Source organism: Ceratotherium simum, chromosome 2, assembly GCF_057802395.1.
Source record: "Ceratotherium simum simum isolate JZ-2026a chromosome 2, ASM5780239v1, whole genome shotgun sequence".
Lineage (NCBI taxonomy): Eukaryota > Metazoa > Chordata > Mammalia > Perissodactyla > Rhinocerotidae > Ceratotherium > Ceratotherium simum.
Window position 1 is genome coordinate 66,601,620 of NC_141901.1, and position 72,089 is coordinate 66,673,708.

General features: G+C 36.2%; 1 long non-coding RNA gene across 2 annotated transcripts; it reads left to right on the forward strand.

Annotated features, from left to right (window-relative positions):
- Positions 1 to 703: 703 nt before the first annotated feature.
- On the forward strand, positions 704 to 34,627 carry LOC147918041 (uncharacterized). Of its 2 annotated transcripts, XR_015555873.1 has the most exons (6): positions 704 to 882; positions 3,716 to 3,877; positions 5,197 to 5,567; positions 8,803 to 8,889; positions 31,613 to 31,899; positions 32,395 to 34,627. It is a non-coding gene; the product is annotated as an uncharacterized LOC147918041 (long non-coding RNA). The 2 variants fall into 2 exon arrangements; XR_015555874.1 differs by lacking the exon at positions 5,197 to 5,567.
- The last annotated feature ends 37,462 nt before the right edge of the window (positions 34,628 to 72,089 follow it).

The window sequence follows — 72,089 nt, forward strand, 5'->3', positions numbered from 1 at the left end:
TTAAGATTTCTTACCCTACTTTTACAAAAAAGAAGAAAAGCATCCTGAGAGTGAGGAAGTCATGGTACCCATTTGACCAGAAGTTCCAATCACTTACATTGTTGATCACATAACCACTAGGCCATCTGCTGCTAATCTAAGCTATATGGTGGTAGACGGTGATAGACGAAGGTATACTTTTATGGATTTGCAGTAACTCTCTTGCCTTAGGCCAAGTGGAGTTGAGACTTGTATGTTCTCTCTCAGTTCTTTCTAGCTCCCTGGACAAGGTATAACTCATCCATCCATTTTCACACTTACCTCCTAAGATGGCCTTGCTCATAGACCTGGGCTACTGGCCAATATTCATTAATAAAAAAAAGCCATCTGACACTTTATTAATTCAAGGACAGTTTGCTTTGGCTCTGCACAGCTTAGGAAGAGTAGTCCAATAAGAGAAAGTTGAGAGTGCATGGTATAGTGGAAAATCACGAATAGCTCAGTGGGTATAAAACAAAGCATTTAAGGGGCTCATTATGAGAAATGAGGCTGGAGAAGTTTGAAGGATGGGTCAGCGAAAGGTGGAAGGCAAATTGATATGTGCTTTATATGCTAGGGTGTAGAGTTTGGATTTGATTCTGAAAGCTGGAGAGCCATTGAGTGACACTGAGCAGGAGAGTAGCACATGAATTAATTGTTGTTTTGTTTGTTTTGTTATTTTATGAAAGTTCCCTCTAGAAGCTCTATGAAGAAAAGCTTAGAGCAGGAGAAACTAGAGGCCGATCTGACCAGTTAGGAAGCTCTTTTATCAACTTCTTTAAGGAATCTGAATGCATCATGAAAGCAGCAACTGTGGATTGATGTAAAAAGACAGAATGGAAAGAAGTTGAGAAAATAGAATAGGTAAGATTTATTGTTTGGTACAATATGGGGATATAGAAAAAAGCTGATATCAAAAGCGACTATAGATTCTGATTTGGGTAATTGAGTGGAATTCAAAATCTGTTTCTTTCTTTATCTTGTATACCAACACACAATTTTTCAAAAATATTTGAGGGGGCTTACAAAGAATTATAATTAAGAAGATTAAATATCAATAGCAAAAGTTTTAAAAGGATCAAAAGAAAAAGAAAAGAAGAGGCAAATAGAAAAGTATGGTATTATAACAAAGTAAGATAAAACCAGAAGTGGCATGAATACACGAATGGATTTAATGAAATCCAGCCTGTAAACTTGCTAAAGATGGGTCACAAATCAATTTAGCACAAAGATGTTTAGTAGGTTGTTAAATAAGGGGAACGCAATCAGTTACAAGATCCATGCAGCTGCCTGGAAGGTGGCAACAAATGCACTGCCACAGAAACTCATAATCGTTTCTGGTCTTGCAACCAGAGAAGTTCACATCCAGGAAGCAGTGCCATTCCCTGAGAGATGAAGAGGGAAGGAACAGATTTTAGAGGGAAATAATGCTGAATTCAGTCTAGTCCATGTTAACTCACACCCTCCCTAATGAAATGCATTTCTTACTTCTTCCAAACACTGTCTCCTTTCTGTCCAACGCTTTGTGCTCTCCGTGACTCCTGTCTCAGCGGACGAGGAAACAAACATTGTGTGAGCATCTACAGTATACTTTTGCCAAAGCAGTTTTCCTTGCATTAACTGCTTTCCTCTCTGCCTTAATAACCCTGTTTCTCCTGTAAGGCCCGATTCATTTCCAAACTCTTTGTGTAGTGTAAGGAATCTACACTACATATTAAAGATTGTGTGGGCGGGCCCCATCGGCCCTTAAACATTTGAAATCTTCCCTTTTCCATCGGCTGTCTCCACCACTAAAATCCAGTAGGCCAGGTTTTCTAAAGTGTGAGATGTGTCCCAGTCATAGTACCTGAAATGAATTTGGGAGATAGACAAATATGGTCTTAAATAAAATTGAATCACATAGTGAGAAAACATTCCTTTTTCAACTCTCTTTCATATACTCTGATTAATTCAAGAGGAAAGGCTCCGTTTTGTATGTTTTTGAGAGTTTTTAACATTAATCTCCTTTAAACCAAAAGCTGGTAGATCTCTGCTTAAAACCTTTTAACAGTCAATGGTATGTATCTAGAATTAGAGAGTTTCTTTGTTTTGTTTTTATTGTATTAACTTCTATTTTCAAAAAGTGATAGTGTTGTCTTTTTTTTTAGGGCAGTGAAATAGAACTTCCTTTTAAAGTAAATTTAGGGCCAGCCCCGTGGCTTAGCGGTTAAGTGCACGCGCTCCTCTACTGGCAGCCCGGGTTCGGATCCCAGGCGCGTACCAACGCACCGCTTCTCCGGCCATGCTGAGGCCGCGTCCCACATACAGTAACTAGAAGGATGTGCAACTATGACATACAACTATCTACTGGGGCTTTGGGGTAAAAATAGGAGGAGTATTGGCAATAGATGTTAGCTCAGAGCCGGTCTTCCTCAGCAAAAAAAAAGAGGAGGATTAGCGTGGATGTTAGCTCAGGGCTGATCTTCCTCACAAAAATAAAAATAAATAAAAATAAAATATCAATTTAAAGTAAATTTATTTCAGTTAAGAAGGGAGTTAATAATACTAGGGAATTAATATAGATGGTGTACAGATATGTTAAAAAAAAAAACTTATGAAAGCATTATACTTGTTTCATGGATATGGCAAAAATCAGAAACCTAAGCTGCAAATCACTAAGTTTGGGAAACATAATTATGAACCCCACCAACCCAAACTCTTTGCCTTTCTGCAAATATACTTTGCTATTTCAGACTTTTATGCCACAGCTGTGCTGGTACCTTAACTTGGAAATCTCCCCTAGATTGACTTAATTTAGCTTCTGCATCTTCTCTGATGTGAAGTCTTTGCTTGTCTTCTCCTATTTACCTTGTGTAAACTGTCACTTATTAAACTGTAGTGCAAGTATTTGTGCAAATATCAAACTCCCCAATTGATTGCAAACTCTGTAGGCAGAGACAAGGTGTTATTCATCTTCAAATCTCTAGTTTCTAGCACAGTGACAGACACAAAATAAGCAAGTGTTTGATAAATGAATTAACAAAAGTTTTGCTTATCTCTTACAGATGAGTAACGTTACTTAGTTTTTTAAATATTCAATGAAATTAATAATACTAATTCTAATCTGTGTACATGTGATGAGTGTGTGTGTGAGTTTTAGCAGAACTAACAATGTGAATGTACTTAAGGCACTAAACTATATTCTTAAAAATGGTTACAATGATAAATTTTGTGTTATGTATACTTTACCACACAGATAATACTTTATAGACTATAAACAAAAAAATTAAGAGTTTTGTGTTATATATGGGGTCACAATTTTCTCTGTGCATACATTCTCTTTTTAGATGGACTAACTAAAGATCAGTTTAGAAATTCATCAGGAATTATTGCACCAGGCATCAGAATCAAACTTAGAAATGGATTGGGCTTGTTTATGGGGATAAAAATAAAATCCAATAATGCCAGGTTAATCACTTGCAGTAGAACCATTTTGTAAGAAGTATAAATATTTCTTTAGGCTTAAGAGGTGAGTGAGTTAAGCATCACTGGTTTATGATTTGTTGTATGCCCATGTTAAAATTAGTTGTTTTTTAGATATTCAATATTCAGATGGAGTATGCCTTGTCATTAATATATTTTTTCAAACATAGTCTCTCGTGATAATAGAAACAGTGAAAACTAGACATAATTTTTTAAAATGTTCTTTTCTGTTAAGGATTTGGGGTTAGAATGTGGCTGCAGCACCCAAGAAGGCCTGAATTTGAGCACCTGAAGGCAATTGGGACTCCAGGAACTGAGTGAGGACTTTCTTCCCTATTGAATCTTCTCTCAGCACATCTGCTTCATTTCTCTTTTTTATTAAATTGGCTTCCACAAGGTGGGTCAAAGATGGCTGCCCAGAGCTCCTATTCCATTTCCAACCACATTGAGAGAATAACTCATTAAGATGGTCTAGTCCTGGCCTGGTCTAATCAACTATGCCCAGGGCAGTGGGGTCTTGTTTTAGAAACATGACTATGGGAGCCAAGCCCTGGGGGTGGGAGAAGGGGCAGTACAGGAGGTCTGTGAGTTGAGCAGACTACCTGTGTTCAGGCTTCCGTCAAGGACTGGCTACGCTGGCCGTGCCCAAAGTGCTAGAGTTGTCTACCACTCGGCCTTCCCTGTGGTATTTCAGTAATTTGCAAGAAAGGATGAAGCAACAGTGGGTCCAACACCCTTCCAAAACCACCTGAAGAATTGGATAAATGTCGCCCACCTGACAAGTCATGTTTCCTACTCCATGAACCAGATATTCTCTATCGTACCCCATTATTTATTTCCTTCATGGGTTTTTATCACAATTATCCAGTCTATTTCTTTTTGCTTGATTACCGTTATCTCCACCTCCCACTGCGAGAATGTAAGCTTCATGAAAGACCTTCTCTGCTTTCTTCACTGTTACATCCCCTTGTCTAGAAGAGTTCCCGGCATATAATTACTGTTTGGCAAATACTTGTTAGACCAAATAATTTAAAAATATCTCACATTCAGAATGCACTTTGAGAAATATGTGAATGTTGAAATGTAATTAAAAAATAATAGAATTATTAGAGTTTCACCAACATTAGAAATGGCTGCAGGGCATCTCACTCAGCACTTTATAAAATTTATTGAGTCACAAATCCTTTTCATAGTAAAACTTATTATGTGATGCTTTAAAAACTAAATCTTTTAAAAAATTTTTTGCATAGTATATGATGAAGTTATTTGAAGTAAAATGTATTTAGACTAATTTATTATTAAAGATTTTTATAAAATTAGTTTTAATGCAAACTTAGTAGTTTATACATAAATATATAAAGAAAACTTTGAATTTGGTCTATTGAAAAATTTTCCCACCTTGCTTACTTTAAAATAATTATAACAGAAAAGTATATAAGATAAATATTCATTTCAAAATAACATTAAATTTGTTTGATTTTTATCATTGTAAATGTATTTGTAATTTAACCCTTTGCTATAGTAGCAAGACACACAGAAACAGCCTTCATGTCCTGATGTTTGAAATTCTTGTATTTTTTTAACCTTGCAAAAATGAGATCTTTTTAACATATGTAAGTACTTCTCAAAAAATTAGATATTGGAGGATTTCTGGTTAAATAAGGTGATTTGATTATGTGCATGTTCCTCTTTCTCCTCTTCCTTTCCTACTAAAAGGAGAATAAAAGAAGAAAAACTATGTAAACTCATGAAGACGAAGAATAAGAGAGGATGCTTTAATGGACTAGTGATTTCAAAAAAAGTTGACAGGCTAAAGCGGGTGAACAGTACCTGAATAGGCTGAACAGAGGGAGCTTCGATCCTGTGTTCCCACAGAGTGGATTAGGAGGAGGAGCAAGATGACTTGCCACAAAGAAGCCCTGAGAGGATGGAGGCTTGTAGTTACCTGGTCCAGCAGATATGTGAGTGAGGTACCTGGCTGAAAACAGAGAGACTGTTTAAGAATGTGTACATGGAGTAGTACCTCTGGGGCCCTCTCCTCCTCCTACAGCCAGTCAAGTTCCAAATCTCTTGGGCATGGACTGGAGGTATATTCTTGATGTAATTTAAATAGAAGATGCCTAGCTTACAGGATCCTAAGCATTCCGGGGGGATGGGGTAATACACAGGGACTGCGTAAAAAGTCTGCATACTGAAAGACAACCTTGCCCTATTTCCTGAAAAACAATGTGTAGGCATATAATCTCTTTGGAGAAACTAAAACATCTAAAAGAAAGGATTTCCCAATTCTGACAAATTGTGATAGTGGGACTGGCAATGGCACTAAATTAGACGGTCACTGTGCTGCCTCCCTGGTCATGCTAAGATGAGGGCCACCAGCCTTGACCTAATCAGCTTTTAAGAACTATACTTTAAAATATAAATGAACAGCCAGAGTTTATCAGATATTCGAGGAAAACCTCCAAATGAATGAGGAAGACTAAAGAACAAACAAATAAAAAACATGCAAATAAAAGGAATTCTGAGAAAATAGACATGAAACAGGAAAAGCTAAAAATTTAAAACAAATATTACCATGCACTTAGCTAGATAAGAGAAAATACTGCTTCCATCAGAGAAGAACATGATGCCATGAAAATATAGTCAGAAAACATGAGAGAGACAGACAAACCAAATTTTTAAAAGGAGAGTGGAAGATGAAGCTTAATTGTTGCTCAGAAAGCGAAGAAATGGAAAATAGGATTAAAAAAAGAGTGCCGAATGGTTAATCTAGTCTGTTAACCCTCTGACCAAGAGGGGCTTCAGAAAGGTAGACAAGAGAAAATGAGGAGTGGTGGTAGGGACTATCAAACGAATAATGGAGGAAAATTCTCCAGAAGTGAAGATCAAAAGTCACCAGATTGAAACATATCATTGAATGTCACCCCTACTCTCCCCAAAAGGTACAGCATCATAAAAGAATAGAACACCAAGATTAAAGAGAAGATCCCAATAGCTTCCAGAGTGAACATATATAAGGATGAGTGGCATTAGACTTTTTACCTAAAAATGTTTTTAAAATTGAGAAACAATTGTTTCAGCTCAGGTTTCCGTGGGAAGTGAAACAATCAATTGAGTAAGAGAAGAATAAAGATATTTTCACACATGCAAAGACTTAAAAATTTACTTCCCATGGGGAGAAGAGACAAATCTTCTGCACAGAAAAATTCCAAACAACTTCTGTAGCTACTTGTCCCTCAGGGAGGTGGAGCTTTATTCTCTACCCATTAAGTGACTTTCGGCACTTAATGGCTTGCTTCTAATGAGTACTATACAGAAAAGGGGAAAAAGTAACTTTACAAGAGAGAAACCTAGTAAACTACCTGAACCAGATGATCAAGTTTAACATCATCACCAATAAATTATGCTGATAACATGTATCTTTGGTATGATGTATTGAAAATGGCACTTCACCTGTGTGTCTTCTTCTCAAACATACATTACCCCAATCTAACCATGAGAAAAACATCAGACAAATCCAAATTGATGGACAGTCTCCAAAATACCTGACCAGTACTCCTCAAAACTGTCAAGGTCATCAAAAACAAGGAAAGACTGCAAAATTGTTACAGCCAAGAGGAGTATAAGGAGACATGACTGCTAAATGTAATATGGTGTCTTGGATGGGATTCTGTTATAGAAATAAAACACTACGGAAAAAACTAATAAAATCCGAGTGAAGTATAGAGTTTAGTTAATAAGGTATCCATATTCATTCATTAGTTGTAACAAACATACCATATTCATGTACTCTGTTAATAGCAGGGAAAACTGGATGTGGAGTATGTGGGAACTCTCTGTACTGTCTTTTGAACTTCTCTCCAAAAATAAAACTATTCTAAAATAAAAAGTTTGTATAAAATTAACTTCTATGGAGTACATTATAGGAAGCTTCTGGAAATCTGAAAGTAAATCAAGTAAAGGAAGACATGAGATCCAGAAAATAGAAGATCTAGCACAGGAATGTGCCTAAAGAGCACTGATTTTCATTGTGATTGAGGTGGTTTGAGGTCTCAAAAGAGGACGTCTTCAGGAAAATGATGCAATCGCGAGTTTATCAATATGCTTGAGCATTAAGAACCAAATCAAACGTATGACAGATTTGATAGAAAAAAAATGATCAGGAATATTGTCTTCTATATAAAAAAAGAAAATGAAGCAATATATGATAATTAAGAAAATCTAAAGAAAAAGTTGTGCAACAAAAGAAGTGTAATTATGGCCCACTATGCGGCTCTGTAGTGAACAATATTTACCTAATCATCACGGAATGTGTAGTCAACTAACTCTGTTAGAGAATGAGGAAGTGAATAGTGATGTAAGAGAGTTAACTTCTTATCAACTATAACAGGAAATCAATAGATAAAGGATAACTTGATAAAAACCAAGACAGTAGTATATTTTTTCTAAGTTAGCATAAATACTACAAGAAATAGCTAACCCAGTTGAAAATGGTTTACTCAATGTAGCAGAACTGAATAGTTAGGAGAAGTAGGGCAAGGTTCTACTTTTTTTTGTCATAAGCCTATTAGAACTATTTTCTTTTTTTTTAAATCTGTGTATATGGCACTTTAATTAAAAATAGAGATGATATACATTTATACAATTTTAAGAGATAAGAGCAAAATTAGTTATAGCTATCACTATTTTCTCTTTTTAATATTTGTTATTAATAATATTAGAGCCATATTTCTGTGCCACATATGAATTTTAAATATACATAATTTATAAATATATTGGAGAACATTTTGAAGTAAAGTTCCAAAATTATTATTTTTATATTCCTCATTATGTTTTTCCAATTTATCATCACTCCTTAATTTATTTAACATATTTATTGAGCACGTGCTACATGCAAGGCATATACACAGGGTTCGAGTTCCATTAACTAGAAACCAAACAAATAATAAAATAAACAAACATTCCTACCTTCGTGAAGCTTATATTTTAGATATGGGAGATAGAAAATAAACAAAATAAATAACTTACACTAGGTGATGAGAAACATGGGTAAAATGAAGCAGTAATGGGGTAGAGGACACTCAGGGAAGGGCCATATTGCAATAGCATGGTTTAAACAGGATCCCAGTGGACTTGCTTAAAAATTTCCCATCTCCCACTTGAGGTAATATACAGTATTGAATAGAAATCTGAATTCTTACTTAAAGAAATTTTCTAAAAATGTAAGGAAAGTGCTTAACATTTAGTGCGTAGCATATAAACAATAGAAGTTAACTAAGATAATACTTATTCTAATTCTCACCTCTAAATTTGCTCTCCTAGAGGCAGCATTTTTTATGGAGGAACATGAATGAACTTTGAAGACTGATACATTAGATTCAAATCTGGATTCGATATCATAATAGCCAGGTAACTTTGGGTAAATTACATAACCTCCCTAAGGCTGCTTTCTCAGTTGTAAGATGAAAATACTACTAATTATCTGACAGCATTTGATAAAGATGTATAAGGACACCACAGACAACATGTCCAGCACACCGAATGGCTCATAGTTGGAACTCAGTAAATATGAGGTTTTGCCCCTTCTCACGTGCTGTTTTCCCTTCACCATTGACAGGCATTTTTATCCTATTTCAAGCTCGTGCCATACCCCTTGTGAAAATGGCCAGGAGCCATTTCCCATTACTTGACAAGGGAAAATTATAAAGTGCTTCTGGTCAACTCCAGACATTTAATCAACTCTAAAACAGAAAAAAAAAAATGCCTACGTATAATAACAAACTATTACATTAGGAATATGGAAACCATCACTTTGAAGTCATTAGACAATTAACGGATTTGTGAAAAAACAACAAAAAATATCAGTATCTTTGCATATGTAGTACCATAGGCTCCCTTAATACCAGCGACACTTGAGATGCATAATCACTTTATTGATGTTTGCTTGACACGTTTTAAATGATCTATGTTTACTACTAATTATAATTGAATTGTAATTCGAGACTTTTCCAACAAAACTTTTTTTTTTAATATTGTATTGAGTTCCGAGGATGTCAATATAAAATTTCCATATATAAACATTAGGTGAAAAAATGTATTGAAGGATATTTACATTCCGGAAAGTTTAGGTATTGAAACAAAGAACGATTTTTACTGGGAAAACGTTAATGTGGAGATATTCTGCCAGTGTGCAACTACGCAGGCTCTAATACAGTTCTATTTTAAAGGGAAAAGTTTGAATGGTTATTTTATTGATGTTTTCAAACATAAAAATTAAAATAGATGTTTTTATTGTCTTACACAACCTGAACTTGCTAGAAGAATACTTACTGTTTCAGAATCACAGCTTAGGATACATTGATCTAAGTCAACACCTTTATTTTATAGGATAAAATTTAGGTCCAAATTTGATATACAAAATTTATACAATTTGATATACAAAAGACACACATTAAATTAATAGTAGCTGGATAGTGCAATGGAACTCCTTGTTTTGTGTTGTTTTTGTAAGACATTATTGAATTATCTTAAGTTTTAAGGGAAGGCTTTAATCAGAACCGAGCCTATAGATTAAGATAGTTTTCTGTGATAATTTTCTTCTCTCATTCAAGAATTGCCAAAATAACAAGGGATATGTTTACATTCATTTTTGATTTTTATTTCAAGTTTGAAAGTAATATAGTTACAACAAATATCTCAACTAAAAGAATAAAAATTCAAATGATTCTTATAAATACAAGTGGTATTTAAATTTTACAAATTTATGAAAATATTTTCAACTTTACAAATTAACTAGATTTTCAACTTTCAGCTTGAGCACATTTTAAAAGTTTAGGTATTTATTTATGATCTTTGGCACTATATAAAACTCAGGCAATGTATTATTTTCTCCTGATGTAGGTAATTGGTGCTTGATTTTATTTTAACTTCCCTATCAATATCAAAATTCATCCTAAATTCTTAAACTTCATCAAAGGCACTTTATCAATTGGATTTCTACCAATTTCAAAACAGTATCCATTCAATATTAAGGATTTTTTAAATCATAAATGTCAGTTTGAAGGTTTAATTTTTTTGAAAACTGAACTTCTTGCATAAAAAACAATGAATCTTTCAATAATGTATTTGACAGGGCATGGTTGCCACTGCAACACATTTCAATATATTCAATATACTTATGTGTTTAAAATTATATATCTGTGGAATTTAGGAGGGAGAGTATTTTTTATAATCCTGCTATCCATTTCCTATACTTTACAGAAGAAGAAACTGAGGGTTAGAGACATTATGTGACTTATCCAAAGTTCCAGCATGATGGTACCATTTTAAAGGGCTGCTATACTTGCAAGTTCATAAACATCCTAAAGTTGATTTAAGGCAATTCTGTTATTTCTTTCTTCTTTCTCCACATAGGACACCAAGTGACTTCTTCTTTCTAAATTTTTAAAAATGTTTTAAATATGATTGAATTTACTTTTAATGAGATCATTTGATTCCTGAAATATCAAAAGTGACGATCATTAACAGCAAAAACAAATATTTATTGAACACTTACTATTGAGCTCTTTGGTGCTGGAAAGAACAGGTTTTATTCTGATCATAACACTTTACTCAAAAATGGGAACAAAGTCAGGTTGCTAAGTCCTAGGAAGGGAGAGTTGAAGGGGAAGATGGGTCTTTGCTATAAGCAAACCCACCAACCAACCAACCAGCCTCTTTCTGACATACCTATCTATATGTATACTACTCATTCCTTCATCCCTTTTTTTTTTTTTTAAGATTTTATTTATTTATTCCCCCCCCCAAAGCCCCAGTAGATAGCTGTATGTCATAGCTGCACATCCTTCTAGTTGCTGTACGTGGGACGCGGCCCCAGCATGGCCGGAGAAGCGGTGCGTTGGTCCGCGCCCGGGATCTGAACCTGGGCCGCCAGGAGCGGAGCGCGCACACCCAACCACCAAGCCACGGGGCCGGCCCCACCTTCATCCCTTTTAAGTTGCCAATACTGTTTAGTTTTAAATACAAGTAGTCAGGGGTAAGTACAGTGTAGAAACAAACTGATCCAATTGTCCTGCTGGACCAGTCTTGTGAGCTTCAGCAGGGCCTAGAAATAGGTGAGCTACCAAGACTGAGAATAGGTGGTGGGAATGTTCCTGGACATCTCAGAGCACCCAGAGATTAAAGTTATTAGAGGAATCTAGAAGCAATTGAGATGGTAGGAAATGGATCTGAGAATAAGTGAACTAAAGGACAGAGCACGAGCTTATTGGGGGAAAGTGGGTGGACATTGGGAATTAGAATCATGCATGGTTCAGGAATCAAGGCAAACAAGACAATGCTGAAAGAACAGCATTGACCAGAGGTCAGACCTGGCAGGCAGTGACGTCCATGAGAAGCACGAGGGGCTTTGAGATAATGTTGAGGAAAAATGTAGATGAGGCTATTTTCTGTACCAAATAGGAAGTTCATATACTCTTACTGCTAGCAAAAAATTTTTAATAAATGTTGATCAGTAAATCAGTCAGTCCCAGGCCTTGGACAGGCTGGAACCCACTGGTGAGAGTAAGTAAAAGAATTACCCTGGATGAAGGAGGGCTGATGAGAGATCCCACTTGAACCTAGTAGTCCCTGCTTCCTGTTGTATAGGATAGTTGGCTCTCCTCGTGCTTATGGGGTATTGCTCTATCAGTCAGTATTTGTGCAGTAGCCTCTGTAAATTCTTCCACCAGAGGGTGACCTTCTCAGACATAGTTTCTTTTTTCTTTTCTTTTTTTTTTTGCAGGGAAAGATTCACCCTGAGCTAACATCTGTTGCCATTCTTCCTCTCTCTTTTTTTTTTCTTCTCCCCAAAGCCCCAGTGTATGGTTGTATATCCTAGTTGTATGTTGTTCTAGTTCTTCTATGTGAGCCACTCCCGCAGCATGGCAACTGACAGACGGGTGGTGTGGTTCCTCCACCAGGAAGCAAACCCGGGCCTCCAAAGCGGGGAGCACCGAACTTTAACCACTAGGCCATCACAGCTGGCCCATCAGACATGCTTTATATGCTCAAGTGTCATGGCCTTGATATTATTTCCATATGTAGGCATGCAGAAAAAAAGTTGGTATTGCAGACTTCAAAGAGCTCTGCGTTTTAATAGTTAGATGTTCAGCAAAATATGTTAGGATTTGTCAGAATGCCAAGAAAAGTTCCTATTAAGTAGTATAACATAATAAACACTTGGTTTGATATTTGGCATTTGCTGTCTTAATTTTTGCACCTCTGAAAAAAACTTTTAACACATGAAAAATCATCTCTACTATTTTCCAACAAACACCTTACAATGGTGATCAGAAAAAAGTGCAGTAATTTATATTCCTTAAAATATTAAACCCAAGAGCTTTATTCAAGTTTAGTGGAGTAATAAAGTTAGATATATGATTCATTCAGTCTCTTAGGGATATATCTTTTTATCCTCTTGTGCTTATATTTCTATTTTGAGTGTATAGAAATGCCCCCTACATTGTGTTCATAAAGTCAAATGTGTATTTGCAGCCCTGGAACATTGGCTAACTAACCTGGTTCTTCTTTAGAAGAGTGATTTTTCTATATCCAGTAATTTGTTGCTACTGCAATGGGACCAGGGTCTTTGACATTTTAAAAATTGGCAGTAAATGTGATATCATAATTTATAATTAATGCCTTATGGCATCTGTAACTTAATAGGTGAATTGGAAGCAGGTATTTATGTCGAAGAATGGATTTTTATAATCTATGTAAAGAGTTTGGTTTTAATCTGCACTACTTTGAATTATAAAAGGTTAGCTTTTTTTCCTGGAAAAATTAAATGTGAAATACATTTCTATTCCTCTTCCACAAGGAGGTTACGGTTTAAAGATTATCATTTAATAGTGCAAAAAATGATTTAAATTTTCCAATAGAGTGAAAGTATAAACTCCGGATAACTATGTAATGTCACTGTTTATCTTATAAGAGGAGCCTCCCTGAGGTAGTATGCAATTTAACACAATATGAGTGAGCCCACCCCTGTGGAGACTGCAGGACTGGGAAGTGATCCAATATTGCTGAAGTTAATCAATACCCAGCCTTAGCAAACAGTTAAATATACTCACAAGAATTCAAAAAAGGCTCTGAAATCAGAGAAGAAAAGTTTCTACCAAGGTCACCAAACAGAATAATTAAAAGGAAACCTTTATGTTAGGCCCTCATTGCATGTTGCCAGGCAAGATTTTTACCCCTTCTTCCCTTCAGATGATTAATTGAGATCACCTGTAAACCATGTAGTCTTAGAATAAAGAAGGTGACTTGAGTAAGAGGAGATGAAGAAAGGATATAAGAGAGAAGCAGGAGAAGATACCAGCACTTAGAAGTGTGCACTAAGGTAGACGCTCAATAAATTCTTGTATGTGAGTGAATAAATACATAAAGGAAGGAATAAATATTGGGAGAAAAAGAAAAGGGCAAGGGTTGTAGACAGGGAGCAGCCATGAGGATTGATGGAAAATGTGTTTTGAGAAGTAGTGAGAAGGGACCTTTGACCACCGTACTGGCTGCAGTGACTCTACTGGCAGTAAGTGGAGTACTTTAAGGCTGGCCTGAAGGCGCCTTTGCAGGACTTGGAGAAACCCCAAAAACAAAGGGATTTTAGAGATTCACGTATGAGTCACCATTTGTGAATTACCTCTTCTAATTCTCTGGAGATTTTTACAATGTCAGAGAGCCTCCAAATTCTCCAGGAGAAAGAATACACATAATTATGATGTGCACAGCCTTTTGAAGTCAGACAAATAGAGCCCATGTTTGAACCCTGGCTCTATTACCTATAGCTGTATGATTTATCTCCAGCAAATGACTTAGCCATTCAGAGCTCAAGGGAGAGACTATGTATCAAATGCAATGGCCCGTGATATTTACTAGAAACATGGTAGCAATTCAATAAATGTGCACTTAAAATAAGCAGTGTTTACATACAAATATCCATTGAAAATAGCATTTCTACATACTACGGGAAGAACTCTACCCAACTCTCCCAGAACTACTATTTTAGTTCAGGTGGTTCTGGGCTGTTTTCTACATTGCCGAAAAAATTTTCAACTTTTGCTGACCACATATGCAATTACCATAAGTCCTTCTTTGCTGGTCTTATAATCAGGTAACTCTATAGATATAGGGGATTTATATGTAAAATCATTATGATTATCTGCTGAAATAAAAAATATTAGTGTAAAAGAAAATCTGTTCCTTTTGCTGATAAGAATAAGAAAATTTTGGGGCCTGCCCGGTGGTGTAGTGGTTAAGTTTGCACATTCTGCTTCTGCTGCCCAGGGTTTGCCGGTTCAGATCCTGGGCACGGACATACTCACCGCTCATCAAGCCATGCTGAGGTAGCGTCCCATATAGAAGAGCTACAACTCTACAACTATGACACACAACGATGTACTAGGGCTTTGGGGAGGGGAAAAAAAAGAGGAAGATTGGCAACAGATGTTAAAGCAGGGCCAATCTCGAAAAAAAAAAAAGAAAATTTTGATCTTAGAGATGTACTTACTTGTGCATGATTTCACAAAGAAGAGTTATCTACCCAAATTAAAATGCTGCTATCGGGGCTGGCCCCATGGCTTAGCGGTTAAGTGCTCACGCTCTGCTACTGGCGGCCTGGGTTCGGATCCCAGGCGCACACCGATGCACCACTTCTCTGGACATGCTGAGGCTGCGTCCCACATACAGCAACTAGAAGGATGTGCAACTATGACATACAACTATCTACTGGGGCTTTGAGGGAAAAAAAAAAGGAGGATTGGCAATAGATGTTAGCTCAGAGCTGGTCTTCCTCAGCAAAAAGAGGAGGATTAGCGTGGATGTTAGCTCAGGGCTGATCTTCCTCACACACACACACAAAAAATGCTGCTATCATGCAGCTAAGCATCCAGCCCCAACAGAGGTATTGAGCATTTTTTATTTGAATGTTTATAAAAGCCATTTTTATTAGAGGCTCTATTCAAATTATTAAACCTTTTCTAAGCTGAAATTGTGTTCCTCAGTTTTAAAACTGGAAACCTTTTCATGATAAAGACTCTTCTATGATTACCTAGCAACTTCAGTGCTTGAGTTATTTATGAGTTACTGAGATGTCACAGTGTCTACTCAAATAAACAGAAATAAATACCCTATTCAGATTTTGGAGTATTGTAATGATGTCAACTCCAACCAAATTAATTTTAATTATTATGTAATTGTGATCAATTCTCAATATTATTAGAGTTGGTAAAATGATCTGAAAGAATAAAGATGCTATGTCAGCCAACATATTTTGAAAATGAAAATTAATGAAGGATGCTGTGCCCTACTAGATAATAAAAACATGTCTTAGTGTTATAATTATTAAAACAGTATGGGACTGGTACAGAAATAGATCAATGGAAAATCCCAAATCATACTCAAATACACAGCTTTTGCAAAAATATACAGTATTAACTTTGTACCAAAATTTTTTTTTCTTTTTGTGAGGAAGATCAGCCCTTTTCTAACATCCATGCCAATCTTCCTCTTTTTGCTGACAAAGACCAGCCCTGAGCTAACATCTATTGCCAATCCTCCTCCTTTTTTTCCTCTTTTTCTCCCCAAAGCCCCATTAGATAGCTGTATGTCATAGTTGCACATCCTTCTAGTTGCTGTATGTGGGACGCCGCCTCAGCATGGCCTGACAAGCAGTGCATTGGTGCCCACCCAGGATCCGAACTGGGCCGCCAGTAGCGGAACGCATGCATTTAACTGCTAAGCCATGGGGCTGGCCCCCCAAAATATTTTTAAGCCTATGACAACATTGATTCCTCTGCTTCTCACGACACATCTATAGGGTAGGCACTGTTATTAGCGCCTTTTTGCAAATGAAGGTGGGTAGAGTGTAAATAACTTGCCTGAAGCACCCAGCTCAGTTGTGGAGATTTGATTTGTATCTAGGCAGTCTGGCTCCCAGAGTCCACATTCTTAAGCACTGCATTAAACCACTTTTATTGTAGGCTAAAGCAGAGGTATTGTAGGCTAAAGCTAGACATTAAAGATATTTGCAAAAATACAAGACGAAGCCATTCATCTCACTGTTTCTCTTTTGAAAATATTATTTTTTATAAAAAATATTATTTTTTATAAAATGTTATTTACATTAACATATAGCTATGGGGTCCTCAATAATACTTAAGAGTGTAAAGGAGATTTGAAACCAAAATGTTTGAGAATTGCTGGCTAAATTAAGCATGTTAAATCACATGGCAGAGGAAGTTTTATTGAACAATTTATTAAACACCTTGTTCAACCATTTGAAAACTAAAAGCTATATTATTTCAAACACTCTACAAATTTCCGACAAGAGTAGAAATTTGTAATAGTCTTTCTTTGGAGCAATCTGGCCATATAGAACAAAAGCCTTAAAAATATGACTATTTAATTCATCAGTTTCAAGATTAGCAATATGTCTTATAGAAATAATGATTAATGTGCTAAAATAATTTAATTAAAATAGTACTGATTATCGCTTTCTTAAAATACTGAAATCTTAATTATACAAAAATGGGAGATTGATTAATTATGAAATGAGGAAAGAAGTTCTAAGCAGCCATTAGAATGATACAGTCAAGGACTATTTATTGACGCAGAAATACTTCCCTACGTACTGTTAACCCCAACAAGATATACACACACACGTACATACATACACGTGTTTAATATGCATGTATATAATACATATATTTATTATGATAGTGTTTTTATATACATTTTGTACATAAATCTCTACCCCTACACAAAGCGTAGCAGAAAGAACGTACATCAACATGTAAGCAGAGACTTACATGTTTGCAACAACTAAGCAAAAAGCTGAGTTTTTGTCTATATTTTTTAATTTATCTATTCTATTATGAACATATATTAATTTCATGGTAAAAGTATTTGAATTTATAGTTTTATTTATGACAACACAATTATTTGACAGTGAGGAAATGGTAAAATTGTGGCACTACACGATATATTACATGGCAACCAAAATATTCAGGGAAAAGCATGTAAGTTCAATGAGTAATGTTTGGTTGAATCTTGCAACAACAGAAAGAAGAATAACAAATATAGCTATCAAGGACATAGTTTGCAGAGTGGGGAAAATGTGGATATAAACTCTATCCATAATAGATACCATTATTGTATAAATATTACATTTCTTAGCTGTAAAAAAGGTTTGTAGTTATGTAGGAAATGCTCCTCTTCTTAGGAGATATGTGCTCAAGTATTTAAAAGCAAAATTTCATGGAGTCTCTAACGTACTTTCAAATGGTTCAGAATAAAAATTGTGTATAGATAGAAAAAAAAAGAAAGAACAAATGCAGCAGAAGGTAACAATGAGTGAACATAGGTGAAGGGTACATGGCTGTTGATTGTACTATTATTGCTTGAAATAATAGGTTTGAAATCTTTTCAAAATAAACTATTGGTAGAGGGAAGAGGGTAAATAACAATGCTAAGGGCTGCAATGATGTTGCAATTAAGGAGGAAGAGATACAACAGATAATTAGCAGTTAAAGAAGGCCTGGGTAGTGGCATCTTTTTAACATCCATTGAGCACCCACCACATGCTCAATAAATGTATAAGTGCTGTAGAAAAATTATCAGAAGAAAGTTTTAGTGACAAGAGGAAACGTTTAGGTGGCACATAAAACAATTTACAGTATCATCACAGCTGTAAAAAAATAACATATATACTTAGAAAAAGACTACTGGGAAATATACCAAGCTGTTAAGAGGGATTATCTTTGGGAGTGAAATGTATGGGTGATTTTTATTTATTTCTCTGTGTATTTCTATATATTCCAAAATTTTGACAATGATTAAATATTACTTCTCTAATGAGAAAAGCATAGTTCTGAAATTAAATGTACCATGCCATCTGGAATTGTTGCACTCCTGAATACCTATTACATTTTATTGAAACAAGATGGTGATAAACCATTTTCCACTCCCTAGCCAGTGAGAGCCTCATGGCCATAGCTGAGAAGACACATTTCTGTGAATTTATCCAACAGTTTGTGAAAGTTTAGTACGGTAAAAAGCCAGCAAGTGCTGTGAGTAGGCGGTATGGAGAGATGTACAGCGCTTGGAAATTAGGCTAAATAAAATTTTACTCTGAAAATTAAATCAATTAAATAAATACCTATTGGGAATAAGCAGACTCTCATCCCTTGACCTTAACTAACTGAAGCCATTAGTGTATCCAAAGAAAGAATATCAGTGCATGACAGTGGCCAATTACAAAGGCAGTTGTGAGAGGTAGATTTGCAGGTTTTCCTTCATAATCCAATAAAATCTATGTAGTCATCAAATTTTCCCTCTTGACTGGAGCAATGAGTCTGGAATCAATCAAAATTATCATTTTTGTCTGGGCATCCTTGCTGATAAAATAACTACAACTTCCCATGTACTATCAGAGATAAAGATGATTGTAGGTCATGAATAAAGGATTGCCATTATTGAAATGAGAGAATAATGTTCAGGTACTTGATTGGAAAGCTCTACCAAGTGTGGGCCAGAGATTCTGATTCAAGATGGAAATTCTTGTTTAAATGAAAACAAATGAAATTCCGTTTTTAAGATCACACTTTAAAGTTGATGTTAACATGTGTCTTAGTCTTTTTGGGCTGCTATAACAAAATACTGTAGACCTGGTAGCTTATGTACAACAAAAATTTATTTCTCTCAGTTCTGGATGCTAGAAGTGCAAGATCAAGGCTCCAGCATAGCCGTGTTCTCTGGTAAGGGTCCTCTTCCTGGTTCACAGCTGGTGCCTTTCTCTGTGTCCTTACACGGTGGAAGGGGCTGGGCATCCCTCTGGATCCTCTTTTATATGGCATTAATCCCATTCTTGAGGGCTCCACCCTCATGATTTAAGCAGCTCCCAAAGGCCCCAGCTTCTAACAGTATCATCTTTGGGGGTTAGGATTTTGACATTTGAATGGGGGTGGGGGTGGGGACACAAGCATTTAGACCATAGCAACATGAAAAAGGAAAATGAACTGAATTCCTTTTGGTAAATGACTGTCCATTATCCACAAACAATCCCATCAATTAGCAAATTTAAAATGTAGCTCAGGGCTGGCCCATGGCTTAGCGGTTAAGTGTGCGCGCTCTGCTACTGGGAGCCTGGGTTCGGATCCCGGGCACGCACCGACACATCGCTTCTCTGGCCATGCTGAGGCTGTGTCCCACATACAGCAACTAGAAGGATGTGCAACTATGACATACAACTATCTACTGTGGCTTTAGGGAAGAAAAAAAGGAGGAGGATTGGCAATAGGTATTAGCTCAGAGCCAGTCTTCCTAGCAAAAAGAGGAGGATTAGTACGGATGTTAGCTCAGGGCTGATATCCCTCACAAAAAAATAAAATAAAATAAAATGTAGCTCAATGTTGGGTAATAACAAAGATTTGAGTAGCCCGATGATCTCTCTCCAAATCGCAAGAGAGCCCTTTTAAAACTTATTATCCATATCTTTGTTTCATTATGGCAGTTCAGCTCAAATCAAGGTGATTCTAAGTTTATATTTTAGTATGCCAGATTGGGTCAAAATTTGAAAATATTATCCAGAGTTATACTGCAAAAATAAAACTACCAAAGACATCAAGCTAAATGCAAAAAAGCAAAATTAAAATTGAAACTGTAAGCTCATGTTTTATTTCTTGTTAGTAATTATCTCAAAAACAAAGCTCTCATTTAACGTCTTTATTTCCCTCTAAAGTATTCCAATGAAATAAGTGAATGTTGATTGCTTACTTTTAGGCATTTTTGTTTCATTTTGACCAGTTGACCTCATAGTTATCTGTCCTAGTGAGCTGATATTCTGAATAAACATGGAGTACAGCTGAAGGACATTAAGCTATATTTTAAAGTATTCTTCGGTAAAAAAATAGACGATATTCTATCATCTACAAAGTGAGCATATTAAATCAAAAAGAAATTATAAAAAAAGAAAAAGTGAGCATGTTGACTACAGCATTTATATTATTTATGAACTGCCTTCTCTGAACATCAAATTTTAAGTTGGACCCATAAATTTCGACTCTTGAAATTTATTCTGGAAGTAATCAGAAAAATGGATAAAATGTATACACAGAGTATTTACTCTAGCATTGTTAGTAATATTTAAAAAATGGAAACAATTTTATGTAAGTTTACTTAATCAATTTTGATACTTGATAAAGTGTACTTATATTTATTGATATAAAAATAAGTCCATTAGAAATTTTGATACAAGTAGAACATTATTATAGTATGAATCTATCTGAGATGTTTATGTGTGTCCATAATATTTGATACATAGAAAAAATTGTATAAGACATACTCCACACCGTTAGCAGCAGTCATAAACACTGTAGGAAGATGGTACTTTATATTTTATATCTCTCTTTTGTACTATTTGCATTTTAAATAAAAAACAAAGTCATTTTGAATCATAAAAAAAGTAAAATTCCAACAGTGCTATCAACACAACCTGCCCTCTAGCCTATATTGATTGATATGTGATAAATGTATAGTTAGTGGCCAAAACAGCCCTCTACTCCATCTCCAATCCCATCTTCATTTAGTTTGTTCCTACTAACCTTCCTAGGACTCAATACCCTTCCCTAGGAAAACCATCCCTAAAACTCATAAGCAGATTAGGCTTCCCTGTTATGAACATGTTGCCTTTATATTTTGTAATAAAATCTGCAATTCCAGTTTCTTGTTCCTATCCATTCTCCTTGCTAGATTATACAATCTGTTATGCTGAGACTGTGTCTGTGCTGATCACTGCTATATTTCCAGCACCTAGTCCAGTGCCAGGCTCATGGGAGGGCTCAGGTACCTATTTGTCATATGAATCAATGAATGAATTAAAAAACATGATGCATCATCTGAGAAAGGATAATTTTCTTGATTTCTTAGTTTACATAAAATATTATAAAATATATACATTAAATTTACATTTAATAATTTGACTTCCTTATAAGAATATGTTACACAGAACTGTCCTGAAATATTGAGAACATATATGATCTCTAAACATACCAATGGATTTTGTTAGAGTGAATGAGATTATTAGACCACTGAACTAACAATTATTAATCCTATATGTCAGTTGGAAAGCTAAGGGGTTATATCCCTTGGTGTAGAAATCTTATTAAGTTGTGGTTGTTTATGTGAAATACAGAGACTTAGATCACTTGGTTATTAGGTGGTATGTGAATTAGAGTTAACTTGATCTGTGTTTTATGTTCCAGCTTTGTCACGTACCAGCCATGTGTCTTGAAGAGGCAGGTAACCTCTTTTGGGTCAATTTCAGTTACAACACACTCACAATTAAACAGTTAGAATGTGTAGCACCATACAATGATCAAAACTCTTTGCTTAAATTAGAATTAAGTCTTCTCTTCCCTGTTTTGTGCAATTGGCTGGAAGCTAGCGGTGGAGAAGGGAGGCATGGTGCTTCTACTATCTTCTCTCTCTCTGTTTACTTCTTACTCATTATTTTCTATTTTGATTGAAGCTAGGAGAGGGAGGATAGGTAAAGAAGGTAAGAGAATTCTTTTCTGCCTTGGTTGGGTTCATGCTCTCTGAACTTGTCAGATATTTAGAGTTGGTGTTCCTACGTGGATATCTAGAAGATTAAGGCTGACTGTCTTGGAGCATTTTTATATGCTATTTAGAGAATTTTTTCCCGCATTCAACTGCTATGGAATACTCCTTACATAAGAGGATGGATATCTCTTCCTTGTGGTTTCTGATTCTCCTTTCCCGTCCACTGAGCATCATACAGTCCACTTCTCTCCTCATTCTGCTGAAAGCTTAAGCCAAGATGACAGCCAGTGGTGCTCTCATATGTACTCCATGTCTGGATCACAGCATTCCCTGCTTGCAAAAACTCTGTAAGTGTAGGGTGATTTTAATACATCAGTAGCACTCTCCTGCCACCAACACAGTTATTTATCATTTCTCTAATCCTTTAGAAACCTTAGTAGGTAAAGCTAGTGTTACCTTTCTCAGAAATGGAACAGATATCGGTCTTCTATATTTCAGAGATATTCGTATGGGTTTCTGCTTTTGGCTAAGAAGAAGTAAGAGGGACTGGATTTACCCTTATACCTGAAACAACTGAAAAACAGATTAAAATATAAGAAATAATGATTTTCAATCTAAGAGAGGAAAATCAAAAGAAGTAAACTCAGTAATTGCCCCAACTAACTGGAGAGAGTTTCCCCATAGCACCACATGAAAGTGGAAGCTAAGCAGAGACCAGCAGACTCCCTGAGTTAAAGAAACAAGACAGGAGCCTGGGGACAACAAAGAGAGCTAGAGTTCTCTAGACAGAGTACAGGAAGGGAGAGAGCTTCACAGAGAGCTCCCAGAGACCTGCAGAGGGTCTGCATTGAGTCCTCAGATGAATAATCACCAGCAAATGCGTGAAGAAACTATCCATGAATGGGTAAAAAATCACTCAAAATTACTCAAAAACAGCAGGGGTGGGGGGACAATCCCCAGGGCTGTCACAGGCTGAGAATTATTTGTGTTTCCACCAACCAGAGAGGTAAACTTTATAGTTCAAGGCACATGGGGAAGGGTGCTGAAGGATATAGTTTCAGGAATGGGGCAAAATTAGCCCTAGCATAAAGACGTCTCTGGACTCACATAACAAAACTTAAATGCAACATGGAAAAGATAAAATTTTTTCCAAGTATCTGCACACCAGAACAAACTCAAGAACATTTATAGACATACAAAAATATCCAGTACTCTACAAAGTAAAATTTGCAATGCTTGACATTTAACCAAAAGTTACTAGATATTCAAATAAACAAACAAAAAAAAGATCATAATGGGGAGGAAAAAATTCAATTAATAGAAACTAACGCTGAAATGAAACAGATCGTGGAATTAGTAGACAAGGACTTTAAAATAGTTATTATAACTGCAGCCCATATGTTAAAGAAAAAAAGCAGAGGAAGAGTGATCACATTAAGGAGATACGTGGAAGATATAAAAAAGACCCAAAATGAACCTCCTAGAGATGAAAAATATAATTTATAAAGTGAAAAAATGGATAGAATTAACAGCAGATTAGAAGAATAAAAGATTACTGAATTTGAAGACATAGCAATAGAAAACATCCACAATAAAACAGAGAGAAAAAAAGATGGAAAAATGAACAGAACGTGAGTGATGTATAGAACAACTTCAAGCAGTCTATTACATGTGATTGGAGCTGCTAATGGAGGAAAGAAAGAGGAGAGGATAGAAAAAAAATTTTTTAAATTATTGCTGAATAGTTTCAAATTAATGAAAACTGTAAACTTAAAATTCCAAGAAACTCAAAGAAGATATCAAGCATAATAAACGTGAAGAAAACTATTGCAGGGCACTTAATGATCAAATTGCTTATAACCAGTTATAAAGAGAAAAACATCTAGAGAACAAAAGACATGATAAACATAAATCAGTGGTTCTAATGGGACTATTTTGCCCTCCCCAGGGGACATTAGACAATGTCCAGATACATTTTTGGTTGTCAATACTGAGGAATGAGTGTACTACTGGCATCTAGTGACTAGAGGCCAGAAGAACTGAATGACAACAGACGTCTTGTCAGAAATAATACAAACCAGAGAATAGTAGACCAACAAATTGAAAGATCTGATAGGAAAACACTAGAATTCTACACCCAGCAAAAATTTCTTTCAAAATGATGGTGACATATAGACCCTATCAGACATAAAAATGTTGAGACAGTTCATTACTATGAATTATCACTACAAGACATTAAAGGAAGTCCTTCAGGCAGAAGGGAAATGATACCAGAGGGAAACGTGGATCTGTTAAAAAAAAAAAGAAAAGGAAAGTAGGTTTATTTTATTACTTTTTACAGTATCTTTTAAAGATAGCTGCTTAAAGCAAAAATAATAACAATGTATTATGGAGTTTATAATGTATATTTAAGTAAAACATATCACAACAAGAGCACAGAGTCTGAGATGCAAGGAGAAAAGGAAAATGCTATTGTAAGATGCTTATATTATGTGTGAAGTGACAGACTATTGCTTTAAAGAAGACTACAATAAATTAAATATATATACTGTATACTTTCAACAACTCCTGAAAAAAATAATTTTAGCTAATAACAATCAAATGAGATATAATGAAATCATACAAAAACACATAATTAATCCAAAGAAGGCAGAAAAGCAGACAAAATGGAATAAAGAACAGATGAATCAATTAGAAAACATGTAGCAAGATGGTAGTTTCAAACTCAACTATATTCAAAAGCACGTTAATGTACAGGGTACAAACACTCCAATTAAAATGCAGAGATTGGTGAATTAGATTGAAAAAAAGCAAGATCCAATTATATGCCTCAAAGAAGAAACTCACTTTAAATACAAATACATAACTAGTTTAAAAGTAGAGAGATGGAAACAGTTAACATTAGTCGAAAGAAATCTGGCTGTATTAATATCAGAAAAAGTAGATTTCAGAGCAAAGAATATTACCTGATAAAGATGGTCATTTTTTCATAATAATGAATGGGTCAATTCATCAATAGGACATAACAATCTTAAATGCTTTATGTAAAAATCTATGAAAAAAATACACAAAGCAAAACATATGAAGAAGTACAAAAAAATAGAAAATTTTATAATTATACTGAAAGATTTCAACACATATCTCTCAATAATTTATAGAATAAGTAGACACAAAATCAATTTGAAGCAGGTATTTTCTGCACATTCCATTCAACAACAGCAGAATACATACACTTTTTAAGTCCACACACGATAGTTACCAAGATTGACATATTTTTGGCTAATGATTTGAATGGACACGTCACTGAAAAAGTTATATGGATGGCAAATAAAGATATAAAAAAATGCTCAACATTATCAGCCATTGAGGAAATGAAATTTAAAGCACAATGAGGTATTACTATATACCCATTACAAAGGCTAAAATATCAAGTGTTGCTGAGGAGGTGGAACAAATGTGTGTAATTTAAAGCTTTTGGAAGTTTTTAAGCAGGAGAGAAATATCATATGATTACGTTTTAAACTATCAATAAATTGTAGCTATGGTTATATCATTATGATAATAATAACTGATATAGATTGTTCAACAATCTCTTTGAGTCTAACTGATCTAAGTTGAGTACAGAATGTTCATGATTTGACTTGTTCAGATGGCTGACATGGATGAGAAATGAAAATCCAGACATAACAATCTGATGTTCTCAATCTGCACTGACTATGCTATTCAAAGAATTAATAATCTCTAGAAGTGAAAATTGGTCTTACAATAGTGCAAAGCACAGTTTCGTTTCTGGATAGTTGCAGAATGCTGTAAAGAAATTCTTTTATGTATCCCTTAGAGAAGTCTTTAGACTAATTCAGTCTTACAAGCAGTAATAATAGCTTACTGCCTTCCATTTGGCATAATAACGCGATAGTGATTATTTAGAGAAATTGCTTCAGTATATTTAATTTTCCTTTACATTTTATCTACCAGCTTACTAAGAAAAACTTGATAGTGTTCTCATCCACCTCATTTAAAGAGCTTCAAAGAAGTTAGAGAGGATTTAAGGTAAACTAGACAACGAGTGTTAACAGGAAATTGAATATATTTTGATACCTTATTTTTTCATTGGCTTTTTTTGTCTTTTGAAGGTCAGGCTGCATTTTCTACAGAGAGATGCTAATGTTCTATTTTGCTAATGAGATAATGACGAAAAAGAAAAAAACAAAACATGATTCACATCGTGCAAAGAATGCCATCCATGCCATTTTTATTTAGTGTATATTCATTAAGCACCTTCTATGTGACAAATGTAGATATTAGGGATTCAGCAGTAAATACGACAGAAAAATTCTCTGCTTTTAAGAAATTTACATTCTAATGAGAGAAACAGACAGTAAAGAAATAAACAAATATATATCTCAGGTGAGGATATGTGTTAATGAGCACATGGAAGGGAATGGAGGAGAGGGGGTGCTTTAGTGCAGGATGGGGAGAGGGGAGGTGGTTGCTATTATATAGAGTGGTCAGAGAAGGCTTCTCTCAGGTAGTGACATGTGAGCCGAGATCTGAAGAAAGTGAGGGAGGGAGCTGTGCAGACTATTTTAAAGGATAACATTCCAAGCTGGAGAAACTGCAAGTGCAAAGACCCTGGGAACTATGCTTGACCTGTTTGAAGAGCAGAAAGGAAATCTATATGACTGGTGTGTGCCTGGTACAGAGAGAATGTGGAGGAGAGTAGTCAGAGAAAGCATGAGGGTGGGAGTCGATCACAGAGCACCATGAAAGTTTTGGGGACTTGACTGTGAGTGCATTTGGACGCCATTGTAAAGCTCAGCAGAAAGGGGGCATGATCTGACTTACATTTGAAAAGAATTATCTGTCAGATGAGCTGAGTAACTGTAGGGAGACAGAGATGAAAGCAGGAAGACTTCCTGGGGGACTTTGCAGTAACCTAAAAGAAAGATGACATAGGGAAAGAAGTGAGTTGCCTATAACTGATTTCCTGACAGATTAGAAGTGAGTGTGAGAGAAAAAGAGTCAAGGAAGAGTCCACATTTTGGAATCAGCATCTCCAGAGAGGAAACAGAAATGACCTATGGAAAAAACAAATTTGGAAGTAGACAATGAGAAGTCATTTGGAGCATATTAAATTTAAGTTCTTACAGACATCTGTTTGAATTGAGTTCTGCACATTTAGATCAACACAGCCGAACGCATCCATCTTTTGCTGGTAGTACACCAAGCAATAGCTTGATCTATTCTTGTAGTCTTAGAGCCAGGTCACCATTACCACTGACACCGTTACAGACCACAGCATCCTAGCAGCAGGCTGTTCAGGCCTTTCAATTTATCAGCTGGCACGTCCCATCAGAGTGTCATGACCTGCCCATGTCTCAAGTATTTTGCCCCCTTCCCTAGAGCTTCGCTATAGACAACATGGTATAGGATGCTAAAGATCTTATGTATTTCCCACACATGTGATATCTGGAAGTGGGGAGTGGAGAATGATGGCTCTGGATTTGAATCCTTGACCAATGAGTGACAGGAACTGGTGAATATATATATATTCTTCTCCCTTTCTCCATGAAATACGGGGATGTCCCAAAGGGTGGAATAATTAGTCACACTTAGAAGTAGTCAGCTCCATGATGGATCCTTATTTTGGCTCTCCCTAATTTCCTGCTGCACATTCTTTATCCCTAAGATAGTATTCCGTAGTAAATTAATGGAACTCAAGATTCCTGCCTCATGCTAAGACAACACCCGAGTGGAAATGTCTAGTAAGCAACTGGATAGACAAATCTAGAGTTTAGGAAAGAGGTCTAGAAATAGAAATTTTGGAGTTGTTAGCATATTAATGGAATTTAAAGCCCTGAACCCGGATGAGAACTCCTGGAGAATGAGTGTACATAAAAAAGATGTATGAGGACTTAGAGTTGGGACACCCCATTATTCAGTTTACAAGATGAGGAAATATAGCAAAGGAAACTAAGGGGGAGTAGTCAGTAAGGTAAGAGGAAAGCCAAGAGAATGTATGGTATCTAGAAATCCAAGAGAAGAAAGTATTTCAAGGAGGAGAATATGATGAACTGTGTCAAATTCTACAGAAAGGTCGGGTAAGATGAAGACTGAGTTTTGACCGTTTTGTTTATCAACATGGTGGTCACTGTGTTCTTGGTAAGAGTTTGTTTCCTGGGATTCTGGGGCAAAATTCAGACTGGATTGGGTTTAGGAGAGAATAAGAAGATTAGAAGTAGTTTCAATGAGTATAGATAACTCTTCCAAAGCATTTTTCTCTCTAATCTCTCTACATTCATTCCCTTGGTGACTATAACCAGTTTCAATGCATTAAATACCATCTACATACTGAAAATGCCCAAATGCATGTGTCTAGCCCAGACCTCTCAATTTACCTATAAAATTATATTTCCAAATATTTTCTTGACATCTCAACTTGGCTTTCTAATAGATAGAGTAAATTTAGCATAGCCGAAACAGACTCTTGATCTCCTCATCTTCTCCCAAAAAACCCTTATTCTCCTTTAGTCTTCCACATCCAGTTAATGGGCATTTCATTCTTTCAGGTTTTATGCCCCCAAATGTTAGAGTCATCCATGACTCCTCTCTTTCTACACATATAACATTCAATTTGTCAGTAAACTCCGTGGATTCTACTTTTAAAATATATCTAAAATCCTACCCATTTTTCACTTCTTCCGTTGTCACTATTCTGGTCCAAATCGTCATCATCATATTTTACCTAGATTTTTACAATAGCCTTCTCTCTGACTTCCTAGCTTCATTCCTTTTCTCCATTTACATTTAGTAGAGCAGCTAGGGGTAATCTTTTAGAAAAGAAACCATACTCAATTCTCTCCCCTGCTCAGAGCCTACTAATGACCTCCCCTGTCAGACTAAAGAGTCAAAAACTGTTCGGTAGCCTACAAGGCTGTGTTCCTTCAGGGCCTTCTTACGTCCCTAAGTTTTCCTCCTGCTGCTTTCTTCCTCACTATGCGTTAATATTCTGGCTATTTCTCCAACAGTCTGGGCACACTCTGACTTGGGGGGCCTTTGCCTTGGCTGTTCCCCCTGTCCTGAATGCTCTTCCACCAAATAACCAAAGCAATCATTTCCTTATTTCTGTCAAGTCTTTGTCCAAATGTGACTTTCTCATTGAGGTCTACCTTGACCATTCTACTTAATATTGCAGCCCCAACCCTGACTCTCTCTGTTCCTCTTATCCTAATTTATTATTTTCTATAGTACTTAATACTTTATAACATATTTATAATTTATTTATTATGTCAATGTCTTCTTCAAGTAGAATGTAAGTTCTTTTGACAGAGATTTTTATCTGATTTATTCATTGTTTTGTTCCTAATACCTGGAATACTGCCTGGCGTATAGTAGGTACTCAAAATATATTTGTTTAATGAATAAAAATTATTACTAATATATCTGCATATATATAGGTATATGTATTTCTCAGGCAGAAAATGTTGGTAAAATTTTTTGAACAGGCTTGATATCATCCACATTGGAATCAAACTCCCTTGATTCACTAGCTTGCTTTAAAACTAATGTCATCTTTACATGGATGACACAAAATTTTTGATGTAAGTATTCAAAGGTGCTTGCAAGTTCTGTTCCAGAATGTTAGAACACTCTTATTTATGTGGTGCCAAAGATAAGCAACACCAAGAACAAGATGATAAGAAAAGTTAAAGATGGGGGTATTTTGGAACGTTTGCTGATAGAGCATAGAATATGGGTATATGGATATGAATTTCTTATTTGGAGCCAGGTTGAACAACATGACCCTTTTCTAAAGCTTCCTACACTCTCCTTAGGTTACAGAGCTGAAGCTTCTGTTTTATTGAAGCTTATGTTGCTAAGAATGTTGGGCCCAGATTAATCTAACATCTGCTTTTTGCTTGAAATCCAATGAAAGTATTTTATCACTTATGAGAAATATCATATTTTTGCATTCAGATGAAAAATAGAGAGAAAAAAATAAGCTTTTTACCATGGGCCTTCTGAACTAGGTTTCACCCTATCATTGTCAAAGAACACTTTCTTCCATTTTTTTTTTTTTTTGAGGAAGATCAGCCCTGAGCTAATATCCAATCCTCCTCTTTTTTTCCCGTTTTCTCCCCAAAGCCCCAGTAGATAGTTGTATGTCATAGGTGCACATCCTTCTAGTTGCTGTATGTGGGACGCGGCCTCAGCATGGCCGGACAAGTGGTGCGTCGGTGCGCGCCCAGGATCCGAACCTGGGCCGCCAGTAGCGGAGCACAGGCACTTAACTGCTAAGCCATGGGGCCGGCCCCTCTTTCTTCCATTTTTTAACAAAATATATTTCCAGAAACATGCTTTATTTCTCCCTAAAGACGTTGTGAATCTTAGCAGAGGAAAACAGGTTGTTAGCATATGACTTAAAAATAAAACAACAAAAAAGTCCCTAACATAATGTCAGAAGAGAACCTAAGAAAATGTGCTGCCCTGGATTTTTAGCTTTGGTTGTAGAGTGACAAATGATTACGTTAGAACCTAAGAAATCTTTCTTAAAAAAAAATTGTTGCTTGCAGATATGGAGAAAATTTTAAAATGTTATGTAAAAAACAATATAAAACTGTAGGTGGATGATTGACAAAAACAACCTAGAATTTGAGATCAATGACCTTTATTGTTATTCTAGAATAAACATCAGAGGGAAAATAACCATTCATTAGACTCAACAATAGGCAGAAACCACAGCTGGCACGAAGGATGTATTTCCCTTATGCAGTCTGTAAGTAGTGCTTTAGATTTGCTTAACAAGAGAGACTGATTTACATTTCCTCATATTTCTTTTTCTTTGTTGGCCTTCACCAGAGTGTACAGTTGAGGCCATTTTTCCTTAAATTTTAATTTGTTTTCTGATATATGAGCTCATTTTTCTAGCTGAAGGAATGGAACAATGCCCACAACACAATGAAAAATGAAGCTTTCAATCATGAATCCGAGTTATTGAGGAAAACAAATAGCAATATGTTTAATAGATTGCCATATCTAAATATGTTGAATGGCCAAATTTTTGAACACTTTAGTCCCTTTTATTCTTTTACTATTTTTTCCCTGTGATTCTTTATTCTTATTTCTTTTTTTCAGTTCTTTTTCTCTGTAATGTTATCAAATATTTTTCTTTGTCTTTTGGGGAATATGAATTTGACATTTAAAAAACAAAAATACCTATAACATTTATAAAATTGAAATCCATTTCAGGAAAATGATTGGTTTAATTTCAAATGTGATTACTTAAATATATAAAGATGTTATCATTCAAAATGACTACATTATTATACACTGCTTTTATGAATGATTCCATATTGTATCAAACATTCAAAATATTTTATATGTTCATTTAAGAATAAGAATTGTTTTTAGACCTTGGCTATAGCATATAAAAAGTTATTTCTATATTATGTAAATATTTGTTCAAGTTATTTCTATAGTGAATCCAGTTCTGGACAAGATGAGCTAAGCATACTCTACCCTGTCTCTCCAACAGAATGCCAATATAAACTCTGAACAGAGGCACAGAGAGATAGCTATCTGAACACTTCAATGGTTGCAGGCAGATTGGGGAAGGAGTCCAGAATTTGACGTACCACCAAACCAGAGATGAATGTCTTTTTTCCTCCCCTTCTGAGATCACCTGCCATGGACTCAAAGGCAACCTGAAACCTAAAAGTATCACCTGGTGAGGACAGAGAAAACCTCATTTTCTCTACTGAGATGCTGGAAAGAAGACTCCAGAAGGTCCAGAAGACTCCAGAAATGCCAGAAAGAATAGGGGTATAATCTCCTGTTTTCTTTTCTTTTCTTCTTTTCTCTCCTGTCTCAGCCCCCAGGCAATACCTCAGTGGCACAGCAGCCGGACAGGCACCTAAGATATAGAAGGAAAGGACCTTTCTTTATGACCAAAGGAGATGTGATTCAAAGAGCAAGGGATGAATTTACTTTGCTTTTTATTCCCTCTCTGTCCTCCCAGTGATTGGTCCCAGATACGGTATTAATTGCAGGAAGTGAGAAAAGAGAGAAACTAAAGGCCTGGCTTTCTGACTAGAGGATGAAACGGGGACCCAGAGAACCAGAAAGCATTAAGGAGATTATAGAGAGAAGGGAAATCCAGAGACATATTGAAACTGAGCATGAAGAGGTTAAAAAATCTTCCCTGGGCTAGAAGAAGTTAGCAAAAACTTTGAGATAAGCTTTGCTAACTGCAGCTGTGCATACTCAACATAATCAACTGTTGTTGAAAACTAACCAGGTCTTTCTGTCCCTCCTTAGTATGCGAGTGAGCTGTCTGTCTCAGGAAATCAAGGTCCAGACATCAAGATTCAGCCTCACAAGGCCAAACTCAGGCTGAAGATGAAAACTAACCAGAAAAGTCCAGACAGTCAAGGGAAAGAAATTCAGTCTTCAAGGTCAAATGCAAGCTGGTGGGAAGGTGCCAACCAGCACATCCACATGCTCCCCCTCCCTTACCTAAAACCCCAGCACACGCTCTCCCTCACAACCTTTGAAACCCCTGCCTCCCATCTTTCAGGGAGACGGGACAAACTTGAGAGCTCTTGTCTCCCGGCTGACGTCATTCCTTGCCATAAGCTTGGCGTTCCAGTTTTTATTTGGCCCCTCTTATGTGGCGGGTAAAGAACCTGGCTATGTATCCGGTAACACTATTGCATAAACTGCTGTATGAACTGATAGGCTTACATCCTCAGGCTGCGCATGCATGGATCTGGCCCAAAGCAGCATCCCAAAGGCTCTGAGACTATGGTCCAGACAACTTCTCAGGTCCCAGACAGGCCAGTGAGTTGTGCAAAAGATTTTCAGTGAACCACAGTGGTGGGATGGAAATTGTAGCCTGAAACTAAGTATGTTGATTTCCTAGTAAAAAACACTAAACAAAAAAACCAACTATTGACATGGGATTTAAACAAGATCCGGAGTCTCATAGCCTAATATTTAAAATGTTTAGGATATAATACAAATGAAGAACCAGGCATATGAAGAACCAGGAAAATATCAGCTCACAAAGGAAAAGACGATATATGCCAGTGCTGAGAGGACACACCTTGGAGTAACCAGACAAAGACTTCAAAGAAGCTATTATAACTATACCCCAAGAGGTAAAGCTGAACACTTGAAAAATGGGAAGATGGAAAGTCTCAGCAAGGAAAGATAAAATATAGAGAAGACTAATAGGAAATTTTAGAATGCAAAAATACAATAACCAAAATAAAAATGACAGAGGAAAGAGTCAGTGGCCTTGAAGACAGATCACTAAAAGTTATCCAATCTGAACCACAAGCAGTAAAAAGATTGAAGAAAAATAAACAGAGCCTCAGGGACTACTGGGACAGTGACAAAACATCTAGCATTTGTCTCTATGGGGTCAAAGAAGGAGAGGAGAAAGAACGGGATGCAGTAAAAATATTTGAATGGCTGAAAATTTCCCAAATTTGTTGAAAGGCTTAAATTTACAAACTTGAAAAACTCAGCAAATTCCAAAGAGGATAAGCTCAAAGAAATCCATGCCCAGACACCATAATGAAACTACTGAAACTAAAGACCAAGAAAAGCACCTTCAAAGCAGCCAGAGAAAAATAATGTATAACATATAGGTGCGTGATGATTCTAATGAGTATCGATTTCTCATCAGCAACCATGTGCACCAGAAGAAAGTGGAACATCTTTAAAGTGGTGAAAGTAAAGAACTGTCATAATAGAATTCTCTATCCAGTGAAAATATCCTTTAGGAATGAAGGTGAAATAAAGACATTCTCAGATGAAGGAAAACAAAAAGAATTTACTTCCAGTAGACCTGCGGGAAGGGAAATGATATCAGAGGGAAACTTGAAACATCAGGAATAAAAAAATAGAAATAGAAATGTTAAATACCTGGGTAGATATATTAGACTATTTTTCTTTTCTTAAATTCTTTGAAATATATAAAATGGTTGAAAGCAAAAATTATAACATGGTCAAGTAAGGTTTTCTATATATATAGATGTAATATGTATGAGAACTATAACATAAAGTTAAAGGGTCCTAATTTGATGGTAAGGTTTCTATATTCTACTTGAAGCGCTAAATATTAACTACAAGTCGAGTGAAAAAGAGTGTATGTATATTATAATTCCTAGGGAAAGCACTGGAAAAAAAAATGTCTACAAAGACATATAGTAAAAAACTCAATTAATAAATTTTAAAAATGTAATATTCAGGAATCCAAAAGAAAGGAGGAAAGGGGAAACAGAGGAAGGAAAACAAAAAAACAAGCAGAAAAAAAATACTAAAATGGTATACCTAAATTCTAACATATCAAAGCACATATCAATAATTACATTTTGTATAAAGGGTTTAAACACACCGATTAAAAAGACAGATTGCTGGGTGAATGGAGCTATTTTCAAAAGGTTGCATGTTATATAATCCCACTTATATGATTCTAGAAAAGGCAAAACTATAGTGCTGGAAAACTGATCAGTGGTGGCAAAGGACAAGCATGGGAAGACGGTGTCACTATATGGTGATGGCACCAGGGCATTTTGGGGTGTGGTGGGTCTGTTCCATATTCCAATTGTGGTAGTGGTTACATAAATCTATACATGTGTTAACACCCATAGAATTATTCACCAAAAAAAGTCAATTTTACTGTATGGAAATTTTAAAAACAAAATTAAAAATAGTATCTAGTTTTTAATCCTTGACGTATGCCAGGTACTGTCCTTTAAGACATAGTCTTGTATAATCTTTAGAACAATCTTATGAACTAGATAGATTCTTCTCTTTTACAGTGATGAAGATTCTATGGTTCTATACTCAAGTTTAGTAAATGCCTTCCTGAAAGTTAAACAGTGAGAAGTTCGCACCAGAATGTAACCAAAATCTTTCTGATTCCAAAATCTTATTCTCCATGTGATGATGCTTATTTACTGAGAAGCAGTGGTCCAGATCTAAAATGGAAAAAAAAAAAAAAGTTAATCTCACAAATTAGAAAACAGAATCAAACAAAGACATTATAACAAGTATGTTTTCTACTAAACTATTTTTATTTTGTTTTGCTTTCTTTAAAGATTAAGTAAAGTTTCTATGGGATAATAGCAGTGCAGGAAGTATCTGTTCATTCACTTAATAAATATTTACTGAATACATATGCAAAAAATACTTTGCACTATGGTAGATACAAAAATGAATCAGATACAGATCATGTTCTCAAGATGCTTATGATCTACAATGGAAATTAGAAAATGTATATAGAAAATGTTAAGTGTCTGTTCTGATTATATCTCCATGTGTAACATATCACACTAATACTTAGAGACTTTTAGTAACTTAAAACAGAATTTGTTATTCTCTCTGGCAGTGATGTTTATGAACAGGGATCAGCTGGGTGGCTTTGACTTGGGATCTCTGATATCTTTACAATCTGTTATCAGCTAGGCTGGAGATATTTGAAGGTTCTAGTGGATTAGCTTTCCAAGACACATCACCCACATGGCTAGCAATTGATTCTGACTGTTGGCAGGGAGCTCAGCTGGGGCTATCAATAGGAAGGCCTACACATGGCCTTTCCATATATCTTCAGCCCCTCACAGCCTGGCAGCTAGATTTCAAGTGGGAGTATCTAAGAGTGAGTGTTCTAAGAGGCCTCGGTGTAGCTACAAGACTTCTTACAACCCAGCTTTGGAAATAACACAGAATCATTTCTTGTGCATTCTATTGGTCAAAATTCTGAGCCAACACGATTCAAGTGGAGGGGACAGAATAGCGTCATGAATATTGAGAGGTGTGGCTTATTTTCAGACTGTTTTTGTAAACTAACTACCACTGCCTGCCCTCTGGTCCCCAGTGATCTACATCCTTTACACATGAAAAATCTACTCATCCACAACCCAAGACCTGTAAAGTCTCATCCGATTACCACGTTGGCTCAAGCTTGAAGTTGAGGATCTTGTCATTTAAGTTAGCTGTAGGTACAATATCATTCTGTTTGAGCTTAAGACTTGTAAACTAATGACACAAATTATCTGTCTCCCACACTAATAACTTATATTTTGTTTACATCTGACATAAAATGGTAACAAGTGTGAGATACCCACAACAGACACATTCAAAAACAGGATGGAAGACAGAAGTCTATATCACTGCTTCACAGCAATTCTGAAATCCAGGAAGCACACGTAACCAATTCCCTGATTAGGGCCCAGTCATGCTCCCTGGGACTGATTCTCCACTCTTTACTATGAGTCACCCTTTATTCTTTATTATAAATGGCCTGTTTTTGCCACTAAGTGACTTTCTTAGACTGCTTCTGCCAGTAAAAGGCTGGAGACTTAATGGCTCTTTTCATTTTGAACTGTCTGTCCCTTTAGTCCAAACTGGTGGTGCTTTTGCCAATATAATTTTCTTAAAATTTTTGAGTTTTTTATGAATCTTATTGGGGTTCAGTCTGGGGGAAAAAAAAAAAAGCCTCACTCACAAATCTCTTTGAAACATTTTAATTTCTACCTTTGGCTGAGAATCATTATGAGATGCAGTGCCTTTAAGATTCTTTTAAGGTATGCTTTAAATCTTTTTTGATGTGTCCTAAAGCAGCTTTCAGTCTGAACTTTACCCTGGGGCTACAATTTACTGATAATGCCCTGTGTTTGATATATGCCCTAAGTCCATCCTTACATTGAGAATCTTTTGCTGGTTGTAAAGACAGCACGAAAAACAATTCTATTTTTTAACCCAACAAGTCCTAAATCCTTTATATTTCCCATAAAGTTTGTTAGAAAACTGAATCAGACTCTTTTTAGTTAGTCACTTTATATCTACACATTATCTTATATGGCTAAAAGAAACCAGATGGCACTTTTAATATATGCCAGAAAATCTCTTTACTCAAATCCACCAGTTCTTAGATATATTTTCCATTCATAATGCTATTGAAATCTTTGTCACTGAATAAAAAAGATCTTCTTTTCTTCAGCCTCTAATAACAATTTTCTCACTATCTTTCAAGAGTTCGTTGTCTCCTTAAGGCATTTCCAGTTTCCACTTACCACTAAGATTTTAGGTTGTTTGCTACTGTAGCACAGTCTAGACTCTCCTGAATGCTACACATACATTTTCTCATTTGTTTTTCACAGAAAGCCTATAGGCTTTGCCTTGTTTACAGGCAAGCAAATGCTCAGCCCAGAGGACACACATATCACTTCCACTCACAAGTCATTAGCTAAAGAAAGTAACATGGCTGTGTTGAGTTCAACAAAGTAGGAAAGTACAATCCTATCACATACACAGAAGAAGAAAGAGAAATAAATATTTGTAACCAGTTCAAATGACTACCACCTTACGAGAAGCTCCTAGTATAGCTCTTGTCATAAAGTGGATGCTCAACAAATAGTAACTGCTGCGGCCATTACCATTATTGTTATTGCATCTGCTATGGTCTACTCTTAGGCCTGCATACTGCTGACCATCTGTCCACTTGTAGCCTTGTGATGTAAGATAAACGTAATTGGCATCTGAGTCCAAACTTAGCCATTTACCAGCTGTGTAAAAATGGGCAAACCATTTGATTTCTATGTACCCTCATTTAAAATTTATTTTGCTAATTTAAAAGCATGTTACAAATGCAAGTCAATGCCTCATAAGAGGCTGAGTCCGGACTCAACCTTGAGGTTTTGCCTAATTTTGGATCTTATTCTCCCCAATGTAACCATTGCGTCCACTGGAACTCTGGGGTAAGTCAATGATTAACTCTTTCAAAAAACAAAACTGTCCACTGGAACACCTCTTTCCATACATCTCTGGGCAATTTCCTGAATATCACCCGCTGCAAATTACCTCTTTCTGTGCTCCCCTCTACTGTGCTCTCGTTGTTGGCTCCTTTCCGCTATGCCTGAAATGATTCCCTAAAATGGATTCCTTTTATTGTGAATAAATTTCTCTATAATCTTGACTTTGTTATGATATTCCTAGAGGATGCACTTCAGACCTTTCTTGACTTTAGCACCTGATTTAGTTTTCCTGTCCAGCTCACTTACTGGCATCATCCCTTTTCACATCAATGTTCTTGTCATTTCTTCTAATACCACGACTCCACAGTTCCTTGCAAACCTCCATCTTCTTCAATTTAACTTATTTACTTTCATCTTCATTCAATTCCAAAGACCATATCATTAACTTCCTGTCAAAGTAGCAACAAAGCCACTTAGTATTACAACTCTGCTATAAGAGATGTATGTATTCTGCTATGATTGTGTATATTAAAGGAATTGACCCAGTTAGAGAGGTTAGGGGAGGGGTCCCTGTAGAAGCACAATTAGGCTAAAATCTGAAGAAAAAGTGGGAAAAACATTATGCCTCGCTATCATTTAGTGCTACCCAATTCCATTATCTCAATTTCCAGTTTCCATTTGACCACAGTCGTCTTACCTTCTGACGGTACTATTTTTTACATTATCAAATCTTTGTTTTAATTTCAAATTCCAGACTCTAAACTTCTCTTTACTTTTCTTGCATACCTGCCACTTGTCTCCCTATCCAGTATCAGCCTCTATAGTCAACAAGGTCATGTCACACAATAGAATGTCCCAAGAGATTGATTTTGCTGCCAGTCTCCATGTTCTTCAACATGTCTAATGTGTCCACCCTACCCCCAATTACTCTTTATTATGTCATAAGTCAAAGTCTAAAATTACTCCTTTTTTTGTGTCTGCTTATCCTATTTGACATGGAATCACTAGCATCTAGAATACTTCCTGGCATAAAGTTGTAGTCAACAAATATTTGTTAAATGCATGAACAAACGAATGAATGTTCTTTCCTTATTTCTTTCACAGAGAAGGTGGAGAAACCTTGATGGTTGAGAGTACTATAAATTTATGTCATTTAATCTCAACTAGGTAACTCAGTTTTCTTCTTCAAATAACATGTTAAGTCTCTCTTAGATTTTCTATAGCCTTTCTTCCCAGAAATCATTCCTGCTATTCTCAATTTCAGCAGATGACTTCTAATTTGCTAAGATCCAAACGAGCTCCTTCACATAAGTTTCTTTTTTGCTTTCCTCATTTTTCCAGCGTCAGTCTTACTTGAGCCATTGTCTTTAAATGAATTGAAAAGATTGAGCCAATTTGGTATAATGACCTCAACTTTCACTCATTTTTATATTAGCTCATTTATCAAAAATATTTTGATGCTCCTTTGTCTAGAACAATAGGGATTATCCCTGCCATTAAGAGGTCCACAGAAGGATCATGTTCTATGATAACCACATGTTCAAGGCCCTGCATGGGCCTTTCTTGACTTTAGACTGTGGGTGTCTTTTTCTCTGCATCCACAGCTCTTGTTTTTCTCCTCTTTACACACTCTGCCCTAGTCCAGGTACTATCCACATACTGTCCAATGGAACTTTCTGAGATGATGAAAATGTTTTCTTTTTGCCCTGTCCAATACAATAGCCACTAGCCTCAACTGGCTATTGAGCACTTGAAGCATGGCTAGTGATACTGAGAATTGAATTTTAAATTTTATTTAATATTAAGTTTAGATTTAAATTTAAATACACATGTGAATTGCTGTTGGATTAGACAGAGCGTCTCTAGCCAATCTGGTATTTTATTAGTTCTATTAGTTCTTTTCACAACATGAGTTATGTTCCTTCTCAGGACCTTTGCACATGCTGTTTTCTCTGCCTGAAGCGCCTTCTGTTCACTCTAGCACTCCCTTACAAAACTGTTCACATGGTACTTATTTCTCTTTGTTTAGAGTTGGCTTAAAGTCACCCTGTTCCTCTTCCTGACCTTCCCATCTAAAGTAGAAATATCCTCACTCCCTGACCCCTTATATTTTCCATCTCTTCCCTTGGCTTTTTTCCTTCACAGCACTTACTAAAACTGAAAAGTATTTCATTTATTTGTCTGCTTTTTGCTTATACTGTCTCCTCCATCAGAATGTAAGCTTAATGAAAGCAAGGACTATGCATATCCTGTAAATCCTTGTGATTCCACAGACTAAAACAGTGCCTATTATGTAGTAGGCATTTAAAATTCTTTTCGAATAATTGAATGAACAAATGCTGGCTGTAATTTTAGCACATAGAAATTATGTGGTAATACTGAAGTAGTGAAAAAAAATCTGCCTGGGACAGAAGCAGGGATGGAGTTCAGCGAAGACTTTCAAGAGCTAAGTGGAAGAGATAGTGAAGAAAATTCTAAGCAGAGGAAATATTTTGTGTAAATGCACAGAGGCATGAAAATCATGACCCGTGTAGGAGCAGTGAGAAATTATATGCCACTGAACCCTTTCACTGTTTCTTTACTCAAGACCATCCCTTCCTTCTCAGGAAAAAGAATTATTCCTTCCCAAGATAAATTCTGCCACCAATGTTCTTGGTCTGATACTTCTCTCATTGCCTTGTGGAACATGTCTCATCAATTATTCTTTTATATTTGCTCAATTTCTTTATTTCCACTGACTTTCTGGTCTGCCTAACATGTATGCTTGGGTAACATTCATGGTAGAACAAAAAAAAGCCTTCCTAGCAAGTCCATAATACCTTAAACTCTTTATATTCTTTTCCACAGCAAATTTACAAAACTGTTCTACACATTCAGCCTTGACTTGCTCACCCCTTTGTCCTGTCTTTTTTTCCACCACTTGATTAAGCTGCTTTCCTGAAGGCAGTACATTTCTGATCATTTTTCTTCTTAAAACTTCCAAGAGTCTTTTAGAGTCATATGGATAAAAGGTGAACTTTTAAGCTTTGAATGTAAATCACACTCTAGCCCTGAACAGCCCTGGCTTCATCTTTCAAAATGTTTCTACTACTGCACCATAATGTCATTGAAATGGACGATTTAATAATATACTTTCTATAATTGGTGAGCTTGGCTGTTGCCACATTTGAGAAGTCATCCCTGACCTTCCTAGACCAAGCCCTTTGATGGCAGGGACTGTTTCCTTGCTTGTCATTATATCTCCATTGCCTAGTATGAGCTCTGATCTATGGTGGGTTCTTGACGTGGTGATTGAGGGCAGATCCATTCTATTTAGAGTCTGATCTTCGATTCTGAAGGAAATTTCCCCTGTGCATGCCTAAATCTCAAGAATATCACAGGCGAAAATATATAATTTACTATACTCTCTAAATGAGAATAGCCACATAGTTTTTGATAAACGAGTGAATGAATGGATGAAAAGAGAAAGGCATAACCACCTTCAATATGCTATATTCATATTAATAGGGGGTTTGCATTTGATTGCAGTGAGCATCAGTAGACAAAATAATAATAATAAACAAGACAGCCTCCATAATTGTCATTTAAAATTTATTTCAGATTCCCTACTTTAATTAAATAGTATGCATGGCTTAAGGACGCAATTTAGGCTCATTGCTATGTTAGGCACCATAGAGAAGAAAAGAAAAATAGAACACTAATTTAATGAAGTTTGTAGATTTTGATCTGATCTCAAAAGAAACCAGAGACATGTAAAGGGTCATCTCATGGACTTCTGAATTTTAATAACATTTCCTACTATAATTTGTCATAATGTTTTATATCTTTAACTAATAATTTATTTATCTCAATTGCTTTTTTTTCCCAATTATAGATACTTTCAACCTCACTAGCATTAAGAATCTATCATACAGGTTACTGCTATTCCTTACTACCTCTTCTTGTATTTTTAAAAAATCTAATGGCTCAATTTATTAGTCTTCTCGTATGAAACTTACCATCCTGGATTGCAGGTTTGCCTTCTAGATCTTTTTTAAAAAGATTTATTTAGAAGTCCCACCTTTCCCTACTGCTTATTTCGAGTATTTCCTGAATGTGTGTCCTCTGAAATACACTACCATTTGCTTATAATTATTGTTCATTATCTGCTGCAGAAGGATCCCATCCATCTTCCTCAGTGCACTGAAAGGATGTGCCAGAGAATTTTGAGTAGAGCAGATATTCTCTTTTTTGGCCTTTTCATATGGAAAAGTCATAAGTGGAATCAGATTTATGAGAATTTGTTCTAATCAACTGAAGAATGCTTTTTGAATACAATTTTATAGCAAAAAAATAATAATGGTAGATATATAAAATTTGGTATAAAACTCCATAGCAAATTTTTATAATAGTAGTACAATAGTAATTCCATAATTAAAGAAGAATGAGAAACATTCACCATCATGAACTTTTATATCATGGACAATTGATGACCTGGAAAAAAACAAAACTATTAACTTTTTCACTCTTTCTCTGGACAATTAGATATAATCACTGCTATGGTTTTAGGAGCTGATATTGTCCTTAGTGGTAGAAAATTCTGTGATTGACTGCCGGGTCCTGAAAGCAGCCACATTTTACTAGCAGTTTGCTTGTAAGCATTTCTAAAATGATGGAAGCAACACACAAGAAGCTTTAATAGCAATTCAGGTCAAGCTATCTTGTGCCTTTCATTTTCTCAAGTCTAGGAGAAAAATGGATGAGAATTTAAGACTAAGATTATCTGATTAATACCTCAGCTTCAATATACAGTCTATTGTTTTCCAAAAGGCTCATCTGTCTGCAGTGGAGGTGGAGGTAAGGGGGGGTGGAGTGGTAGAAGATGGGGAAACTAGAAATGCTTCTTAAGGAATGCAAAGAGAAGGAAAGAATTCACCCTCTAATATTCAAAATACAGTATATAAGAAGTCAATTTTCTTGCAAGCTGGGCTACTACCCAGAAGGAACATTTTCTAAATTTCTTTAATCTTCTTTAACTAATCACAGTTTAAGCCTGGAGGGTTTCTCTCAATGTATATAGAAAAGATACCAATGTCACCTAGGGCAGCAAGACCAAGGGACATCCTATTTTATGGCAAAAGTATATGGTGATAGGAGAATGGAGTGGTCAGATGTGATTCCTAATTCCTCCAAGGACTTCAGCTGTGTGATTGTTGTGTGGAGTTGGGAGGAGAGCAAAAGGGGATGAAAGGTGATGATAACTCAGTGGGGGAGGGGAGTGGGAAGCTCTTGTCCTGACTCCTTGTTTGGGACTCTGGGAAGGGGCCAGCTTGAAGTCGACCTAATATGAATATGGTTTTTAGCTTTCATGAGGTGCCCTTGTTTCCTGTGTGTATAGAAAGAACCCAGAAGTCTGAGAGAGCTACCTGAGTGCTTGCCAGAGGGGATGAGTATAAGAGATGAAGTGGCTCTTCAGAGAGACTACAGGGCAATCAGTCCAGGCAGAGGCTGAACTGTGCACAGTCAGACCACAGACTGTCTGAGATAAGCTAAGATTAGGCCAAGCCAGCCAGTGAAGCCACTGGGCTTCAACTAGGCTGAGAGAGGCTATTACTTTAGATTACTCCAGGCAACAATTTCAGACACCAATGCTGGCTAATAAGCAGTGCACAGATGGAGAGGGACACCTCTCACACGTCTTTAGTGTGAGACTAAAGGAGCCTGCAAACATCCTATCCAAGAACCTCTTCACCTCTACCATGAGGTTGCAAACACCCAAACATCGTCTTGAAGGAGAACTCTTGGGTTGGGGGTAGAGAGTTTTAGAAGTAAGTGATACTGAACCTCTTAATTCTCAAGTTCGTGTGCCCAGTGCACAGTAAGCCAAACGCTGAGACATTGGCGCTTGGAGATGGAGCAAGATTTATTTGAATAGGCCAAGATCAGAAGGTGGGAGCAGGGGTTCTCTCAAATCCACCTTAACAAGAGAAGAAGGCAGGAAGTTTTATAGAGCTAAGGGGTGGGGCAGGAGGAGTTTCAGAGAAACAGAGGGGTAATCCATGTTTCTTTAACTCCTGATAAACCCCTTGGCAATCTGACTTCTGGGCATCAATGGCAGCTGGGGGCTGGTTATCTTGTGATCCTTGAAGGCATTCTCTTTCTTCTGTAAAAAAGGCTCATAAATCCTTGTGACCCTTGAGATACCCCTCAGGTTAAACAGGAAAACAGCAAATTGATCAGATTAACTTCTTTTCAAAACAAGGTCGAAAGGTAATCTTATTGAGTTTTACAGTAACCCTCAGGCACCAGGCTTCAAAAGAAATACCAAGTAATATGTAACCAAAGGAACATTTTACATTATAAGAGGAGGCTAAGTGTAAGGTGATATATATCTTCTCCATTGTAGACTCAAATTCATTACCTCATTACACGTGTGTGTGTTAATATATATAAATATATGTTGTTACATGTGTTTTAAGACTTTTCTCTTAAAAGATTATAAGAAAATATTTGCTGAGTGGGCAGGCCAAACACAATCATCAAAATCAGAGGACTTTTGAGAGAGAACGGGTACTATTAATAATTACTCCAGCGTGACAGGCATGAAGAAAGACTGTCTCATGCCGTCTGGGACACATCTTACAGAAGAAGCTGAATTCTATTTAAGATGAGAATTTTTCTTTGATTGGGGAGGGGGGAGAGGAGAGGGAGAAAACCTTTATTTTAATGTATATATTTGTTTACAACATGGATATTTACTTGAGCCTAACTTAGCTAAGAGAGTTTACACAAGTAAGAATAAAATTGTTCTTTTTAAGAAATAAACAGAAAGTCGGTGGATGTAAGTTGTCTAAAAAGTGGAGAAAAGCAGAGTCCTTTGATGGAAAGAGACACTTGAGAAAATAGCAGTAATTTAGCACCTAAAAAATACGGTTAAGTGAGGAGGGACGTGGTGAGCCAGACATTTACAGTGGAGGGATTGTTATAGCTGATATGGATTTTAAACTTCACCTGAACTTTGCTGTGCTGCCTTCTCTATCCATATCCAGCATGCCCAAACTTTTGTGAAATCTGGAGTGTTCTTTGGTTATAGTTTTGGGAGATGGGAGTGAGGGAATGCAGGCATAGGAGTTGTCTGCAGTGAGGGGTGAAGTGAAAGCAGCAGGAAAATAATTCAGGAAGCCTAAGAACTAAGACCTAGTGGAGACTGAAAATTCACCAAAAGCAAGGCATTAGAGACGGGTGAAACCTGAAGAATGTAAGCCTTTTATGAATTAGGAGCTATCTATGGGTATAGTGGGTGGATATGTGTTTCTACTAGTAAGATGAGGGTTCCAGCAAATCTATCAAAATATTCAAGAGAAGATTATTCTCCTAAGCCTGGAAACCTAGAAATAACTAGGCTGTAGAAATCTAGGTTAAACACATTTTACACAATTTTATACCATTAAAATATAATTTCAGTGATCAGTCAATAACATTTATTATGTAGCCATTCCAAACAGACTGTTGTACTGCATGCAGTGAATGTCTTGAACTCACAAACTTAGTTAATTCCATAGTAAAAAATAAAATAAGGAAAGAAATTCACATTAGCATGTTTTCATGATTATTGAAATGTCCTTTTCTTCTCATGTGTTAACTATAAATAAATAATACCAATTCTCCACCCTCAAAATTGTTCTTATTGTTATTAAAGTAACTATAGCTTACACACAGTGGCATAGATTTATACCTACTGGTTATTTAAAGTTCATGAAATGCCTTCAGCTCCCTGGAGAAAATGCACCAAATACGTATAAAATAATAATATAATAATAATAATATGCCCAAGGATAAACTGTGTTCCTATGTTTTCATACTGTGACCATCATGGGCAATTTACAGCACAGGTTGTTAATAAATGAGGCCCCCAGGTGTTACTGAGAGACTTAGGCAGAAAAAGGGAGTAAGTGGAGGATAATAATCCTGATTATAATAGGAGGCTGTTTCTATAGTGACCCAGGGTGAGTTGCATCTCTCTAGGAGTAAACTGCTCAGTCAGTAGCTCCTACGAAGTACCATGTGGTAAATTACCTCCTTCCAGGTACTAAATGATATCTTGATGCCTTGGAAAAATTAATGGGTGAGTGGTTTACTCTGAGAGCATTTTACTCCCTCTGAGTCAACATAGGATGCTGCCCAATTAAGTTTTGGAGGGCAGAATTTGCCCTAGAAAGAACATTTTAAAGGTTTAGAGTTATCGAAGCAATATAAAAACCAGTCCCTGATGTATGGTAAAGATAAGACTTCTCATTGTAAGACTTTCATCACCAGCAGAGTTATTACATTTCCCTCAGTGGCCACATGCAGGAGAAAAAAGGGTGGGAACTACCATTAAAATATGAAATATATTAACATATTTCTTACATTTATTTACAGCTGATCAACTGTCTCTTGATCTCTTCTGAAAGATGCCACATCATCTGGCCTATCACAGTTTCTCAGACAATTCAGACTGTTGCCACATCAGGTAAATAAAAGGTACTGTTTTCTCTAGAAATATATCTTCTACATTTAACGGATTATGTATTCATTGAGACAACATGGAATTCAAACAGGCTGGAGGCATTATTGGATTTTGAACTAATTTTTTTTTTTAATAGAGAAGGCCAAATGCCATTTTGTTCAGCTTTATCCAATTATTTCTCAAGCTCTGTTCTACAGCTGGTTAAATTAAATTAACAAAATTAAATTAATGAATTTTTGAGAAGGGTTTTCTTTAAAGAATCTGACGTTATTGTGCTTGTTTAAACAAAATGGATATACCTTTTTACATAGTAAAAATGCTTAAAGTGTCTTTGAATCTAGTATAAGCATAAATTATCAAGGAAATACTCTATCAGTAGTTATTATAGGTTGCCTTACTAGGTGATATTAATATTAACACATTTATAGAGCACTTTTATTTTTTGAGAAATTGTGGATCTTTTACTCCAATATTTTGTTTGTTTCTCAAAAGGCATCTATGAAAATAGGGAGAAGTGATAGATATTCAATTGTTTAAAAAGCTGAGATTCTAGGGATGGAAGCCCCTAACGAGCTTTCTCTGACTTCAGTCTTCTTCCCCACACTTTTTTTTTTATTGAGGTAACATTGCTTTATAACATTATATAAATTTCAAGCGTACATCATTGTATTTCAATTTCTGTGTAGACTACATCAGGTTCACCACCCAAAGTCTAATTGCCATCCATCACCGTACACGTGCTCTTTTATCCCTTTTGCCTTCTCCCCATCTCCCTTCCCTTGCGGGTGTTATGCCAAGAGAAATAAGTCAGAATGAGAAAGTCAAATACCATATGATTTCACTCACAAGTGGAGGATAAAAACAACAACAACAAACAAACACATAGATCAGATTGGTGGTTCCTCACATTTCTAACACAGCCTTTCTTTACATCATAAAAGTGAACTTCAAACGTGGAAATCTGGTCACAAAACTCATAGATAGAGAAATGGATGGAAATAAATGTAAGTTCATACATTTGTTTTTATTAAAATGATGATTGAGAAATAAATTACACAGAGTGCAACTTTTAACATTCGGAGCCAGACTGCTTGGATGTACCTCCTTTCTCAGCCACTTACTAGCTGTGAAGTTACCCCTGTGAACTTTAGACTTCTCATCTGTAAGATGGGAATAACAATCACACCTACCTCATGCAGTTGTCCCGATAATTGAGATATACTAATTAATTTAAAGCACTTAGCACATTGCCTAGCAAGGACAACCCTCAAAAAATGTTAGTTATTATTATATTATTATCATCATTGTAATTATTATTTGAGTTTTGTGACCAGCACTAGTCAATGTTGTGGAGGGTGTAAATGAAATAGAACACATGATTTTTGCTACTTGAGGACATTACCTGTAATGTGGGAGAAAATATTAACAAAATAAGCAGAAATGATGATATATTGTTAAATATAAGATAATGTGGTGTAGATAATAAATGCTATAGGCACTACATTTAAAGATTTTATTTATTCATTTTTTTCCCCCCAAAGCCCCAGTAGATAGCTGTATGTCATAGGTTCACATCCTTCTAGTTGCTTGGCACTACATTTAATAGTCTTATCAGAGTCAGAATCTAGTTCTCATTTTTGTCATTGAGCACATCTTAAAATATGTTTATTCATTCAACAAGCATGTTCTTAAGTGCCTTCAATCGATCAGAAACTTCCGTTCAGAAGTGGACCAAACCGATTCAATTCTTCCCTTCCTGGAGCTTACCAACTAGTGAAAGAGACAGACATCTAACAAATAACCGTAAATTAATGAATAAATAAGTGGACTTTGATAAGTGTGTGGGGGGAAATGGACAGCGTGACTCATTTAGATTAGAGGGTCAGGCAAAGCCTCATAAAAGAAATGACATATAAAGTGAGACCTGAAGAATAAGTGAATTTGCCCAAGGGAAGTGTCTAGGGAGACAGGCTCCAAGAGAGGAAGAAAACGCTCCAAGATAAAAATGGGCCTTGTGTGTTTAAAGAACTAAGAGAAGGCAACTGAAACTAAAATTCTACTTCAAATTGCTTATTGTGGAATAGGAGGAAACAAGGTATTTATAATAAACAGCAGCAGACCCAAGTCGTGTGTGATCCATTCTATCTCAGGTGGTGGACGTGGGACAGAGAGCTATATCATGGTACTCCACTGTTTAAAACAATTCACTGTTGAGTGTTAGGAAACGTGTGAGCATATTTTGGGCTTAGGAAGTGGTGGAAGAGGAACATTCTGTGTAGAGGGAGCAGTACGTAGTAGCAAAGTCAAAGATATATGAAACAGACTGATGTTTCAGGAGCTTGGGTTGGGAGCAGGGGAGGTGCAGAACCCTGAAAGTGACAAAACTGAGTATCTAAGCAGGACAAAAATTTTAAGTTACACTATGGAGTTGGTTGCTTTTTCATAGGAAACAGAGAACCATTGAACTGTTTTAAGCAGTGAAGTGCCATGATCAGATTCTGATTTCTGAAACTTTATAACGCATCAGAATTTCTGGGAAAGGGGTTCAGGGATCTGCAATTTTACCAAGTATGCCAAGTGACACTTGTGGACTACTGAATTTTAAGAGTTACTGTTACAGTTGTTCAAAGTAGTCTTAAGACTTTTAGTAATTAAAAATAAAAGGAGGATTCTTCATGCAGAAGGGCACAAGGCAACTTTTTGGGGTGTTGGGAATGTTCTATATTGTGATTGTTGCTGGGATCACACAACTGTATACCTTCGTTAACATGCATCAAAATATACACTTGGAGAATTTTATTGCTTATAAATTATATCTCAATAAGCTGTTTTGTTTTTAAAGGCCAGCGGACTTGGTGAAGAGCAAGGTAGTGTTACCCTTCAAAAGAGAAATGTCATCGGTATATAAAGAGTTGCAAAATTGCGAAGGGATGAATGAATGCTCTAGTAGTGGAAACAATGAATAGGTATGTGAAAAGTATGGTGATAATAAGAAGGAGAGAGATGGGAATGGGGAGGCAGGACAGAAGCTTGGTAGAGTAGGATGACTGAAAATAAATTCTCCAGATCACATTTGTAGGCAGAGGAGGTGAAACCAGCAGAGAAGAGAATGAAGATGTAAGGAAGAGAAGTAATTACTAGGTTGGTTATAGTGAATGAGAGTAAGAGAAAAACTGGCAGAGTTAGTCTAATTAATGAGAAAGTATAGTTTTCTTCAATGGTTGAAACAAAGAAAGCAAGAAAGAGATATGCTCCTAAATTTTGCCAAAACAGAACCTTTGTCAATAATGTAGGCAACCAAGTTTACACCTACCCTTTGTTCACCTGGACTGGCTCTGTTCTTCCTCTGATATTCTGACACAATCCTGTCCCTTCTCTTGTTTCCACAAGGAATCCACTTGCAACAAGCTTTTCACGGGATTTATAAATTTTTACTGAATGCCTTGTCTTTGATATGGTGATCATGAACAATGTTCAAACCTAATCATGATGAATTTCCCCTGACAAGATTGTGCTGCTGTCCCAAATCTGAGGTAGACTTTTCAGACTCTGCTCACTGGTATGATTTTGCTATGTTCTTTGACCCTTGGTTAGGTAACCTTAAGACATCCACAACAGTGGAAAATCAGAGATGTGCTCAATTCTCTGTCTGGCCAAAATTGAGGACACTTGTCAGGACTATTTGAGCCCTTTTTGAGACATGGGATGCTTTTAGCTTTCTACTTTTTCACCTCTAGCTCAAATTGGAATTAATCCTATACTAATTGAACTTTTTTTCTTTTTAATTTCTATTTCCAAATGTGCTATTAGAAAAGGACTTCAAAGCCAACTAGAAACTGGACCCAAATTTCAAGGAATTTTTTTTCATCTCTCCTACTCCTTAGTCTTAACCTAGATTCTGGGGAATCCTGGCGTTTAAATTCTAAGAAACTTATGGAATCATTTGAAAAGATTGCTTCTCAAATTCATCATCCTATTTCTGTACCAAAACCAAAGGATAAAAATGGTGAATGATCGACTTTTTTCTTATGCTCTGTCCGACCATGTGATACATTCCCAAGTCCTTCAGCCAGCAGCCATTTTCAGTGCATAGTTGATCTTGCATAAACACTGCCTCTTTGATCCTATGATCTTCCTGCTTTCCTCACTTAACCATAAGGGGAAAGTTGTGTATATAAGGGCAGGCTTTTAATGAGAATATGTGGACAAAACATCTTACTAACCACTGCTTAAAAATACATGATTTTTGAGGAAAATGTTCTATGCATATTCGCAGAAACTAAAATGCTATTCTGAATAATTCCAAGTGAATTACACATGAATGGTAGAGAAAATTATATTCACTGTAATTTCTTCCAGGAAGAACACTGAATTTGTTCTGAAGAAACTCTTTCATAAGCCCGCTTGGGACTTGGGTGCAGTCTTTAAAATTCAGTCCCCAAAGAAATTCCCTGATATGTAGAGCATTGCTTATCCAGAGACAAGGGGTGAAAACTTTTGTTGTCATAGGAAAGAGCTAAGAACAAGGAAGAGGGAGGGAAAACGGGCTAGAGCAGATGAAATAGGGCATTGTGTGGCATGCGTACACACAATAGCATTGTGTGATGTTAGCTCTTTTTTGCATCTCTAATCATTAGTAAAAGCTTTAAAAATTATGAAATGTAAGATACGAGGATTTTTTTTTTTTTGATCAGGGAAGACGCTCTGAAGAGGTAGACCCCTATATTTAGATAGTCTGGGTTCAAAAAGACATAGCCATAAGATAATAAGTACACAATATGTAGGGTGTATGTTCACTTTTTAAAATGGACTATTTGGGAATATTGGGAAATGTCTTAAATTTTAAAACTTGCTATGCATTATTATTTAGAGGCTGCTATCCTGCAGTAGACAGACCTGGATTTGAATCTAGACCCTACTTCTTACCAGTTATGGATCTTTTTGAACTACTGTTTGTGGGATTTTAAATAGATAGCATATGTAGAGTACATTCCCAGATAAACATTCAATAAACAATCCCTGTGATGATGATGATGGTGATGATGTTGATGATGATGGTGATGATGATGATGATGGTGGTGATGATGATGATGATGGTGATGATGATGATGGTGATGATGATGATGGTGATGATGATGATGATGGTGATAATGATGATGGTGGTGGTGGTGATGATGATGATGACGGTGATGCTGCTGCTGCTGCTGCTGATGATGATGATGATGAACATGTGTAGCCTAGCAGCTGACAAGTTGTAGGCTCTCAAGTTATAACCACACACTAGCACAATAATTATTTGCATTAGTATAGTATAGTATTATTTAAATATTAGGCAATGGTTTTTATGCTGACATATGTTCATACAAAGGAAAACATAAAAACTGAGTATGAGTATGAGTGAACAAAGATGTGTTTTTCCATATCTTTAAATTTGCAAACTTAATGGTACTAGAAATAAAACTCACATCAGAAACAGGGGCCATAATCACAGCACTCTATTTCCAGAAAGATATATTGGAGTCATTAAGAAACTGAGATCAGAGGATAATGTGACCCATAAACTATGTCTCCTAAAATAGCTTTATTTGTTTGTAATAACATTGACATGAGTTTTCTGGGAAATGCAAGTTAGGGCTATTACCAAAAATCACGCCATGCTAATTTGATGACTCTAGGACACTATAGGTAAACCTTCCACAGGGACTCTTGACCCTCTAGTAAAGTGTAAATGTGGATTGTTTTCTGGATTGGCACACATATAAAAACTCAGGATTCTATGGGGGATGGTTTTTATAAAATATCGACATAAAGGAAAAGTTTGCTACTTAAAGAATATTTTAATCAGACTCCATACTTCAAGAAATCTATAGTTAACAGAGTGAACAGTAAAGCAAATGAAACAGCAGTTTACCGCAAGCAGCAGTTTACCTATAAATACCACTTATGACAGAGACCATCACATCTTTGCAAGAAGTTCTTTTTGTCAAAATCTTAATTTGTCACTGAGATTGTTCAAGGAAGTAGATGTCTTAAATGTTTCACCTCTAAGGTGAACATGCAGTGCTATTATTTCTAACAACACCAAACAATGGCCAGCTTATAGCAGGTTAGCATCATCTAGCATTTATCTGTTAATGCGTGAATATGGTATTCTTAACCCTCCTTTTTTTTCTCCTTAGTTGAGGCCATCTCTTAGCTATTTATTAATGCACTGATTGATTCAAAGATGCTATGCAGTACTTCCTTCATAATTATTGATATATTACATATTTTCTTTCTTTTCCTTCCTTTCTTAGATGCACGCTTCAGAAATATAAATTCATCATATGTTAGGTGTCAATAATTAGGTCTAACTGTGAAAATAAAGTTGCAAATTCTTATTTTCTTGACAAATGCAGTTTCTAGTATATTCAGATTTCTGCTGTATCTTTTTTTGTTGTTTTTGCTATATTCTAGTTTTCCCCTCTATTTTTGTTTGAAAATTCTAACACAGAATTTCATGCCAAGAAATATTTTTTTCTCCTGAAAGCTGGAAGAAATCATTTCAAGTTTCAAGACTGCGAAAATTGACTATGCCTGACTTTTTCCAAAATGACTTGTAATGCTTTTTGCCAGGCAGATTCTAGGACCAGTTAGTTTATGATCAAAACTTACAGATGGTACTTACAGAAGACTAGCCAGTAGGGCATTTTTCGAGAATGTCAAGATCAAAAACTATAATTAAAGGTTATTTTGGGAAAAGCCAGTGTCCCCATCACTAACTCCACAGGGCAAAAAAAGAGAAGAAGAAACGGTTTTGTGACAAAGTAATTGCTGACAAAAATATTGTAACCCAATATGTCATTTGAAAACAATTGAATTTCTGGTCTTTTCATCACAGAACATTAGCTTTCAAAGCGATGGTTGGTGTTACAGTGTATAATGCTGACTTTTCCTTAAGATCATAGGTTAGTTCACAGTTGTCATAGTTACATAGCCATCTTCCCTGTCACTGGTTACTGCAGCTCGTCCTTGCTGGTTGATATCTTTATGTCAAACTCTCATAACATTTAATCACCACAAGGTTGAGATCACATACGGTAAATCTCTGATGAAATTTTTACCTCTTAACAACGTACAAGTGAAAATTTTATGCACTGAGGCAAAAGCAGGAAAATAATGAATATCTACAGTTTAATTTCCATGCATCACTGCTTGTGGCAGTGAAATAAATACCAGGGTGAAGCAATAGAGTAGTTAAAGGGGTGGGCTAGTGGTTTAAAGAAGAGAATTAATGTCCATGAGTAAAATTCCATGTGTCATTGCCAAGGGCTGTGAAAATATGTCAATTGCATGATGATGTCTGTTTCAGTGCCAGAGAAGGAACATTTAAAATTTAATAAATGCTCTGTTTTCCTGTATAAAACAAACTAAAGTCCTTACTCCAAAGTCTTGCTAACAATAAATGAATTCCATGGATATCTGTTTTTGAAAATGATCAACTTTAATCATATATATATTTTTATGTACTAACTGGTGAGTACTTTTTCAATCTCTTTTTCATTTAAAAACTGTCAGCCAACCTAATGTTGCATCTCTTCAGGTTCATTTTTTTTTTGCTAATCCTGCAAATGCTAGCTAACAATTCTATGACCATAGAGTATTTAATTAGTTCTTGAATTAATATTTGTAGTTCAAGTTTATATTCCTTGATAATGATGATGAATTTATAATATCCTTTTGCTAGGGAAAATGGCAAGGCATATTTTCAGTATTATTTATTTATAGGTTTAGGGTTTTTTGTGACTACTAACCATGTATAACCTTAAATTGCAACAAGCAAAATGTTCACACAGCAGACAACTTATTGGGGTAAATGAAGAATATGTGATTCATTTGTACTAAGAATATATCTGATTTTTACAATAACTACTGTACAGGACACGTTGAAAATGTATCTCCAATATTCATATTCCTTGCATTTCAGAAGTCCTGCTTTTCATTAGGCATACTTGAAGTAAAAAATTAGGCTTTGAAACAAAGTCTAGTTGGCAACCCTGGACAAACATTTTTAAAAACCATTTATTTTGTATATTGTTACTTTTCTGAACATTCTTTTATTTATTTTTTTAACTGTTAATTCACCACAAATCCAAACTCTCAAATGCAAAGCTTTTTAAATATAATGCTTTATTGGCTAGAGAAGATCTTACATTGACTAGTTTTCCAGCTATCAAAAACAGCTAAATCTCACACACACACACACACACACACACACACACACACACACAGTCTTTGTCCAGATTCTTGTTCAATGTTATGTTTCTGTACCTTGTCCCCTTGAAGGAGATAAGTGCTGTATCCTTTGTTTTGCTCAGAATTGAAGAATTGAGTACTTGGTCATCACTCAACAAATAATAAGTCATAATGACAAGTACTGAATCGAATTTGAAACCACAGGGGGAAATTTAACTGGTCCTAATTGTCAGTGTTCTATGAGTTAATTCTATTTGTGGAGGAGCTGCAATTCCAGATTTTTATGTTCATGAAATATAATTCAAATTATTCTCTTCTATTTTTAACTTCTGGATGGGCCAAAGAGATTTTCACATTGAAGATTACAGCCATGGCTTTCACCAAGCAGAAAAACAAGCTTTAATGTGATGATCCACACAAGACCAAACTTGAAGAGAAATGTAGGGTGTTGCTATGGCAATTCCATTCGTTGGAACTTTTCTCTGTTGGCTCCACTCTGACATTACATTCTAAAAAGAATCATATGAAAAGGTGTGGTGGCTGTAAAGATAAACCCAAAGCCAAGAAGATGGAACTTTCTCATCTTTCTTTCTCCAAAAGAGAGAACATGTCGTCAGACTGTAATGCCACCCTAATGTAGTCAGAGGGCTGGCTGAGGAGGTATCATTCTGAGATTTCATTGAAACCCTGGGATGTATTTCTTTTTGGCTTAAGTGGAAAATTAGCAATGCCAGGGTTATGAGCAAAATTACAACGTGAAGAAGGATGCTTAGACTAAATTGAAAGATGATAAGAACTTGGCTCCTGAAAGAATAAAAATCTGTTTTGTTGTGTAGTGGTGGTGGCGATTGTATTGCTTTGTTTTATTTTTAACAGAGGTTTTATATATTAAAGTGTCATTTAATTCTAGTTTTGCCAGATTTGAATATCTCTGTTGGAGAAGGGAGATTTATTAATTTACCTAATGTCATTTCTTTCTGGATAGACCTTCCTTTCAGAGGTTATAATCAATTCAACTGTTTGTAACAACAACCTCAATTAGAATCTCATTGCAGGCATTGTGTCAAGCATTTTTTTCCTGATTAATATCATTAAGCTCTTCACAGACAATTCCATAAAGTAGATACTATTATCAACTCCATTTTGCACATGAAGACAGGAAGACTCAGAGAGAAAATGTACCTGGGCTAAGGTCAATCATCTAGAAAGAAGGAAGTCTATAAGTTGAACCCAGAATCAAGATCTTAATCAATGTGTTATTCAACAGAACTAACTGTGTCAAAGTTTGATTGGGGAGGGGGAATCCTAAGCAATTTACTAATAAGTAGGAAAAATTGTATTTTTGACATTACTGTGAAAACATGCTTTTCCAAGCTACAAAATACAACCAATTAGGTAAGACTAGGGAGGTGATGTATCAGAGAATCTCATGTCTTAAAAAGAATCCAGTTTGTGATTTTAATTCAACAATAATAATTTATTGAGCTCTTACCATATTCTCTAAGCATAAAAAGACTTCTAAGACACCAGTTCCTGCTCCAGAAGAATTTATCAGTTACTGGGAGAACAGAGTCAACAAGTAAAGTAGGGATTCACGTATTTAGGAGCAAGCATAGTATATTTAGCTTTAAAACAGAGGTCATATGTTAGTGGCCTCATGGCTGATGTGGCCCTCAGACATGTTTAATTTGACCCACTCAAGTGATTTTGAACATTTTTATTCAATGAGCACATTTAAAAGTTGAGAGATTTCACACAAAATCTGAATCTTCTCTTTATCCAAATGTCTGTGAACACAAAGTTCCTGTTCCCATTTGGCAACAATTGGCTGGAGCTAATAGAAAGTTTCCACTTTAGTCCTGGTGTGTACTCTCTAATTTTCCAGATTCCCCACCCCTGCTCTTTCCCCCACACTGAAGTTCAGTGGCAATTGTCATTCATTATAAAGCTTGTGTCCTGATTTTTCTTATGTCTATTAATATACGTTACTTTCCTGGCCCACAATAAGCTTTTGAGGTTCTCACTTTTGCTGTAAGGACACCAAAAAGCGTTTGAGATATAGATTAGTAATTAGGTAAGGACAAAAAGACCATCATTCAGATAGTAGCAGAGTATTTACTGCTTTCTATCTGCTTCTGTGATTTCTATGGATATACTCAAATAGCTAAAGAAGAGATCTGGAATATGAATTGAAGTTGCCACTACTACTGAGTTTTTCAGAGGTATGATTTATTGCAAAACAATTTTGATTTACCTAAACCTGGAGAGGATGCAGGTTATTGAGAACCCAGGTGTGGATGTGATGTGCAAACATTTGCAGATAAGTAGGCACAATTCATATGCAGAGAAGATTCCAACTGGGGAGTTGCAGAGATAAAACAGAGAAAATAAAATCCAGTAGAGAGCTGAGGGAGTGAGGGAGAGAGAGAGGTAGGGAAAGAGGGAGAGACTTTATAAGAGTTGTGAGGTTCTAGCTCCTCAAACCCTTAAGCATTACTCAGAGGCTTGGCCCTTTCTAGAGATTCACCCTGTAGCCTCTGATAAAATGGACTACATGGTTTTATCTTGGCTCTTGCTTTTATCTGTGCATGGAATGACTTCTTTCTCTGCAAATCTTCAATTTTTCTGATTTTCTGTTACTTGCATTTCAACACCTGGTTCATTTTCCACTAAAATTTTCTATTGCCCTTTAGAGAAAGGAAATAATTTCTTCCTTTATGCTACAAATGCCTGTATAGGCTTCATTTATTAGACTTATTACATCTCATTGAAATCATATATTTACATGCCTGTCTTCCCTAGTAGACAATGAATTCTTGGGAAAGTGGCTATGTTTTACTTATCTTTGTATCTCCATTTCCCAGCATGGTGTAATAAATATTTGTTGAATAAATGAATGAATACATCCTCAAAAGGGAGGCAGATTAAAGTATTTTATTAAAATTTTCTTGACCTATTGACTAATTACATAATCTTAAGAAGCCCACATTTCGCTCAAAATAGCTAGTTTACATATGTAATTATTAATTCAATTGATAAAAACTATGATAACATTATGAAGTTATATATGTGTATATATATATACACACATCTGTATATCTATATCTATAATTAGTTGAACATATTCTTCACCTGAGGTACTAAATTAGACACTCTGGAGAGCGTCTGAGTAAAATTTAATTACATAATTAAATAAGCATTTAATTTCATTATAAAATTTACCAAATATACCCCCATCCAACCACTCACCAAGTTACCACATTCTTTTGAAAAATCTCATCATTAAAATATTAACCAAGGCAAGGAAACAATTATAAGTCTTCTATATAGTACTTGGGATATTTTTTTTTAACATTATTGAAATATAATGAAGAAAAATGCATGTAAGTGTACAACTCAACTGAACACACCCGTATAACTAGCTCCCAGGTCAAAAATACAATGTTACCACCAGTTTCCCAAAGCCCCTTACAGTCATGTGCCATATAATGACGTTTTGGTCAATGATGGACCACATATATGACAATAGTCCTATAAGATTAGCACCATATAGCCTAGTATGTAGTAAGCTGTACCATCTAGGTTTGTGTGAGTATACTCTATGATGTTTGCACAATGACGAAATCACCTAACGATGCATTTCTCAGAACGTATCCCATTATTAAGCGATGCATGACTGTATTTCCTCTTTTGTCCATAGTCCTCTTTCAAGGTTAACCCCATTCCAGACTTCTAAAAGCATCGATTAGATTTTGCCTGTTTTTAGTAATTGGAATATTTACTATATTTAAAGTACTTATGGTTTACATAATGCATACATTATGACTACATAAAAAAGCATATATTCTTAACTCTGCAGAGTTACAAAGATGGAGAAGACACAATCTTGACATTTCAGAAGTTTATGTGATAGAGGAGGTAACACATAACCAAATACCTATGGACACATAGTAGTATGTAGTAAATGGATTCTGAGTGATAGCAGTCTCACAAAGGCAAGTTCTCACCTGGCTTCATACAAAGTGTGGAATCACTATTGAGGCTCCAAAAAAGGTATGATTTTAATAATAGTTTTCTTTCACGTTGTCAGAAACAAACCTCTTTATATCTGCATTATTGTGATAAATTTATCTCATGGATAGATGCAGGTCTTCATAATCTTGTCTCTGATGGAAACCTCTTACATCACATTAGAGATGGGTTATAGGAGAAAAGTTGGTAGTGGCCATGATGGTAAAGCACCTATTTCACTATTGGGTCACTCTTTGGAGGAAGGGCTATTAACTAACTGCAATGGGAATTGGTGGCTAGAAAAGTGGGTCAGAGGGATGAGTTTAAAAACTACTCTTGCATATGGACCAGAAGTCACACAAAGCTAGAAATGAGAGTTTTGCCAAGGAACAATTTTCTCTATGTTACAGAATGCCTGGGGTTGAGCTTCTGGGTAAAAATCCTTCTAGGCTGCAGAGAAGGCAAGGTGGGTCAGCAGTTGTCACCGAGAGGCTAAACAGCCATTTGGAACTAGGAGTATGAGCTGCTGAGTATGATGCGCTGTTTTTCAGAAATGCCTTCTTTATGCTCTGATGAAAAAGTAATACCCTTTGTCAAATCATCTTTCTCGCAAGCAGAGTGGTCCTCACTCTATTAAACAGTTGTCTGCCCTAGAATCAGCTTAAGGTCCCGAACTACTGGGTCTCATCACCCAGAGCCTTGTATTTCAGGCCAGGTCTCATTAGGCAATGCTGTCTATTACAGACTACTTGCTTCTATCGTTGGCCGTTTCTGACCTCACTCTGGTATCAGTCCAGAAAACTGTTTCTCTTTCCTCCCATCATCACCAAAACAATTCCCCAACAAAAATTCCCTTCTCACGAAATTCCAACCAGTTTTGGAGAAAAACTGCTGCCTCACATAAAATTGAGTGCTCAGAGGTTATGCTATTATTGCATGATGTTTCAAGAAGAGTAGAATTTGGCAATAACTGTGCACTTATTTTGGTTTCCAAAAAGCAACAGTCTGAATCACATCTAAACTTCAAAGGGCTCATGTTCCCAGAGTCGTGATGGAGGAGACGTCTGGTCAGGATGGGGATGGTGTGCTTTAAGATGAGCCTCCCTAGAGCACAATAAGGAAAGACTCATATGCAGTTGAGCTCAATCACTCAAGTAACATAATATGATGACAGTAACATAATGGCACAAAGTGAGCAAACCTCTTCTCCCTTGAGTTCTGGAAATGGATGTTCCCTCGGCATATGAGAGAAAGTGCTTCCTCTGTGCCTTTTTGGATAATTTGTCCCAGCATTTGCCTTCGGGAGGACTGCTTTCTCCAAACCCCAAACCGTGTAAACACTAGTTTAGATTCACTTGTAGGATGTGTTGAAAAGACACTTACTTCTCAGTATGGTCTCAATTATGGAAACAACAAAACAAAAACCATATATTTATATGGTTTTAGAGAAAGGAATACATACACATATACACACACATATATATAGTATAGAGAAAAGAAATAAAATGTAACTAGTGATTCTTCTTTCTGGGTTGTTAGATTGTATCAACATGAATTTTGTTCTTAAAATCATCTATAATTTTGTCATTTTATACATCAAGCAATATTACTTCTACAACCAGAAGTGAAACCAAAACTGTTATTTTTTAAAAGTGAACCAATGAATTATTAGAGATTCTTATTTGAACTCTAGGAAATGATCAGTGGTGGTGACCCTTCTGGGCTCTTAGCAACATGGTTAAAACAGGCCTGTCAAGATTGAGGTGTTCCCAGAGGGGCAGGGTGAGGTGAGAGACTTCTTGGCTCTGCACCGCTACAGCCCCTGCACAAAGTGTAGCACACAGAGTTTACATAGAATACATACTGACTTACGTGTGTTTCCTATTGGTCTTTGACCTCCTTGAGATACACACGTAGTCCTAGGAAAGGACCTGGTATTAAGCAATACATATTCAGTGAATAACTGATTGAAGGAATGAAAGAATTGAAAGCGAGTATGAATGACTGAATTTCCCAACAACCACTTTTGAGATGTTCTAAATGTTCTACAATCTGTCTTCTAATGATTTTAGTTACCACCATTTTAAATTCAAAATTTACTTTAGAAAAGTAGGAACAGAGTCAATGTGAGGATTTTTAAAATTTCTTTATTCTTTCTCAGAAATACACATTATCTATTTTAAAATTCTATTGTATCTACTCAAAACAGAAGTGTCTGGTAAAGTATGGAGTAACTTTTGCTGTAGGAAAATATGGACTATTTGACTGAAAGTATAGATTAGATAACAGAAATTACACTTGGAAAAATTTATTTATAAAATCAAATCAGTCTATCTTGTGGAATCAAAATAGCCATGGTCAGTGTAGATGGAAACAGAAATGATATCACATATCTTGAACCAAGAACCAATGGAGTAATGATATAAAAATTAGCCAACTTTTTAATAAAATATTATATTAGTGTTTTATGTAGATAATTCAATTATGAGGTCATCAGGGAACAGAAGAGAACAGATGAATAACTAAAAATAATATAAAAAATCTCGATATTATGTAATTGACATAGAATAATACATAGAGTTCACTTTTTAAAATTTATTTATCTACTTCCCTGTAGTAGAAGATAGCATTACCAGGTATATATTAATATTTCAGTAATAAAACAACACCAGGAAGAAGTAATTTGAGCAGCATAACAATATTTTATGAGGATGTCATTTTTTTTTTTTTCCAGAAAGTGTTCGTGGTACTGATCTGATTTTCCAAGGAATCTATGACTCAAAAATGGTTCAGGATGACTGCTTTAAAGTTCATTAGATTTCCGTTTCCTCAGTAGCCAGTGGCCTGTTAAGGTGTCAGGAACATATTTTGCCTCTTTTGAGTGCAAACCAACAAATTGTTGGTTTGCAACAATTTGCAATTGCAAAATTGCAAAAAATTGCAAAAAATACTGAGTAGTATTTACCAAAGGGACAGATATTGAGAGTAATTTTCTTGAGAAAGTTGATATTTTCATAGAAATCAGGTGAATTCCATTCACCTACAGTGAAAGACTGGCTTCTACAGTCTTGGCCTCTACTTATTACTGAAATACCCATGGAAAACAAAGGGGAAACAGACAGTGACGTCAAGGGTACCATTTACTTTCTCTTAATCGTACATCTGCCCTACAAAGACCTTTATTAGGAATCTGTTCTCCAAGATTTATCACAAAATACCCTTCTTATGTAGGTAGGGGACTTGCTCAATTCCTAGACTATTCATATGATAAATGGGCATGAACCTCTCTGTGACATGTCTATTATTGAATTGAACTGTTATTTAAATTAATCTTGCATTGCCATTTAATTTCTCACTGATGTATGTTTTATCTCTTCAACCGAATTGTAAGTTTTGGGACGGTCACAGGACATGTATCCCATTTCCTATCCCACCCACAGTGCCTTTCATAGTCTTTGGTAGGTACTCAATAAATATTGATGGATGGGATAAGATTCAGCTGAAAATACCAAACCTGGGCCTCACCTATCAGCTGTCAGTTCAATTCTATGACTTGCAAATTTAATTTTAAGTGAATACAAAGTACTCACTTACTCTGCAAAATGAAAAACTGTGCATATTTCGAAAGAATCTATCTGCTTCTGGTGACATCAAATTCTAGATTTTCTTTCTCCCTGAACGGCCCAAATAATTTGCACACTTCTATCACATTAATTTACAAGTATTGTAATTTAAAAACTCAGCATTTCAGGGCCGGCCCCTGGCATAGCTGTTAAGTGCGCACACTCCACTGCTGGCGGCCCAGGGTTCAGATCCCGGGTGTGCACCTACACACCACTTGTCAGGCCATGCTGTGGTGGCGTCCCACATAAAGTGGAGGAAGATGGGCAGGGATGTTAGCTCAGGGCCAGTCTTCCTCAGCAAAAAGAGCAGGATTGGCATGGATGTTAGCTCAGCGCTGATCTTCCTCACACACACACAAAAAAAACAACTCAGCATTTCAAATAAACACACCCTACAAATATATTTTAAAAGATGAGATTTCTACTTATGATAGGTTTTACACTACAGAAAATTAGTGAGTTTTACATGTGAATATGAACCAATCAACGTAAATAAATCTTGAAACACCAATAACCTGCTAATTTTGAATTAATAGTCAAAAATTACATCCAGAAGGCAGATGGAATTTTTTCTTAATTTGTTTGTATTACACAGGTAAAAGGTAAAGGCAAAATCACGTCATATTAGGGCAGGATTGAGTATTTTCTATTTACTGAGGAAAAAATGGTTTGTTTCAAATAAATGGTCAAATTTGCTAAACATTTACATCAAACTGGCAAATTACTTAACTAAATATTTTCTTAGTAATGTGGAAGAACATTCAGGCAAGAACTTTCAGTATAACATATTGATGTAGCATTGTGTCGAAGCTCTCTAAGTCATCCTCCATACTGTATCACGTTAGGTATGTCATCCCAGCGACACTTTAAACATCTTAGATTGGAAAAAATACATTGTGTCCTATCAAAGGGTGATAAATTCAGTAACATCTGTTTTTACAGTGTCACTTGGACATTTTCAAACCAAATAATACAATCCTATCAAAGGTATCAAATTGGCATAAAACATTCATTTAGAGGAACTGGAATATGAAACCAGAACTAGATACTTGAAAAATAGAAACTTCATAGTTATCGATAGCCTTAATATGCCATTTTTTTTTCTTTCTCTGAAACAAAAAAAGCTTTAATACAGCATCCTACCTTTGAGTAATTTCAAAACACAAGGGCAGGGCCAGCCCCCAGCGTAGTGGTTAAGTGTGAGCGCTCTGCTGCTGGTGCCCCGGGTTCAGATCCCGGGCTGGCACCAATGCACCACTTGTCAGGCCATGCTGTCGTGGCCTCCCATATGAAGTGGAGGAAGATGGGCACAGATGTTAGCCTAGGGCCAGTCTTCCTCAGCAAAAAAAAAAGAGGAGGATTGGCATGGATGTTAGCTCAGGGCTGATCTTCCTCACAAAAAAAAAAAAAGAACAAGGTCAAAAACCACAAAGGGAAGGGTGTCGGCATGTAGGTGCTAATAGCCACTTAACTAATAAAAAATTCACATGATAGTGTACTGTGGCCTAAAAATTACTGCCCATATTTATTTTGATGAAATGCTGCAAAGCCTAACTTTTGTATCTTTTTTTAGCAAATGCAGTTTTTCCGTATTTTTCAATAAAAAATTCAGAGAATCAGCAAAATTGTGGAATATATTACAGTGCTCATTATATGTCTTCCGGATTTGATTATTTGGAGAAAAATTAAAGCTAAGTGACTTTGATAAAACAGAAATTTAATACTCAAAAAAAGCGTTTTATGCTTTTTTAAAAAAAAATGATGGGCTTTTGAAAAATTCTGTTTCAAAAGAGACATATTTTCTGTACAAATGTACAAAAAAGACACTAGAAAAATGGCAAAGCTTTGGAAATAAGACAACAGAACCCCCATATACCGCCTGTGTTGTGTCATTGTTGTTGATGTAGCCACTCTTCATTTAGATTTAAAGTCTGGAATCCTGCTCAATAATCTTTCAGCTTCAACTTCCTCCTCCTAATTGCTATACATATACTGACATCTACCTTTTATTGTAATTTAGTTAGTTTCTTTTGTTGTTCTTTGCTATCTTAAAAAAGAAAAATTATCTTAAAATTATTTTCCTTTCTGTAGGCATAAAAAGTTCTCAGTTCCTTTACTATTCTGGAAAAAAGTGAATTGAAATGATGGCCTGGATTAGAAATAATTATTTAAATTGCTTTAGTTTCAGCAAATTGAAAAAGACAAAGCATATTTTCATTTAATACCAGCTCATTTTAAATAAGCTCCTTCAGGAGTCTTGGCTACCACTTGCTTGACCAGTGTCCACTAGATGACACTGTTGTATAAGCACAATAATGAGAGGCCGTAGCTTTGACAATAACTAATTTATCATATATATATTTAGATATTGTCAGTGTCTCTCTTTCAACATGAAACCAGCTTAGCATTTTTAATTGGATACGGCTGATAACTACAACTTCATATAATTTAAAGTTACCCTCAAAGGTTAAAATGTAGGGGAAAAAAATATCTATTTCACAGCATTCATATTTTTACAATGGAAAAGTCTTTCAAAATGTATATATTCACAGTTAAAACAGACTTCATTACGAATTTTAAATTGTGCCATTTTAAATCGAGTGACAATGATCGTACTGATAATGTTGGTTTTCAAGTAGTGTTTTGTCAGTAATCTTTTTTTTTCTCTCTTTCCCTTCCCCGTGTCCTCATTCTCCCTCCCTTCTTGTCTTTTCAATTCTGTTTTTCTTCTCTCCTTGATTCTGGACTGGGAGCCATTTGCGTGCAGTGCCAAAATCAGGGAAAGAATCAATTGTCTTAAGCTTACAGCCTCTGTGCCTCATTGTTGCCAAGCTAGGAAACTTCAGCCTCAGAAAAAGCACAGTAAAACAGACACAATCATGATGCACTTGTGTAGATAGAACCATCGAAGGAAACTTTGACTACCTGGAACTGTATGCAAATTCCTGGATCCAGAGATTTTCCTGTAAACTCCACTATTTGGAGATATCATGTAGATTATTCAGATTTCCCCTGATATTAGGATTCCTTCATAATAACTCATTCTTATATTGATGCTCAGAATCACTGTTACAGTAAGCTTATTTGCTGTGGCTTCAGTTTAACAAGAATATTGAAGTAAAAGCACTCATGCTCCCTACGATACATTACATACACTGATCTTGTGCTGTTTACCTGAAAATCTCAGAGGAGGAGTCAGGCCTAAAAGGAAATTACGCAAAGTGTGAGTGACGATAGAAGTGTTTTATGGCATGTGGCATGTCTCAGAGGGAAGTGACAGATATGACACCTTGTTTTTTTTTTAAGCCAGGCATGCTAGAACTGGGAAGGCAGAGTGTGAGATGCCCTGCACTTCCGTGAGAAGCCCACCACATGCTGTAATATCTGCAGCCCAGCAGAATGGGCTACACACCTCTAGTGCTGAGTTCCCACTACACTATGTTTTGTCAACATGATTCACAAACAAAACTATCAGATTATGCCATTGCGCCTATAACAAGGTACAGAAAAGGAACCCACAAGCTAAAATTTGTTTTCAAAGACACGCCGTCATGCTTAAACATCTGAACACCGTGTTAATAGGTTGATGGTGGGAATTTAGATCAGGTGAACGTCATGTATAATTAATTTCCTTTTCCTTCTCTTTTTTGGCTTCTCAGAGTCTCTGCTTTCTTTTCTTTTCATTTTTTTTTTTTTTGTCCCCCCTCTGCTTACTCCAAAAGGAAAACCATTCTCTCTAGCTTTCACTGAAAACAATAATATCATAGATAGAAGGACTTTTATATGCCAGCTCTTCCACTCTGGACGTACTATTTAATCTCACTGAGCCTTAGCTTTCCCAGTACATAATTCTGCATAGGTTATTATGAAGACTAGATTAGATCATAATATTTGTGAAATACATGGTAAGTTTTTGACATACATAGGTGTACAGAAAACGCTGACCTATAGAAAGCTTCCTAAAAAAAAAGTGCCTTCAGGGGAGGTGGGCATTAGGAAATAATCCAATTCAATGGTGGACCATAAAGTGATGTTGCTTCGGGTCTAGATAGAAAGCAAGGGCGTAAAGACAGGAGTAGAAGAAACTAGAAAGTATCATCAAGCTGGAGAGAAGAGAATCTGGAAACGGTGTTACAGCAAAGCTGAGAATGAAAAAGGAATAATATTATGACAAGGGGAATTACCATTTCTTGAGTGAATGTTGGATGCTAGGCACTTTCTATACACTTTCTCGTTTAATTCTCACAAAACCCCTATGAAGAGTTGATATTAGCATCTACTTTTTCTAATGGAGGAAACTGAAGTTCATAGATTTCAAGTATCAAGTCCAAGGTACCCTTGGCTCCTAAGTGCTAAAGTCTGTTACATTTCCAAAGCGCCGTCCACCCCTCTCTCCCAACACTTTACAGATGAGCAAACAGGACCCCAATTACCACATTCTTGCAATCCCACATTAAAAAGTGTGGTGTCTGGAAATTTTTTTTGAGCACTCATAATGTATTTTCCTCTAAGAATAAGGTCTGTAATGATAGGTAGTTATTCAAGCTTTTTTATCAAAAGTTTATTTAATTCAAAATGTAGCTTATCTACAGATCACAGAACCTGTATTCTATAGTACTACAAGATAGTCTACAGAAAACTATCTCTTCTTAATTCCGAATGAGAAAGCTAAAGGCACACCACTCTTTACCACTTCAACTGCTCTAACCACAGCAGTGTGTTGACCTTAAAAATAAAACAGTTATTTTACCAGCAAAAATGGGTTTATTTGGGAACAGCGAAGAATTGCAATTTGGGACATGCAAACTAGGGTGAACCACAGGTAAACCCAAGAACAAAGGAAAGGAATGTTCTTTTGTAGAGGAAAAGGGGAAGCTGGGAGAGGCTGTTATAAACAAAGAGTCCATTGGAGGAAACTTGGAGTTTGAAGTGTAGTGGCTTTTCATCGGCTGAGTTGTGACAGTCTCTCATTGGGTGGGCTGTTTCTAGGCAAGGAGAAAGTCTTCCTTCCTCCTGCTGGGGTAGCAAAGCAGCCTTCTTCCTCTTGGGTCTGCAATTAACCTGGAGTGGTAGGTAGAGTATAAGAGCTTCCCCTCTGGCCTCTTGACTCTATTTTAAATAAGGTTTCTGTTTATTAATTTCCACAAGTGAGAAGCCACTTCTCTAATCCTCAGCCCATGGAGAGATTTAATATATGTCAAAATGAAAATGAGGGATGGATTTCTCAAAATATTTGGGAAACGTTATAGCACCCATCACTATACACTACACTATACATTGCTAATTGTCAGCTATTTGTTAGGTGGGTGACCATGTTTGATGCAAAATGAATGTATGTTTTGGCAGACATATATAAGACATGTAATGTCTTACATGTCTTACATGACAGACATGTAAGACTCAGAAGTTCAATTAAATGCATAGATACAATAATGTATTAGATACATAGATACATAGATACAATAGATACTTAGATACAATAGATACATAGATACAATAGATACTTAATGTCTTACATGACAGACATGTAAGACTCAGAAGTTCAATTAAATGCATAGATACAATAAATTTAGTCCCAATAATAGTACAGCCTCCCCTCTGAGATCTGGCTTGGCGTTTTCCTATTTCCTAGCATGCATGAATGTGTCTGAAATATGAAATCTGTATCTGTTACTATTGAAGTACTGTAACACTTTTAGCAAAAAGCAACATAAATTTGGTGATTGTTTATAGGACTAGACATACACTCCTCCCCTTCCCTCACACATATATATCTTGGTGCCTAATTTTGGATCTTAAATATGTCCACCAGCTTAGCTTACAGGCCTGGAGATGTGACGAATATTTTCATTAAGACTTCCTCCATTTCTGAGGCTCTGATAGTGATGCCCTGCCATATTCTTCTTCTTATGAGGCAGCCATATGAGCATCACCTGATGATGACTGCACCAGTGACATGAAGGACTCATCACTTACTCTCAATCCACTGTTCACTAACATTGCAAGAGAGAGAAAAGCTAATTGATATTTGCTACATTTAATTTTTTTTTTCTAACTCCAGTCAAACATCTTTGTTAATGCATGTCCCTGCCTCCAGCCTCTAGCCTCTGCTAACATTTTTCCACTCATCCTGCAGTATTCTTTCCTTCTGACATTACCTACTGTCTATAATAACTTATTTTTCTGATTAAAATTTTCACTTATCTCCCTATCTAGAAGGCCACAAGGCACAGCAAATGTTGGATACTTAAAATGATAAGGGTAGTTAGGAAATCCTAAAAGATGTGGATCTCTTCCCAGGAGCTTAATTTTCTGATTCAGTTCCCTTAAGACTTAAAAATTATAATTTAGTTCAGGTAACAGGATTTCTGGGCTGCTGAACCCAGGGATGGGATGTCGCCCAGGACATGGATGGGGTTTAGCTACAGTTGTTCCATCGTAAATTCAGGTTTAGTTACCTTCTTTATTACACAAGTCACTTCAGAAGACTGGATTTCATGGCATTGCCTTTGGCTAAGAAAGAATGCTCTTTGTTTAAAGAGGGACTTTTCTAGGGGCCAATTATACCTTAGGACACTAAATGGATTCTTCCATCTCTTTGTCCAGATTGACATTATTCCATGATCTTTACACTCAGAGAATTCAGATTTTATATGAAGGAGAAATTCTTTATTTTCAGCAAAATGCTGATGATTTTGAAGCAGCACAAGTGCCCAAATGGGTAAGCAATCCTACTTAAATACGGAGAGATGAGCGTCTAGAGGTCTTGTCTCTGAAGCATATGGGTGATATGCTTTTCTAAAAATTAAAACATTTTAGAAACTAAAGCTTTTTCTTTCTCTTTCATACACATATTGCTAATTTCTTGGGAGTAGGATGGTTTAATTTGAATAGGAAGGAAATGATTAGGAAGCTTTTTCTCAGTTATCAGCAGAAGATGTATAGGACTGTAAATTGCTCTTATTAAAATAGCATCATAGAAAGACAAGGTCAACTGTTGATCATACGGGCCAAACCATTAGGAAGATAGATGCAGCTACCTGTTCCTTACTCGGCCCAGAGAGCCTGATTTTTCAGAGAAAACACATTAGTATATACCCAGATTTTTCATGTCTCCTTGTTATATAATTCAGATATCTGCCAAACCACTCACTCAACATCTGAGGCTTGGTCACCTCATTTGGAGAATGGAGATGCTATCCTTCTGAAGTTACTCTGAGGATTAAGAGGGAATATAAAGGTATGAACATATTTTTTAAGGGTAAAGCAGTATACGATATTATTGTCATTTTCATAGATTTGCATATATCCAGGATGAACTATTTTAAAAGATTAAAGTCAGAAATGAATCTTTGAGATACCCTTAGAAATCACGAGTAGTGAAACTCAATAGTTTATTTTCTAATCCAAGGGGCTGCCATTAAGTTGACATTTTCTTGTTTGACATGGACAACTAAGATTTGGTTTGATGTAAGAAAAAATCTTCTAGCAGTTTGAGGAATTCACCTAAGCAAGTAGCTACCTTCTGAGGTAGACCATTCATATCATTAGAATGTTCTAATACCATCATTCGAATGGTGGAGGCAGTATCACTCTGTTAAGGGTATGGTGGTAGAATTTTTCATCCAAAAGAAGCAACCTCTTGGCATTTCCTAGTCCTTCCCTCAAAAACCATCTCTAATTAACCCACTGTACACTTTACTTATTTGTCTGGTTTATTGTCTTTCTCTCTCATTAACATGTAAACTCCTTGAGGGCAGCCATGTTAGTTTATGTTGTTTGTCAGCATATTTCCTGTACTTAAAAATGTGCTGCGTACATAGTTAGGGAACAATAAATATTTTTAACATATGAAACACCAGATGAGGTGCTCTCTAAGATTCCTTTGTATCTCCAAGTTCTCAGAAACTATGAAAAAAATGTAGTGAGTCCTATACATTAGTAAAAAGGTTATTGACTTTAAAAAAATGCAAATCTTACACAGACAATGAACCTCTACTTTGATTATCCTTGCTGGATTTCTTTTATGTAACTTTTGAGCCTTTGGGAATCAACAGTACCCATGTATTTCCATTCCCAGAATTAAGGTGTAAAGAAAAATATCAGTTACTAAAAATGAAAAACAAAAGAGCTACCATATTTATTTTGTTTCTTTCCTGACTGTTTGGATTTCACATAGAAAGAAAATAGAGACCTATTCATTTACTCAACAAACATTTATTGAGTACTTACTCTATGTCAGGCACTTGATAAGCACTGGGGGAAAAAATTCTGTCCTGGAAGAATTCACAATTAGGAATGAGGGATATAGACACTATTAAGCCTGTTTGCATGTTCTTTTCTCTGATCCTCAGAATGGAAATGACACGTGCATTTAGACATAATTGTGTTAGGAAGTTCTGCTCCTTCAAAGCCTTGCTAGCATGATAGTAGTCTCATAAAATAAGCAGTGGCTGAAAATGTCTTCACAGGTTTAGTAACTGAGTCTCTGTAATATGCCAAGCATTGTAAGGATTCAAGAGTATCTTCAACATTGTAGCAGTATAAGCGGCCCCCATCCACAAGTTGTAGTGAAAGTGCAATGAAGGCAGAGATCCACTCTGATTGAGAGAGTGGGGGCAGGGAAAGTGTTCTGGTTAGGGTCCTAACAAGAAACACAGGCACCTTCAAGTTAGGTAATTATAGGAAAGGCTTTTAAAGTGACTATTTACCAGAAAGTGGGTAAGTGTAGGAAAACAAGGTAGTGCAGTATGTTGGAGGTCATTATCCTCCCAGGCTTCATAGAGTAAAGGGAGATAGAAATTCCTGGATCCTGGAACAGAAAGAGCTGTTTGGAAAAACTTAACAGGGGCTGTGGTCTTCAGTTCAGGGATGCAGCTAGCTCATGCAACTCCTAGGATGGAGCTGGAGAGATAAAAACTCTCTCCTCACTCTCCTTTCCTCTGATCTTCTGCCAGTGCACGTTGACTGAAATTAAGCAGAAGGCAAAAGGCAGGGGAGTCCATTGATGAAGTCAATACAGGTCAGCTTCCTGGGCCACAGAGCAGAGGGGAGAAGAACCATGAGTCAACATGGCAGCGCGAACGAAAAATAGCCAACGCAAAAGGCTTTGGTGGCAGGAGATGCTGGAACTGGGCATGAAGGCTGAGTAGGAATGCATTAGCTAGATGAACTGGGTCCCTCCAGAGACGGAATGATGTTTGAAGAGTGTCTGACAGGAGGGTTTCTACAAAGATTGGAAAATGTAGTCTTTGTCTAATTGTTTAGGAGATTCCCTGAGCATGATTTTCACTGCCATGAGCTGTGGAACTTAGAGTCAAAGGGAGTCTCAGAATCTGGGAACTGACTGAAACCTCTTGTAAATACCAGCAGAAGAACTTGAGATTTTAGGAGACTATTTGATCACCTGCAGTCAAGATCCAAGGTGAGACTGATAGTTGGAAATAGTGTTATTTTTGTGGTATGATCTGAAACCATAAAAGTGATAAATTCTTAGACAAAATATTAATAAGTGCTATAGATTGAAATGGGCTATCTATGCCCATTTGGTCAATATAAGTCAAGGGCAGGTGGTCAAAAAAAAGGCTTCAATCTCAAATTATTTCAGAATATATTGGGCTGCACTTCACTAGATGAGAATTTTTTTTTGTTATACAGTTAGCTTGCACCTTTTAGATCTTCCGATTTTTATGTATGTAACATTATTGAAGAGCTGATTTATAAGTATCATACGCTACCCTACTTTGGGCCAACAGCATGACCTGATACAGTGGCTTCAAACTTTTAAAAAATGAATTCTTACACAGTACTTCAATATATAAATGAGGTAAAAGTCAGGGTTCCCTGACACTTTAAATCTTCATTGTTCAGCAGAAAATATTTTATTACTTG